Source organism: Setaria viridis, chromosome 2, assembly GCF_005286985.2.
Source record: "Setaria viridis chromosome 2, Setaria_viridis_v4.0, whole genome shotgun sequence".
In the NCBI taxonomy this organism is placed as follows: domain Eukaryota; kingdom Viridiplantae; phylum Streptophyta; class Magnoliopsida; order Poales; family Poaceae; genus Setaria; species Setaria viridis.
This window is the reverse complement of record NC_048264.2, coordinates 4,994,479-5,049,461: the sequence shown is the minus strand read 5'-3', so window position 1 is coordinate 5,049,461 and position 54,983 is coordinate 4,994,479. Positions and strand designations below refer to the sequence as shown.

At 46.1% G+C, this 54,983-nt stretch overlaps 2 protein-coding genes and 2 long non-coding RNA genes across 4 annotated transcripts; 2 read left to right on the top strand and 2 right to left on the bottom strand.

The window, feature by feature from the left end:
* The first annotated feature begins 6,796 nt into the window (after positions 1 to 6,796).
* LOC117843087 (uncharacterized) lies at positions 6,797 to 11,126 on the top strand. The gene is made up of 4 exons (XM_034723650.2): positions 6,797 to 6,932; positions 7,074 to 7,217; positions 7,332 to 10,414; positions 10,638 to 11,126. The coding sequence occupies exons 2-4, from the start codon at positions 7,206 to 7,208 to the stop codon at positions 10,639 to 10,641; spliced, it is 3,099 nt and encodes a 1,032-aa protein (XP_034579541.1). The 5' UTR covers positions 6,797 to 6,932; positions 7,074 to 7,205; the 3' UTR covers positions 10,642 to 11,126.
* A 398-nt stretch (positions 11,127 to 11,524) lies between these two features.
* Positions 11,525 to 23,290, bottom strand: LOC117843086 (DNA (cytosine-5)-methyltransferase 1B). The gene is made up of 14 exons (XM_034723648.2): positions 23,045 to 23,290; positions 21,693 to 21,803; positions 20,555 to 20,594; positions 15,899 to 17,369; positions 14,251 to 15,733; positions 13,931 to 14,095; positions 13,651 to 13,846; positions 13,456 to 13,567; positions 13,235 to 13,382; positions 12,945 to 13,142; positions 12,566 to 12,844; positions 12,324 to 12,485; positions 12,011 to 12,229; positions 11,525 to 11,917 (listed from the first exon to the last, which is right to left on the bottom strand). The coding sequence occupies exons 3-14, from the start codon at positions 20,586 to 20,588 to the stop codon at positions 11,756 to 11,758; spliced, it is 4,629 nt and encodes a 1,542-aa protein (XP_034579539.1). The 5' UTR covers positions 20,589 to 20,594; positions 21,693 to 21,803; positions 23,045 to 23,290; the 3' UTR covers positions 11,525 to 11,755.
* A 17,484-nt stretch (positions 23,291 to 40,774) lies between these two features.
* Positions 40,775 to 41,960, bottom strand: LOC117846029 (uncharacterized). The gene is made up of 3 exons (XR_004638203.2): positions 41,499 to 41,960; positions 41,135 to 41,344; positions 40,775 to 41,032 (listed from the first exon to the last, which is right to left on the bottom strand). It is a non-coding gene; the product is annotated as an uncharacterized lncRNA (long non-coding RNA).
* A 327-nt stretch (positions 41,961 to 42,287) lies between these two features.
* Positions 42,288 to 43,302, top strand: LOC140221926 (uncharacterized). The gene is made up of 2 exons (XR_011897471.1): positions 42,288 to 42,711; positions 42,902 to 43,302. It is a non-coding gene; the product is annotated as an uncharacterized lncRNA (long non-coding RNA).
* Positions 43,303 to 54,983: the final 11,681 nt, after the last annotated feature.

Genomic DNA, 54,983 nt, shown 5'->3' with positions numbered 1-54,983 from the left:
GCTCTCCCTTGTCAGATTCACAAGATCGTCTACCGCCACCTAGACTGCAGATTTGGCTCTAGAATTTGACACCAAGACTTGCTTGGCAACCCTCACCAAAGAGCAGTCCACACCTTCACCTCCACGAATCTGATTCAGGTCAGTTTACGGAATTTTACACTAGAACAAGTGTCTAGCAACCCTGGCTAACAAGAATTGATCGTTAATTTTGGGGAAAATTGGGTGGTTTCCTCGAATCTGGGTGGGAGGGTGGGATTTTAGGTGAGTAGGTTGCAACCACCTACCACCGCTCCAATTGAACAACATTCGAGAAATTGGCTCTGGAAGTTGGAGAATTTAGGCCAAGGAAGGATGGCTCTGAATACCAATTGTGAGGAATAGAGAAACAGGGGACCAATCAAACAGGGATAACAGCAAAATACTGAGAAGAACAACAAGAACTCGAACTGCAACTGGCAGGAATAGCTCTGTAGATAACTGAATCGGCAAACAAAGGTTCAGTTTCAGTACCCGATACAGATGCCGATGATGCGACGGCGAGGAACTACAGAGACTAACCTAGCCTAGGGTTCTTACGAGTTTATCTTCTCCTTTGATAATGCTTACAGACCCTGTCCAAGAGCTAAATACAAGCTCAAGGGATAACAGTAAAAAGAGTGTTTTACAACCGGCAAGGACTGTTACATGTGTGAAAATGAGGTAAAAACGCAATGTGGCGAGTGAGACGATGATGGACGTCGGATGGCCGATGGACGGCATCGACGAAGTCACTGAACCGTTTAAATGGATGCTGACTTGCTCTGCTTTGCTCTGTCTGCTTGCTTGACAAACTGAACGAGCTTAACTGACGAAACTGAATGAGGCCATTGTTCCTGACAGCGGAGTAGGTGCACAACAGACTGCCCTGCGCAGGTGTCGAGGCGCAGGCACACGGCACCATGGCAAGGGCGGCGGCAGCGGTGACCGGTGGCTGGCAAGTGTGGTGGCTTCGTGAGACTCCATCTCCGTCCCCTACCCCTCTGCCTCACATCTATGCCTTCTCTGCTAGTTCTCTGTCACACCCGGTTTTAAGGACAAAACCAAGTGCTACCTATATGTACGCTAGGATCAAGTTTCAAACATATAGTGACATCATAAGTGAATAACAGTATAGTATCACGTAAAAGAACACAATAAAGACTTAGGAAACCATCAGAGATACGCAGCTTAAACACTAGAAACGGAGGCTTCAAACTTCACAGGAAATCGACTGGGGGCGGCGTATGCCTAGAACTCAGCACCATCTTCACATCAACTTCATAGCAGCTTCTTCTTCTGAGCAACGTTGGTTATAGCAAGGGTGAGCACATGTCGTACTCAGCAAGTGTGAGGAGAATATGAATGCAAGGCTTAAACAAGGAAAGGCTGACTGGTTGACTACATTGAGTATTTTTAGTTGGTCAAATTTTATTAGCACCTGATTACTAAGGTATAAATATATACCAACCCACAATTAATAGATACATAAGCCATAAGCATATGGCACAACCATAACCATATCATAAACCATAATTTAAGTCCATCTTCAAGTTCAATTATCATGTGAGGTCCAGGCCGCTCTTAACCGTGAGCACGGCTAATCGATCAGTTTTACACTCTGCAGAGGTTGCACATCTTTACCCACAAGTCGCATAAAAGTTCAAAGAACTTTGGACCCAACCATGTTGTGCTGATCAGGCACTCATCACACTTCCGAGGTGTGACTGCATAGGGACGCTACGAGGTCTTTACAAAGATTCCCTAATAAGAAGTAGTCCGCTAAGGTTTCATGATCATCGCAATGTATAACAGTCCTCTAGTGGGTATAGTGTCTTAGCAAAGCCCACTTTCCAAGAGAGCGAGTGCTATATACCGACTACTGTCTCCCCCTCTTGCCCTTTCGGTAAGACCACTTCAAACTAGAGTTTCTAATTAATTAGCCAAGACCAGAGCCATAATAGTTCTTGTGGTTGCACTGTTTTCCTGGGTGGTTCTCCATGTTCCAATTAAACACAGTGATCTTGTATTAAAGAAATGTATAGCATAAATAAAACAAGTTCATCATATTGTTCATTAAAACCACCATAACCCAAGTATAGCAGCTAAGCATAGCTACCCAACAGAAAGGTAAACCCAGGTTGACAAGGAATGATCACACAGACTAGGCAAACCTTAATAGGACCCATCAAATTAAATGCAAGCATATGCAATGCTGATTAAATAAAGTTATTGGGACAAAAGCACAAGGACACACTTGCCTTTCTCCAACGGAAAGTTACTCTTACTGCTCTTCGGCTCTTGCTCACTTGAAACTCGTACTCTTCAAATCTTCCGAAAAGCGATCCTTTCACTCGAAGCAATCACCGGCACAACATACAAGTAAACAAACAAGTACAACTAAGGACAATACACCAAAAATAGAAGAAAAGCTTTAAAAGATCATACTAGAGGATAGGGCTCGATCTAAGATTACGCAAACGCAAGAAACGCTGAGAACAGAACTATGGTTGAGAAGATAAAGCTAGCGAGAGTTTTGGATTATAAAATAAAAATAAGAGCTACAAGCTTCGTTTATTTTAGTTGAGAAAACAATGTAAAGCTATTTCAGAGAAATATCCTTAGTTAGAATTATTCAAGTCATAGTTATATTTTCATAAGAAAAGACGGTGTAAAGCTTAGTCTAATTTTATTTATCAATATTTAAGTATAATTTATGCAATTTAAACATTTAATTTAAAAGTGAGATACATGTAAACATCTAAGTGCATAACTTTATATTTCGAGTTCAACTAGTAGATTAGATTAACGACACATTTATATGCATATTAGTCGAATTAACATTTAATCATGAAAACTTGAGATATAAACTATATAGATTTTATTTAGAAAGAAAATTAAATAAATATTAAGAAAATTCAATTTATTTTACAAAAACCGAGGTATAACTCTAATTAGCTTTTAATTGGAAAGGTTGTTTAGATAAGCATTAATCATATTAGTTTATGAAAACCCGATATATAACCTAATTGGCTTTTATTTAGAAAATAATGTGAAGTATGCATTAATCAAGTTAACACTTAATTATGAAAAACGGTGTTTAACACTGTATAGATTTTATTTAGAGAAGAACTTGTTTATCAGGCATTAATCAATTTAATATCAAATTTATTTTCAAAGACATGAAATGATGGACAATAGCACCACTATCGTGTAACTTACGTTATTATGAATCTAAGCAACTTGAACGGATTAAAACGGAGTTAAAACATGGATTCTAGAGCTAAACACGATTGAAGGACCTAATCGTAATTAACTATAGATTTGGAGGGTTAGCAAGGGAGATACACAAGACTCATGGAACAGTCACTGCAAAAAGGTTAAACTTTGAGGTTAGATCTGCAAAAGAAAGCCTAGGTGGACTGGATCTGAGAGTGAGGGGTTATCTAGGGGGTTATCTGCAGGTTTGCTAAGACACAAGGATTTTCCAAAGGAAAAATACCGGAGTTCCCAGGGGCCAAACCGCAAAAGAGGTGACTCCTTCTTCAACCTCTCGCCAGGACTCTGACCGGCCAGCTTGCCGGCGCTCCGGCGACGACAGTCGGCGGTGAGGACGCGGAAAGGAAGAGGAGGGCAAGGGGAAACTGCACCTGAGCTCACCGGCGATGGGGAGGCGCAGCAGCGGTCAAAATCCAGCCGGCGGCGGACGGAAGCAGCAGCCGGCTCGGCTTCTCATGGCGGCGGTGTCCTGGTGACAGAACGACGACATGGATTGGCGGAATGGATGCGTCTCGACGAGGGGATTCCATCGGTGCTGTCGTCTTGCTCCAAGGGGTCTCATGGCCGGCAAATCAGCGACGAAAACCGGTGGTGGTGGCTCCCAGGCCGGCGGCGCAAAGCAGCCGGGCGTGAGGCGGCGGCGCCAGAGAGAAGAAGGGGGAGGCAGCAGGCGGCGCCAGGGCTCGGGACTCGCCATTTTATAGGGCGAGGCGCCCTAGGGCTCACGCACGCCGAGGCCCAGGGAGGCCGGCGGCGGCATTGCTCGGCAAGTCCGGGAGCAGCAGCGCCTGGGCCCAGATGGGCCTTGGCGGTTCGGTAGATGGGCCAGAGTGGGTTGGGCGCGGGTCGAGCTTGCGGGCTCGGCCCAGAACTGTTAGGAATGTTTTTCCTATGAAATAAAATTCCATTTAATCACAGAAAATACTCCAAAGATCCCAAAAATTATAGGAAAATTCATGGAGATAGATTAGGACACAAGGAGTCCAAATAAAATATTTGGAGCTCATGAAAAGAATTTTAGAGCCTTCCAAAAATTGGATTTAACTCTAGGGAAATGAGAATTAATTCCAATAAAGGCTGGAAAATTCCCGGAAAGGTCTGGACAACGTCTAAATGCATTTTTCAAATATTTGCACTCAAGAACACCAAGATGCATCGGCATGAATGCACAAACACAGAACAACAATATTTAATTTAGAAAATCAAATATTTTTTTCCCATACTAAATTTCCTGTAAAGAAAAAGAAAAAAGTTGGAAAAATTTTAAAATTATGAGAAAATTATTGTTTAATTATTCCTTTTAATCACATCCTGAAATTCAAAAATTTTAGGTGTGACATTCTCCCATTCTCCCTTTTCTGGCATGGCATCATGACAATACTTCTGCAACATCTGTGGTGACAAATTTGCTAATTGGCTTCATATTTTCAATACTTGCAATTTGCGAGTGCTTATGATGCTTTAATTAATTTGTATTGTGATGCTAGGATCAATTACGCATGCCAAAACCTATGAATCACGCTGTCAAAAAATTTACTCTTTTAAATTTGAATACCCATTTTGTTGAATACCAACATTTGATTCGAAATGTTGAAATACCTTTCATATGTATTCAACATTTTTTCAAATACATAATTCAACATTTCATCCAACCTAGTTTCAACATTTTAGATAAACTAATTCAACAAATTTGATATAAAGCATTGAAATAGTGTGATCAAAATATTGAATTAGTGTAACCAATATGTTGAAATGTTTATTGGAAACAACGGAATGATATTGTCTTCAATGCTGAATCACCATCCAGGCAGAGGCTGATCGATGGTCGCGGCAGCAGTACAGACTGCAGTTTGTGGCACTGGAGGCAAGCAAGGATGGGTCTAGGCCCTTGTTTACTTCCCAAGTTGGGAGGTGCCAAATTGGCATTTTGCCATAAATGCGACACTGTAGCGTTTCGTTTGTATTTGTGAATTATTGTCCAAATATTGACTAATTAGGCTCAAAAGATTCGTCTCGCAAAGTACAACAAAACTGTGCAATTAGTTTTTGATTTCATCTACATTTAGTACTCCATGCATGTACCGCAAGTTTGATGTGATGGGGAATCTTCTTTTTGCATAGTGTCAAAGTTGGAAGTTTGGAGGGAAGTAAACAAGGGGTAGGTCCTCTTAAATTAATCACCATAAAAAGATTGAACAAAATGCTTTCCTCAATCTCCACACAGAGTTACCAAACCATCTCTCCACAATATTTATTTTTCTACAATTGCCAACGATCGACGAACTAATAGCTCATCTATATCTTCTTTTTGCAGCACGGCTTATGTTTACCCATGCCCAATTATGAATGCCCATGGTCAAATATCTCGGGCCGGATAGATTTGGATTCCATTGCAGCTTATGTAATCTACATCTTAGGGCTTGCATGGGCGCTATAATCATTCAGTTTTGGAGTTCAGAAAGAAGCCCGGACGTTGTAAATTATTAGTTACTTTAACTTTATCCCAAGTTAAATATGTCTTAACTTTGATTAAGTTACAACATCAAATTAGTTTCGTCCAGGGGCGGACCCAGGGCCCGACCACCCTGGGAACCTGCCCGGGCTCATTGAGCGGTAGTGCACTGAATGAACAATTAAGCTAGCAAAAAATACCTTCAACGTGATGCATGGGCAACCAGGGAAAAGGCACACAGAAAGGATAAGGGCCAAAGCACATCTCTAGGCTACTTCATCTGCCCAGGCTAGCTGTACAAAACCTCTAGGTCCGCCACTAGTTAAATCTACCATTAAATATGTATTGTTAGTGTGTTTATTTGGTATTGTGAAAATTGATATATTTTTCTATAAACTTGGTCAGAGTTTAAATAACTAATGTGATCATTAATTTGAAACGGAGGAAGTAGTATCCTTTTGGGTCACTATGAGGTGCTTGGGTGTAAGTAACAGAGCAGTAAATAGGCGCTATCTTTGGTATTTTCTTCTAGCTAGGTAAAGCACCAGCACAATGATGAGAATGTGCATCTACATGACATTGGCAGCTAGCCCCAAGACAGGGATGTTCTTTACGAAGCCATTTTTAATGGGACACGAGATCATACCAGGCAAAGCATCAGCACAGGGACGTTGTTTCTTTCTCCATTTTTTTTATGTTCAAAGGTTACCCGGATTTCCCAAAGTTGTACTAACTACTAATTTATACTAAGCCAGTGTTGAACGCAACATCTACGTACACCGGGAAGCTCAGATTGTATATCTAGCTACATGGATTCCCTAACTTTGATCACTTTGAGTCGCTCACAAGGCAACGATAACAAATCTAGTAGTACTCAATTAGCCTCTACAGAAGGATCAGATCAGGTAAATAATTAAATAACAGATTGCCCTAGCTTGCTTTCACTTCTTGATACTAGCACACGCCTTTAATCTTTATCTTTTGAATATCCTACATAAGCAAAGAATCATCTCTCTTTCTTTTCCTGGCAATTAAGCAAAAGGATCATCTGATGACCATACAGACACAAAAGAAAAGTTCAACTGGACTCTCCTGCGCGCTCACGCACACAGAATTGTTGGCTCCATCTGTTGTTTGGTTTCTCTGTCTATCTCCTTGTGGTGCATGCCAATCCTACTAAACTAAGGTATGTAACTTAACCACTCGATTCTTTCCATTGCAAATACAAGTTCATTTGTAATGCAAGTAGGATGCTTATCATGGAAATCAATTAATTTGCAAACTGGATATGTCATATATGGCTCACAAACTGCAATCCATGAGGTAGCTGGATGATGGTCTTCCAAAATGAAATGGAGGTTGCGGTACTATTGCTGATGATCTAGTAGCTTTACTGCATGCATAGATCCACAATACCGTGTTGACTGCTGAGCGGTGCGGCCGGTTAGTCCAATACATCATGAGTGCAAAGGTAAATCGGCTAATTAGTATATATGCTCTCTTTTATTGTTTCCACTTGATCTCAATTCTCAAGTTATTGAATAGGTAAATCCCCGATGACTGGTGCATATGTGCATGTATGCAGGTTATTGAGGCTGACACGATAGACGAGGCTGCTACAGAAGTTCTCGAAGTGCTCAAGGAAAAGGCTAATACTACTAGAAGTCTAAGCAGCAGAGACAATGTCTTCTACTTCGATGGCTGGGACGGGCTTGGGGCATCCGCCGTCCTCCGAAACATCGCCCAACGCCTCAGTGCTACTACACCAGATGGGAAGAGAGCCCTGGCCGACCTGGAGTTTGATCAGGTCATCCACATCGACTGCTCAATGTGGGAGAGCAGGAGAGCCCTTCAGAAGGCAGTCGCGGAGCAGCTGCAGCTCCCCGATGAAGTGATGAAGATGTTTGACCGGCAAGATGAGGAGGATGATTTCCGAGGCGTGGCCGAGGGATCCCGCGCTGAGCTACAACAAGTGGCCTGGGAGATATATCAGCACACGCAGAAGGCAAACCGCAGATTATTGGTGATTTTCCACAATGGGAGCAGTGAGGAGATCGACCTGGCCACTTGTTGCGGCTTGTCTCTGTCCGGGTACTCAACCAGCAAGGTGCTCTGGACATTCCAAGGGAGGTACCGGATCAAACCTCGGACCAAAGTTGACAAGGCCATGAAGAGCGCAGGAACAACTGATGCTTTTCTCTCGGCGGGCCCACGCCGCTATGGGAAGGAAGAGCAGCTCTGGTCCTACCTTGTACTTGAAGAGGCTGCGGAAGTAGCTGAAGCATGCAAGGTCACTGCTGGGTCTCGCGACATTATCAATAAGCCTACACAAGTTGCTGAGTGCTTCCTGTACATGTTGGATCTGTGTTGCAAAGGAAGCCAATCGATCGACTATGATTTGGCCACCCATGGCGCCAACTACTGGGTATGTGATCGCAATCGCATCATACATCAGTTACAGCATGAAGAGAGAGATGTCAACGGTGGTGATAAAGATGATGGGTTGTGGAGAGCTGTAGATGCTCTGCAGCAGCAGATGCTGTTGGATATGGACCACCATCAATATTTGACCTCCCCTCATTTAGCAATGTTCATCAACAGTAAGCCATACTGGACTTCACCAACCTGTGGGTTTACTAGGATCCCGGCCGGAGCTATTCATAATGGAGACATGTTCCAGCACTGCTCCAACAAGCTTCATGTTCTCAAGCTCTCACGCTGCACATTCAACTTCCAATCACCTCCATTCCAATGCTGCCAGAGCCTGAAGTTCCTATGGCTTGACCGTTGCCAACACACTGGGATTAACAACACAGATGGAGAAGGGAAGGAAGAGGACGTCCGTCGGTGCTTCCAGAGGTTGTGGGTGCTCGACGTGCGCGATATGCACTGTGTTCATATCTTGTCTGGACAGATGATGGATTACATGACTCAACTCAGGGAGCTAAATGTGATGCGAACCTGGAAATGGGACATGGGACAGCTCCAGGGACGATTGCCTAACATCCGCAAGCTCCGAGTAGCAATGTCTAGTGTCACCTGTAGTTGCTCAGAAGAGAACCTGTTCTCGGAGATGAACAAGATGGAGGTTCTTGAATTTTCAGGAAACAACATTGACAGTTTTTGCATCACAATCAACAATAGTAGCTGCCTTGAGACCGTCAATATTGTTGAGTTTGGGGGATTTAAACGAATCTCCTTCAAGGGATGTACTAAACTGAAGAATCTAATCTTTAGTGGGAGGTTGTATCATGTCTGTGCCCTAGACATCTCAGGCACAGCAGTGAAAACACTGGATCTCACTGGAATAACAAACCTTGGTCTTCATGAGCTCTATCTACTTGACTGCAAGAAGCTTTGTGCAATACTGTGGCCACCGGAAGACATAATGAAGCGAGACTTGGATAAGTTGTGCATTGACACCACGCGGTCAGCACCCACTGCCCAATCTAGGGAAGAAATAGCCAAGAGGGGTACTACTGCTGCTACTATAGGAACATCGGCAGCAACAACAGTACTGCATCGCAGTCGACCGACCAATGAATTTCCTTGGTACATTTCTGTAAGGGATGCAAGGCTCCTCATGTCCCTTGAAGCAGTGTTTGGAGGTCTCCCCTACACCGAGTCCCGCAAGCTATATTTGGAGGTTTCCCCTACACCAAGTCCTACTGTTTTTGCTGCTGGTTGCAGAGATGAAGGAATCAAGAGCGGCAGCAGAAGTGAGCTACAGCGACAGCCTGCACCTGCAATATACGCAGCACCAGGTACCACCGCTAAATGTGATGGTGATGCTACGGGGATCATGTGGATGTGGTCTTGCCCGGATGTTCCTGATCTTCACGAAACAAGCTGCTATATGCACATACAAGAAACCAATACCATTACTGTGCCAGAGTTTGTAATTTATTGTGCTAAAATCCTGCATGTGCGGGGTAGCATGTCCATCACTGTTTTTCCTTCGGGCACCGAGTCCCAGGGTTCAGAATGGGTCCAACTGGAGTGGTGCAGAATCGAGAGGTGCCCCAGATTGGAGGATGTGTTCACTCTCGGAGAACAAATTCGGGGCCTCGAAGGGAGGTCCTACAGCATGAAGACATTCTGGGCCTCACAGCTCCGGAAGGCAAGCTGTATCTGGAAGTATAGTGAACCATGTGGAGTCTGCCGTACATTCGAGTACCTGGTATTTTTGCACCTGGATTGCTGCCCCAGGCTGGTGCATGTACTCCCTTTGTCACTATACATGATCGACCGTGACTTGCCGGAGAGCTTGAGTCAGCTAGAAACCCTCGAGATCACGTGGTGCGGGGATCTCCGGGAGGTATTTCCTTTGGAGCCCTACGCCAAGCGCTACGTGAAGCAGCAGCCTCAGCCAGTTACCCTAGACTTCCCCGGTCTCAAGCGTATCCACCTGCATGAGCTCCCTAGACTACATAGCATCTGTGGTGGTGTGAGGATGTCCGCGCCCAATCTGGAGACCATCAAGATCAGGGGCTGCTGGAGTCTCAAACGCCTTCCGGACGTCGGCGGCGGTGACAAGGCAGTGGAGTGCGACTGCGAGAAGGAATGGTGGGACAGGCTTGAGTGGGATGATGGCTCGCAGGTGACCCGCTACAAGCCGATCCACTCGCGGTACTACAAGAAGACCCTGCTCAGGAGCTCTGTTCTCAGGTGATCCCTCTTGCCCACCATGCTATTTACGAAGTGTACAGATTTTACAAAATGCCCATCATGGTATACTACTAGTAGTATTTATGATAGATCACTAGTAAGTATAGATGATAAATTGTTATGCGTCCCTACTCTAATGTGCATTGTTGATTTGTTCAACTGAACTGGTGGATCATTGTTTCTCTCCCGTCCCTGTAATGCTCTCCTCTCCAACCTCCTGCAGGTGAGGTGAGGCCCTTCACTGCTGGATCTCCTGCTGATTCTGCTTCAGCGGCAGTTCGATTGATTTGTGTGTGAGAATGACGACACGGATGCATGCTTCGCTTGCGTCCAGGTTGTCTGCTTCTGCTTCGATTTACTTTGTTTTGGTTTGGTTCCTCAGTTGAGCCAACCCAACCACTATAACACAGATTGAAAGCGTGTTATCATAACATCTTGATGGATAAGATGGCGTGATGCAGACAGACCCCTATGTGCCCTGTCTGGAGCTGTGGAGAAAATAAAAGCAAGAGCCAGCGATCGTTCAGCACCTGAGTTCCCTTGGGTTTGCTTCTGCCAGTTGCTGCGCTCTTGGCTGGTGTGCTTGTGGTGTGTGCTGTATTTCTATGGCGTGTGGGCTTTCAGTATTGTGTGGAATGGAGTGATCAATGTTGTTTGTTGATGCACTTGTATTTATAAACAAATCAATAAATGCTGATGGTTGTGTGTGTGATTTGAATGTCCACGGTTGTACTCCCTCCGTCCATAATAAAAATTATGAATTTAAAAAAGCTAAAACGAATAAAACGGAGGGAGTACATGGCAACATGTATAGGGATCCAATACCAGAATTGGGAGACATTTGCTACGTCATATGTACTCTGTTCTGCGGTAATTGAGAATATGTTCATATAATTTTTCTGGGCATGTATTTGTAGTGTAATCCAATACCTCTGATGCAGATTATTCATCAGTTAATACTGGGATTTCTAGAAGGAACGAATGGCGAGAATTTCTAACTGAATAAATTTCACATTGCAACACAGCACAACAAACAAATTGACCCTTGACATTGCAGCCTTGCTTTAAGATAAGAAAGGCATGGTGCTCATGAGCACGGAAACCAAGATAAGACACTAAATTCTGAAGTTCTATATAAATACCTCTACCCTGAATCAGGGTGGCAATCAATACTTCTCTAGCATATACACTTAGGGGGTTCACACGACTAGAATAAAAGCGCAACCAACTCGCATAGTTACTACGGTACACACTACACACTACTTTGTTCTTTACTGTTCCTAAGGTAGAATAGGACGACCTCAGCGCTTAGCTTCACAGGTCACCGGATGAATACTAATCTCATGGTGCAGGCGCAGCCACGCCAGCCTCCTGACGCTTGGCGTCGACGGCTTCCTTGAGCTTCCTCCCGAGCGCATAGGCGAGTGGCGGGGGCACCGCGTTGCCAATCTGCCTGTGCTTGCTCTGGATGTTGCCCGCGAACTCATAGCTGTCAGGGAAGCCCTGCACAACCAAGATTCGATCGTGTTAAACCGAGATAATTCTAAGCATCATTGCCATTTCTTTGCAAATGGAGATCAATGGACATCAGCTTACCTGAGACCGAGCACATTCGCGGACCGTGATGATCCTGTCCTGTTCAGGGTGGAAACACATGCCGACCTTGCCCATTGGCTGGGGATCTGTGACAGATGTGGGGAAGTTGCCCTCCCAGTCCAGCCTCCCGTACAGACCCTTCCACTGATTGTGCCTCTTGGCAGTGTTGGGCAGGCACCAAGGTATCAGGTCCGCCATCTGGCCGTTGGACAGTTTCACCTGTGAGCATAGCAAGAGAGTTAGTATTCCATGGACAGCAGGAAGGCGTACAGCAACAGAAACAAAGATGCAACAAGAGAGTTTAGATCATTACCTTCTCATCAGGCAGGTCATGCCAGTCACAACCTGGTCGTTTCGGAATGTGCTGGCACCTTATGAGGTTCAGCTCATTCATCTCCTTGGCTATGTGATCATTCAGTGCCATCATGTTGCCTCTAATCTTCTTCTGGAACCAAGACACAGGCTCACCTCCATACTGCAGAAGATAACAGGGAGCTCATTTAGCATACAACTCATAGAAAGAAAAGAAAATGGGTGGGTTGGAGCAGCAGTTACCTCAAGTGTGAGTTTGCTGGCACCATTTTCCACTTTAGGCAGATCCCCGATTGTATCTCTAACAGTTATTGCTCGGAAAGGTGCTCCACCAGCAGTGCTTCTGGCAGCTGCATAGTATTGGCCATCAGGCAGCGTTATCTTCAGCTCAGGGCTAGCAAACACATGCATTGGCTCTGGCCAATCAGGAAGAGTCTCTCCAGGTGCAGCAGCCCAAATGAATGCCCTTTTCCTAGATTGAGCAACACCAAAAGCCCCTGCTTCTAGAATTCCAAACCGGACCTGACCATTGGCAAATGATTTCTGAGTATACAGATTCCAATCGCCACAAAGAAAAGTATGCTATAGGTCTTAGTAGATAATGAATGAACAGAATAAATACCTGGTATCCCATCTCCAGAAGAGATGCTACTGCTAGTCGGAAGGTCTGCCCTTTGTTGAACGAAACAAAGTTCCGAACATTTTCTAAAAGAAAGAATCTGGGTCGGAAATACTCTGCAAATGAGAGGAATGCTAGAATCATCTCGCACTGAACTTTACTCCATGGGCTCTGGTTGAATCTATTCATCCCAGAAAATCCCTGACAAGAAGGATAAACAATTCAAGTAACTGATCAGCAAAACTGAAGAGGTGATTGATGATGTTCTGGCCTAGGTGTAGATAATAACAAACCTGACACGGAGGACCACCATTTATGAATTCTACTTCACCAGGTACGGGGAGGTTACTAATGTTCTCTTCAGGAAGTTTCGCTGCTTGTTCAGCAGCTTCAGAAGTTGAAATGCAATCATCAGTATCCCCACATTTATCCATAATTGCCCTGCATGAGCACAAAGTATTGGTTGGGTCCAACAACAAAATTATAATAATGGCATCAAACAATTTGCACTTACTTTAGAATCACATTGCAGTTATCTACAAACACCACAGCCTCTGGGTGATTCTTGCTAAACGCTTCACCAGCAGGCTCCTCATATTCAATTGACCATTTTGTAAAAGATACACCTACAGCATTGAACAATGAGGAAAAGATTTGTTTGAAGGTCATCATGTTCATGTTGAACAGCATTAGTGGTAACAATACATACCAGCTTGCTGCAGCCCTTCTGATAAACCTCCACAGCCAGCAAAAATGTCAAGAGTTGCTAAACGGTTCTCTTTCGGCACATCAACCCATTTACCTGAATCTACATGATCAGTCTCACAGATCTGCTTTCCTTTGTTCTTTTTCAAAGCACCAGTTGTCTTTTGCACCATGGACATGAACCTAACATTTGGAGGCAACTGCTCCAGATATGCAACACACATTCAGTTAACTGTCAAAACTACCATTTACTAAATCAGAACGTCAACTTCAATGCAACTAACCTGCTTGAGAGCTCCAGTGGCACGGTCATATATAAGTTCACAGAAAAATACATGTTCAAACAGTACTGGAAGGTCTGAACTTGGGAGATCATTCTTCTTTCTAACCTCACATTTTCCCTCTATCATATCCAAAGGCACATCAAATATATCTTCACTGTAGTAGACCTGAATCGAGTAAACAAAAGGTTAACAAGAAAGAATACAAAAGTGACCTTTCTCAGAACTCTAGGATTTGCGCACACACGTTTGAGGATATAGAGTAACAATGATGTTATTGTTACGAAAATCAAAACATACAAGAAATAGAAAAGGAAGCAAACCTCTCTGATGTCAGATGCATAAGCTTTGGCTGACGAAATGTCATCTGGTCTGTAAAATCTTCTAGCACTGATTTTTGTTGATGCTGGATTGAATTTTTTAGAACCAGCTCCTTCAGGTATGGCCAATAGATGGCAAACTGCATAGGGCTTTAGGCCCACATTTCTGCCAGCCTTGAAGGTTGCACGATCCTCATCTTGAGAGAAAAAATCAGGTCTTACGTATAAAAAGTCATTGACATTATATGTAATCTTTCTGTAGATGAAGCTGGTCTTTGAGAGTACTTTCAATTCATCAGAATCTGCCTCTATGTGATCACAAGAGCTACATACACCACTACCAAGACCCATTTTATCACAGGGAAGGGCAAAGAATGCACCCTTCTCAGGCCAGTATAAGCTTTTGCAGAAATACTGCATTGGCAGGCCCTTTCTCTTCCTCTCTTCTGCTTTGGCCTGCTCAACTTTTTCAGCTTCAGAATTCTCTTTTCTATACTTGTGACCCCAAGGTCTTGATTGGATATCAACATTAACCAATTCCTTGATGTCATCTAATTTGAATTCTAAACAATCATTAGTTAAGAAAACCTCCCTCTCATTTGCGGCATTGCCAAGAATTGTCTGTGAACCTTTTTGCAGCATCCTTCCATGAACCATTTTTGCACCACCAATTTTCTGAAACATATACTCAACAAAACACATGACTGTTTCTCCTGAATCATCTTCTAGTGCCACTGTGCCTCCAACAGCTATTTTGAGTTCTCGAACATAAGCACATTTGTATAGAGTTTCTCCAGACGATGTTTTCCCAGATGTTTCACCTTCCCATCTAATTTCTTTACAAGTTTGTGACAGCAACTTCCGGGACCGTGTGGATGGTGGAGTCTTTGAGATATTTTCCTCTTCAACCTGTCCCTCATCTTCAGCATCCTCATCTTCATTTTCTTCTTGTTCGTCATCAATTTCTTTTGTTTCATTTCCATCTCCCTCCTTGGAATCTTCAGGGAAATGATGTGCATAGTAATCACTCCAGATCCTGTTGATCAACCTGGTTGTTGTTGCACGCATCACTTTTCTTCTTGATGCTGGGCCCATTGCTGCACTTGGGTTCAGATTTTCTCCCCTCATTACTTGAGTTTTTTTCTTCATAACTAACTTTGTGTGCTGCCTCTGTTCCATCTTCAATAAAAGGCCACTGACAAATGCACTGCGACGAATAGTCTCATCTGGAAAATCTGCAAACTGCTGGAGAATAATCTGTCCATGCACCACAATATACCTCTCAACTAGCGCAACGTTTGACGATATAAATGCAGGGTTCCCTTTGTCAAATTCAGCTACTTTTTTTATGACATCAGCAAAAGAAAGCTTTGAAGCACGACTTTGTTCTTTTAACAGGGTGATGATGCTAACAGCAAGCCTTGCTGTTTTCAATACAGGCTCACACCATGGAGCATATTGCTTAGTCGGTTGGCGTAGCTTGTACCTGCAACCAAACCAAACATAAGTTTTAATGGGGTATAATTGAAAAAAGGAACTAAAGCTATGCCCAAATGGTACAATAGGATTCAGTGACACAACCGCTGAGAATACACAGTTAATGATTGCATAATGAAGCAGTGTGCTGAAAGAAAATGGCTGAGGTACTTACCAGGCCACATCAGTCCGAATGGTTATACAGATCATTGAGCCACCAAATTCTATAAGCCATTCTTTGATTGGGCTTAAATAAATAGGGACTCCAGCGTCCGATTGGTCAGCTTTGCTGGAGGAAGAAGACGATTTCACAGACTCAGCTGTGGAACAGCAACTGCCATCATCATCTCTCATGAAACCAGACCCAAATATAACTACATCATTTTCTGCTCCTGATTTCATAGGGATTAATTCCAAAGATATAAGCCTGGAATCTGCATTGTACAGAGCCCAGTTATTGAGTATCCTCACTGGCACATCATCAGAAAATATGCTGTCATCACCATCAAATATGTATTCATCCATTTCTTGGTTAGCCGGTTTGTAATATGCAGGAAGAGGATAGTCATTGGCAATCTCAGCTTCACTAATTTTGATGTAGACATTTTTCTGTGATGGTGTTCCTCGTCTACCCCTCTGTTTCTTCATCATTTTCCATTCTTCTTCTTGTTGCAGTAACCTAGCTAATTTTGCATCATCATCTTCTGGTATCTCTTCACACTCCATGTCCTTAATTTTCAGACTTGCATTGGAGATGTTAGATGGCATCTTGGTCAAGTCCACCCTAGATTTGCACTGATCTCTAAGAGCAAGAAGAACTGGCAGGGTAGCGAACTTTTCATCATCATTCCCTGATGTCTGATCCAATCCAACAAGTTGATTGTATACAAATTCCCCAATGGAGATCACCAAATCTTTGCTCATGGTTCCACTATATCCTTTCATGGCATTAATTGAACGAACAACACTGGCAAGTAATTCATCCAGACCCTGGTCAGGATTCCCACCAACTGATCTTGTAAGCTTTTTGAAAACTTCAACACACACCTGAGCCTTTTCATAGAAGTGGTCAAAGTAAGACTTGTAATTGCTTGCTGGTTTCACACATTCATAGTCAGCAACATCTGTTGACACCCAGACTACAGCTGTACCTTCATCATAACCAGAAATATTCCAGTCCTCAATTCGCCCAAATCCTTCACAGCGTACTCCTCTTTCACGCTCTTTTTCTAGATCATCATCCATGGGCATTATAAGAGCTGTTATGAAAAAGTCATCAATTTCTGACATTTCAAAGGGTTGTGGGTTCCCTTCTGCATCATGCAAGATGAAATCAATCAACTTCCGGCAAGGTGGTGGATTTTCCAGTCCAAGTTTTGTCAGATTGACAGCATCTATTTCTTCCTCCTCCATCCGATTCTTCTTGACCTTGACAACAGATGTTTTCTCAGACAAGCGTATGGATTTCTCTTTGAAATCAGAACATGCTGCTGCTCTCCTTGGTCTCTTGCGGGTAACATGCCCATCACCATTTTCAACTCCATGATGCACCTCTTTTGCTGCATCCTGAGATCCATTCTCCAGTTTGCTGTTTTCAATGGATTCCTCTTCCTTCATTTGTGGCTTTGCTCTGCACCTTCTTGTTCCTGAAAATTAATTTTTCCACATATCAATCAACTACATAGGGAACAAAAGTTATAATAAGAATACTAAACACATTGAGAAGAATAAAGAATGCAAGATACAGGACTCAGGACACAGAGATGCAGCACGGAGACAAACACAAATTCAACCAAAAAAAAGGAAGGTTTGGGTAACTGACTAGATTTAAGAAACAGAATAAATGCTCACCAAACATCAAACAGTTATTAACGTTTGCTAGCAATAACTAGAAATATAGGCTGTAGAAAATAAAAGTGCAGCAACAAAGAAAATATTTAAGACCAAAGACTGTTCAACTACAAATATATAAAACTTCTTGATTTCTTCCAATATGTAATTAGTAGTGCAAAAATGCAGCTGCAAATAGCACTTCCTTTATCCAATATAAAAATACATGAGCCATGCTATTACATCAGGAGGCCATATTCTAAAACGTAGACAGTTGATATTCAGACAATCCAAAACTAGAAAAAATATGTATATGTACTTTTGTAAAAATCAGTGGTGCCGCACGAGGCCTACATGTTCAATCTACCCTCCAAGAAAAGAAACATTTATTGCAACAAATGGTTTGCATCTTAGTTAACAAACTCACCGTACACCTGTGTTTATAATAACTATAATATCAACCCCAACAGTTCATGTGAAATTCGGAAACAAAAAATGACCTGTCAATACCTATCATTTACCTAGAGGAAGATTCTGCATTAGCTGGCACTACAATTAAGGGTGGTAAATGTGCACATGTTTCTCAAGTACTTTACAGCCAAGTTGTCACCAGCGCTACATGGATACGGGTGCGGTTGTTGGTGTCCGGCACGAGTGCAGGCATCGGATTTGGCTTTTTTTTGTGGGGGTGGGGGTGGGGGTGGGGGGGGTGGGAGGACAAGGCAAATACCACTTGGAATCCGATACAGTTGCAGGGTTTCTGACTCAGCGAAGCGCAACAGTTGTTATTTACCTTCGCCACATATGGGCCGTTAGGCAGGCCGAGTATGGGCAAGATCTTAGGGGCAGACTGTAGTAGGGGGCAAGGATGGCAGCATTTCCAACTAGCTAGAACATGAACCAAAAATTCCAACACACCTTGGGAAGGAACATCAACTCTGCATAGACGCCATTTACCTTGCATGTCATTGGCATTTGTCCTACTAATTTTTTTATATACTCTGATGAGTACATGACAAACACCAGAGGTGCAAGGTGCAGATGGAACACAAGACAGGGATGGCTGGTTCAGCAATCTTGAGTGTTCACCATGCATCACATGCTGTCTGATAGGGAAGAAGATGCTCGCAGAAATTGATTTTTAGTATTCACGTGTGCGGAGCACAAAAGTGCAACAACAGGTATATAATTTTGTTTTAAGGGATTTGGTAAGATATGAGAAAGCAATAAAGAATGGCAAGGCAGGAAATCAAGGCGGAGAAGAATCTTGGAATCATAGGAAAGAAGAAATGCCATGGTTCTAGGTGATGTAGATGCCTGCCTCAAAATTTCATGACATCAATGATGCCAAAGCTCATTAAAACACGGCAGAGGATTGAACTCTAGTGAAAGAGAAGGAGGCAATATGTGCTGCCAGGTTGTATGGTTGAATACAAGGGCAATCAAGGGAACTTATAATTCTATTGGTAGAAAAAACATGAAGAATAAAACAGTTCCAACAGAGAGATGGAATGGTAAACATGTTTAAAATAAGCAAACTTTGATGGTATTAAAAGTGACAGATTCTTTTACTGGTATAGAACTTAACTGTTATTCTTCAGTGCCACAAAACCATTTTTTCCTCAAAAGTACTACATAAACAGGAAATATTTTGGCAAAAAAAAAACAGTGAGCAGTGGCACAATGAAAGTTAAACATTTATATTACTTTCATAACGCATTCAACCTAAAAATAGTTAAGTAGTCCTAAACTGTTAGATTTCAAACAGAAATTAAACCCAGATAACTTTAGAACTCCAAAGAAAAAAAATGAATTCAAAATTTATCAGTGTGCCTTGATCTAATATCAAAGTTGATTCTCGCAAGAAGAATTTTAAATTTGTTAAATCAGAACTGAATTTATTTTCAGAGTTCAATTACTCAACAATTGAACTTGAATATTCTAATTCCCATACATGTATAAAAGTCCTTTAAAAAGAAAAACAGATTTGAGTAATCTAAATGAAAATTTCCTCGTTATATGTAAAGAAAAACAGATTTGAGTAATCTAAATGAAAATTTCCTCGTTATATGTGAGACTAATTTAATCCGCTACCTACATTGTGCTATGCATTATAATTGTTTCCACTTAAGAGATTGTAGGTGCAGTAGCAGGGTTTGGCATAAAGCTAGCACTCAGATCTCAAAATCCTCAGTTACCAATAATTCTTTTTCCCCTTTGATAATAGGTGCCACAGAGTATATGGTATATCATGCTTTTGTCAATTCTTGTCGTATAAAAGATGTCGCATAAAAGAAATCCTTTTGAGGAAAGATTTCTTAGAAAGGTTCCTTAAGTGTATATAAAGCTGCTTACCTGTGGTTGTTGCATGAAGAGCATGTATGCATCGCAATACTTGTGCAGGTGCAATGATAAACCACTTAAGTATTACATTGGTTCACTGGCCAGTGAATAGTGAAGCTAATATTATCTAGTAAATGGTTTGGTAGAATCACCATGCTACCAACCATATGCACCAACTGGCAACTGTTACTTAGTGGCTAGTACATGTTGCTCCATCACCAGCAATGATGGCTGTGCTCGCCATTGCCACTACTACAATCACACTCCAAAGCTTGTCATTGCCTCCTGCTGCAGCTAGAATGGCCATGGTTGCTAGATCTAGTCAAGTAAGATAAGGCAAGCAAAACAGGGAGATAAAAAAGTAAGGACAATCCCTTGCTATATCAAGCCCAATCTAATACTACATATGCAAAAACCAATGCCAGCTCCAACGATGGTGAAAATCAAAATGATTTTCAAACTTTGGCACAGCAGGCGCAACAAATACTGGGTTTTGCAGTAAGGGTGCTCCATGAAAGTAGAGGGGCAATCAACCATACATATTACAGCATATTCCTCAAAATATTGTGGCAACCAAATCATGCCATACACTTAAACATTTATAGTATAAACATTGAACCCGTCCAAAACAAGTAAACTAGGTAATTAAGAACGAGACCTGTGGTAACAGGAGATCGCGGAGTTTTCACCATGTCTCCCTGTAAAATTAAAGTTAGTCAGCCATGTCAAGAACTAGCAAATAAATGCAGGAACCCCACCAGCAGCTAAGATATTAAGGAAATATGTGAAATGACCAAATAAGCAAGACAAGTTATCAAAAGCACAAAGATAAGAGGCCATACTTCTATACTAGAAAACAAATGTGGTGTAAAATGATTTGACCTGGCAGAGTCAAGAGTTGGGGTTCTGTTTGCAGCATATCAGACAAAAGGTGACAAATACCTGAATACAATGCAAGCTGCAGTTTTTATTGAATCAAGCAGCATATCTGATCACGGAGTTTTCCACAAAAGGCTCAAGCTAAAACGTCACAGCAACCAATAGCAGAATACTTCCTTTTGTAGCATATATCATGCTCTGAATCAAACTAAGCACACCTACTGCTTAACAGGTCATATAAAGATTGTTGTCAAGTCATTCTCAAGATATGAAAAGAGACACTCAATATTAACAGAAGGGCATGCACTAAGAAACAGACACGTGTCATCCTCTGCTGCTCTGCAGCCTAAGTTGTGTAGAAGTACAAGAATAATCACTAACAGCCATTATCTTGAAAAATCAAAAAATAGAAAGCAATTCAACAGCATTAACCACAAAAACGATAGGTATACTGCCAAGATAGACATGATACGAGCATGAAAGTAGTATATAGCTAATGTATCTCCATTTGGTATAGCTCATGCCCAAGGTAAGTAGGCAAGTGACTAATAAAAAAGTAAAGATAAAAATCAATCTAATCAAAGGAACTGGAAAATTACAACAAAACAAGGTTATCTATTGTATATGGAAATATTACTCAACAGCCAATAGTCAGCAGCACAAACAACAAGCATGAGCAGCCGCAAAAAACAAACAAGTAATTAAACTTCAATTTACTGCTACAATTTGGGACAACTTCTAAAGTGACATGTAACACATGGAGTATTCCATTGTAAACATTGATATAATAAAAGCAAATAAAGTACTCAAACAGTGCATGTCACTGTTGGCAAATCCAAATTCACCACATCTAAACCGTACAGCAACAAAAATATAGGTCAGCAGCTTGACGAGATAGAGAGAGCTTGCGCAAATACCGAGGAGAATGAAGAACAAAATCACCAGCTGCAGGCAATTAGTGGCGGGATACTGGGGCGGCGGATGATTGTTGGGGAAGGACAGCAATCCCACGCACAGATCCGCTGCTCCTGCATTGCAGTAACATTAGAGAATATCAGAAGGTGTACGCCAGTAAATGGGGAAAATATCTACTTAACCGGCCACTAGGAGCTGACGAATAAGGTGAAAGCGACATGGCACTATTACCAAGGAAGACGGGATGGGCTAACGATTAATCAATTCGGCACCAAATCACGGCCCCTAAACCTCCACTCAACCATTTCTCAAAAATATCTCGCGCAACAACCTCCTAAACCTCAACAGAGAATATACTGCATACAAAGGGGAAAGTGCTGTACAGAATTGCAGATAAAAGACCCTGGTGGTAGCAGCAGGGGACTCTGCAGAATTAAGACATAAGAACCTGAAGCAACCCCAAATCTGCAGATTAAGCACGCTACAGCAATCCCAAACCACTCAACCCTAAACCTCCACTCAACAACCCCAAAAGATCTCTCCAAACAATTTCCTAAAGGACCTAAACCCCTAAACGAAGAGCTTCCGAAATACAACGGGGAAAGGACTACACGGATAGCTTGTGGCGGCTGTGAACTTCAGAGACTTAAGCACACCCTAAATCTGCAGGTCCGGCACCCAGGGGCACCAATATTAACCTCCAGAACTCACACCAGAAGCAGCACTGCGAGATGGAGCGGGAGGAATCCGGAGCAAAAATGCTCGAAGTGGGGACACGCACGACTCCCGAGGCAACAGGCGCATTAACCAGGCTCCGACAAGTAACAGTAGCTAGTAGCGGAAAGGGGAAAGCGGAGCAAACGACGCGATTCGGGTCGATAATCCGGCCCCAAATCCAGCAACATCCTAAAATCCCCCGCGAATCGAACCAGCGAGGCACAAAATCCTACACTCCCGCAGCACGAAATTCCTGCTAAATCGCACCGGCACGACGAGAAATTTGCCCCTGAACGAAACTCCCCACGACGAAGCTGAGGAACGCGGACCATCCAAGCATCGCTCTGACGGAACGCTAGAGGCCGATTCCCCCAAATCCCCTCCCAATCGCCCCATGGCTCGAGCAGCAGCAGCACCAAATGGGGGAAATCCCGAAACCAATCCACCCAAACGGCTAAACCCCCCACCCGGACGGAGAACCCGAGCGGCGGAGGCGGCGGTGGCGGCACGGCTCGCCGGCGAGACCGCTCGAAACCCCCAACCCAACCCCAGCGACGGCCACCGGAGCGCGCGGCTGGGAGCCCCCAACCAACAACGCGGGGAGACGAACCGAGGAGGCGGGAGGAGGCGGACTTACCGACGCAGCGGCGCCCTCGCCGGCGGGGCCGAGGCGAGGCGAGGCGAGGCGAGGCGCGGCGCGGGGGTCGCGCGCGCGGCGGCGGCGGCGGGGTGCGGAGCAAGGCGACAGGCGGGCGGAAAGGGGGAAACGGAAGCGGGGGAGCGTCGGGGCGCGTGGGATTTATAGCGCGCTCCGGTCACCCCCCCGGTTTGGGGGGTCTCGGTTTCGGCTGTGGCCGCGGCGGCGAGGCGGGGAGCACGTGGAGAGGCTGGGCTGGGCGGAGGCTTTTGGCGGGAGACGGGCGCCGCGGCCCCGAAATCCCAAAATTTTCCCGTTCCCACGGGCGCGCTCGCTGGCCGCCCACCCACCACCGAGCCAGCCGGGCAGGGGGGCATTGCGTTCTGGTTGCCAAAAGAGACGCGGCGGGAGGACGGGTAGTTTTTTTTTAAAAGGAATTAATCGATGCCTTGGGTTCTGATACACGAAGAACGAGGATACCATGAATACCATTTAAGAATAGGTGATGTTTTAGTTAGTGCGAGGAGGACAGTTATATTGAGAGATAGCATCATTGTATAACCCTTTTGATGGATATTGTTCTATTTATGTGGACCAATTACTTTGATGGATGAAAAATATAAAAAATTTATTTCTTTTCCTTTCTAAAATAGTCATTTACATGCGAATCAATGAACATATTATTTTGTTACAATCAATTTGCATATAAACAGACCTTCAGGCCTTTAGGGGTATCGCAAGTATTTCTTACACAGCCTACAGTTTCACAGCTGCTCTAACCAAACGACATTTTGCTTTTCCCATAGCTGCTTTCTCATAGCTGCTTTTCTACATCCCATAGCCCAATCAAACAGGACCTAAACCACCTACGTGGGGTAGCGCTGACGTGTACCATCTTCTCCCTGCCTTCTCTCTGCCTCACATTTTTCTCCCTTCTGTCGCAAAAAACATCTCCGGTGAGACCTATGGGGCGGCGGCGGCCAACCCAAGGTGCAACGACGATGTAACTAATGAGCCGTGGCAAGGGCTTGCCTGCCCGGAGCGATGCACGACTAGGATGGGGAGAGGTTCAGCTAGGGCGGCTCAGATGCAGGGCATGGCGCCATGGCTCGAAGATGGTCGGATTGGAGAGGTGGGGGGTGCTTGGCGTGGAGGCGCGAAGGAGCCGGCATCCTCATCTTGTACCGGTCGAGCCGAGCTCCCAGTGCTCGAGCTCGCGCATAGGTGCGCAGCCGCCTGCGGGGGCAACCATCTGCCACCGCCGTGTAAGGCCATGGCGGCCTTGCCGCGCAAGGTCATGGTTGCCGCCGACCCCCGCGGAGCTACTGCTGCCACGCCGGCCGCTCCAGCCAGGCTGCCCGCCATCCACCTCACAGGGCAGCTCCTGCCTGGCCTACCGCCGTCCGTCCCCGCGTGGGCCACTCCTACCGAGCCGGCCGCCGTTCCCTCACCGCACCACTCGCCGGTGACGATGGGCTCCTCCACTGTCGAATCCATCCTATTGTTGCACCTGGGCTCACGCGTCTTTGGCTCGATTTCCTCTCCAGCGACCGCGGCCCAGCGCGTGCAGATGGTGACGGCTGGCACAACTCGGCCAAAGCGGACGGCGGTTGTGGCCGTAGCCCGACATAGGCGGACGGCGGCGCCGGCCAGTGTGGGCGAGCGACGGCGCTGGCCGAGGTTGGGTGCGGGCGGCCGGGGTCGCGAGCCGGCTCGGGCAGATGGCCGCGGTGTCATGGTTCATACTGTGACAGATTTTTTCCTTTTTCTTTAATAATTAGAAAACGTGGGTCATGAAAGCAGTTGAGAAAAGAGATTAGGCTGACACGTGGGACCCTCGTGCCAGGTTCACATCATCGTCGTTGTCAGCCTGCTACATATGCGGTGCATATCATGGGGATTTGGACATCAGGTGAACCAGTTAGCAAGTTTAGGAAGTTCAATTGCATTTTAGAGTTTGGTGATCCGGATAACACCCACTGCCAAGTTAGGCCCTGTTTGGCACGGCTCCACTCCTAAACTCCAGCAACTCCATCAAAAAATTCAGCCAAATACCCCAACTCCAAAACTTCATGGAGTTGCCAACTCCATGGAGTTGTAGTGCAAATGGAGGTGGAGTTTTGGAGCATCTCTTTTGCTGCTCCAGAAACCTCTCTTTTGAACCTCCTCGTGGAGTTGGTGGGTAATTACCCACCAATGCCCCTGGTTACACAAAAAAACGTTTCATTCTATTCTCTCGAGCCCCACTCGCCGCCAGAGCCCCGCCCGTCGCCGCCCCCGTGGCCGGCCGGCCTCGCCGCCCGCCACCCGCTACCCGTCGCCGCCCGTCGCTGCCCACCGCCTGTCGTCGCCCGTCGCCGCGCCCGCCGCCTGTCGTCGCCCGCCGCCCACCGCCGCCCGCCACCGCGCCCATCGCCCGTCGCCGCCTGTCGTCGCCCGTCGCCGCCCGCCGCCTATCGCCGCACGTCGTCGCCCGTCGCCACCCACCCCGCCGCCCAGCCCGCCGCCCGTCGCCACCCAGCCCGCCACCCACCCCGCCGCCCGTGGAGGGTCTCCCGTGTGCAGCACAGTGCAGTGGAAAAAGGGGAAGAAGAAGATGGGATAGAGAGGATGACAAGTGGGGCCTTAATTAGGGGGCAACAATGGCAATCCACACTGAAATCGATCTTTTTTGGAGCTGAGAGCACCCATCTAGCCAAACACCCCATTTTTGTTCTGGAGTTTTGGAGCGGAGCTAGCTCCATGTGGAGTTCAGGAGTGGAGCAGCTCCACCCGGAGTTGGAGCCATGCCAAACAGGACCTTAATGTACCGCTCATGCATTTTACTCCTTTTCCCGGGGGGGGAGAGCAACTCATTCCCCGGTCTATTTCGTACATTGAATAAGTGTGAGAGTCATTTTCCATTTAATTTTTTGACCAAATTTGTTGGTATAAGAGGTACGAATCGGCATCTCCCTCTCTAACTGTCAAAAACAACCGAGTAGGAGTTGATGGATTAAAGAACTAATTAATTGGTGCCTCATTTTGTTTCTGCCAACTCTGCGAGGGATTGAATTGACTTTTTTCCAAGTTTATCAAATTTTCAAAAATTCAAATGGTGTGGGCTATGTTCCTCTTGTGGTCCGTTGATAATTCTTGTTGCCGTGTTTTATTTCGTGGGGTTTGTGGTAAGAGTGCAACACTACGGTGACTAGCCTCAGGTCGAGATCTGCCCGGCGTGCTCATCCTTGACGGATGCCCGGATCTGAGCTCCTCCTCGAAGAATCCGTTACAACAGCCGCTGGATCCATGCCCTTTGCTGATGATGCACTTCACCACTGGGCTCCCCCAACATGCTGCCTGGGCTTCTTATGGTCGGAGGAGGGGAGGTGCTGGAGCCCAATAGAGGGTTTATTGGTGGGTCCATGTACTGATATGGGCAGTTTTGAAGTATTGGGGAGTTTATTATTAAGAATCTGTTGTGGGATGATATGATTTTGAGAGAATAAATTTTTAGTAGAACCCCTAATAAATAGTTTTGGGGGAGATTTTTTTAGACTTTTGGAGTTGCTCTTAGCAATATATAATATATACCTTGGAGAACTAATTAATGAGTCGGACATGTTTCCATTTTTTTTTCTAAACTCAGTAAGGCTATTCCTAGTGGGGATTTTCATCTCGCAGTTTCCGAGAATGACATGTCATCAAAAAATGTCTGAGTTGATAAATGAAACAATGCCCCTTAATGGAGAGTTCCATTTCACGATTTCATAACACTACTGGAAAAATAGCCTCTAGTATCGGTCCCAAACCCCCCTCTAGTACCGGTTGTGCAACCGGTACTGCACAATCGGTACTAGAGGGGTACTAGAGGGGGTCCCAATAGTACCGGTTGGAATAATCGGTACTAGAGGTTATTAAAAAATTAAAAAAGAAAAAGAAAAATCCCCCCACCCTAGCCGGCCCCGGCCGCCTCCGCCCGCCGCCGGCCACCGGCTCCACCTCCGCCCCCTCCTCCTCCCTCTGCCGCCGGCCACTGGCTCCACCTCTGCCCCCGCCTCCCCCGCCGGCCCCCTGCCTCCGCGCCACTCTCCTCATCTGCCCCTCCCCGGCCTCCTCCACCCTGCCGCAGCTTCCCGCAGATATCTGGCGCCGCCGCTCCCTAGCACCCTCCTCCTCGCCCCCCTCCTCGTTCGTTCCTCCCCACGCCAGCCCCCTCCACCCCCGCCTCCTCCTCCCGGCCTCCGCCGCCGCCATCCCCGGCACACAGAGAGAGACGTACCGGACCGCCACCTCACCATCTCCCGCCGCCATCACGCCGTCGCCTCACCTCACCCCGCCGGTGAGGGGCGAGCGGAGGAGGGGAGGGGAGGGGAGGTAGGGGCGGGCAGAGTCTCAGAGGGAGGGAGAGGGAGAGCCAGAGAGCTCCGGTGGAAGGGAGAGGGCTGGTGAGGATGAGACTTGGGCGCTGGCTTGCGGTAGTGGAGGAAAAGAAGAGAGAAGCAGTGGAGGAGAAGGACTTGGGCGCTGCGGGGCGCGTGATGAAGCAGATAAGCACGGGCGGGACAGAGGAAAAAAAGAAAAAAATTGCGGGAAGGCTCTAGTGAGCCTCCAATCGGTATTAAATCCTCTAGTACCGGTTGGAGTACTAGAGGGTGGATGGAGCCACCATCCAGTACTAGAGGGCCTCCGGAGGCTCCCAACTTTGGAACCGGTACTAATGTTAGCATTAGTACCGGGTTCAAAAACAACCGGTACTAAAGCTAGGGACGAAAGGTCAGTTTTCTAGTAGTGCAAGCTGGCCATATCATTAATTGCAAGACATGTGATTGGATATGGTCAGATGAGATGAAACTCTATAGCCCCCAATGTAAGTTTCAATAGGTTTCATAGTCTTGGAAATAGTGCCTACACGGTTTTTATCCTGATGAAACTCTTTCCCTCTCTCACTTCATAATTATCATGCCATGTCATCACATATGCTGATATGTCACCGTATTTGTAATACCTGCCATTTTAGTCATCAAAGTGACTCTGAAGAAATGGAAGCAATTCATGAAGAAAAGAAGAAGAAATTGGCCAAAAATCAAATTCGGGTCAAATTTGACCAAAATTTGAATTTTGAATTGGAAATTCAGAAAAATTCGGCAAAAATATGGAATGAAGGTGTAAGGGTGATTAGAACTTAAAGATAAAGAATTGGGACAAGATTTGATCCTAAATACCTCAAAAGAATCAAAGAAAGAAAATGGAAATCCAAAGTTACTGTTCCCCGTCCGACAACAGAAATTCCAGAAAAACAGCCCAGAGTCCATTTTCAAAATTGATTTCTGTTGAATTTTTCAAATAAGTGGATCAGAACAACTACACCATATTGAAGTATGGACTTTGGACAAGTATCTTCAGGTGTTGTTGATCAGGAACAGTGAGGGGAACAAATTTAAATTTAAATTCAAAATCAGCACTTTGTCACGGGTTGACTGTCTTGCTGAAAATGGCTAAGTCTGAAACAGCCGTATGTAGTCAAGTCTGGAGCCAATTTCAGCAAAATCTAGTGTAAAGGGCATAGGTGTTTTTGGGCAAAATGAAACCCTTGGATGTTGTAGAACACATTTGGGAAGAAGTTGGACTACAAGAAGAGAAGTTGGACCACCGAAATGATTCACCAAGTCGGGTAAATGACCACAGTGATTGACTGACGAAACTGAATGGAAGAATAGAAGGGTTCAGTTATTTGCCAGAGAAAAATTCAAATTTGAAGACTTTTGGATGATTATCTCGGGTCAAAGCAAAAATAAAACTTGGAGAGTCCAAGTTTATCTACAACATTGCTTAAAGGACCGTGGAGCCGTCGGATTGCAAATCGACTGTGAAAGGGCTCTGAAGTTTCTGATAAGAGAAGAAAGGGAGGACGGATGACAGAGTCGCACTCAACGTGTCGCCGCCGCCGTCCTCGGTCGCCTGCCAGCGCGGCAGCTACGCCACCTCCTTGCCACGCGAGTCCGTAGGTAGGCCACGGTGTCGTTCATACGTGCGGTAAAACGTGCATATATCTACCGCTCCCGCGCCGCCCCTTTTACCGCCGCTCTTTTTACCGCCGCTGCTCCTCTGTCCAAGCCGCCGCCGCCGGGTAAAATTCTCCCGCCACGCCTCACCTCCCGTCGATACCTCTCGCCCACTCCTCCACAGACACCCCAGCTACACTCCAGTCGAGTTGTTGTCCAACATCTTTGCCGGAGTAATCGTGCTCGCCGTTGTTCCCGTCCGTCGTCGCCGCACCTCCTGCTCACGGTGAGAACCTCCTTGCGCTTGCTCTCTTTCTTCTTGGGTAGTCGTAGGCAGGTCCTTGGGTTGCTAGGAAGCCGTAGAGGGAGTCGTCGGGGTGGGTTGCGCCGTCGTCGCGCGTAGCCGCGACCGGCCGTAGGTGCCGCCGCCCGCCGCCGTGGAGGGAGTGGCTTCGGCCATCTCCCGAGGAGCTGTCGCCGCGCACGGATGCGCTAGGGCATGGGGATGCTTCCCCGGCCTAGCCCCGTCGCCGGTAGGGCGCCGGCCGGCAAGCCACACCGCCCCCTATCGCGCGCGGGATTTTGGCGGGAGGAAGAAGAAGGCGCTGGAGCCTCGGGCCCGCGCGTCAGAGGGGAGAAGGAGGAAAGGAAGAGGCCGGCCGAGCGCGGGCGTCGGATGGGCCGCGGTCTTGGAGGCCCAGGTGCGCATGCGGTTGGCCGGTGGGAGAAAAAGGCCGGAGGCCTAGGAGAAAGGCAGGCCGAGCTCGCGAGGAAAAGAAAAAGGAGAGGCAGGTCGTGGGCCGGTGCCGGTCCGGAAAAGGAGGAAGAAAAAGAAGAATCGGCCCAGTAGGGCCCGGCCGGGGGAGAAATAGGCCGGCGGGTAGGGTGAATAGGAGAAAGGGTGGGTCCGCGCCACGGGCCCAGCGTAAGAGAGAGGGGGTAGGATAGGGCCGCGTGAGAAAAGTTGCCGGGGGTGTTTTTCGGGAAAAATTAGATTTCCTTTATAGAATAATTAGTTTAAATCCGAATCTCACCGGTTAAATCACAGAAATTTCTAGGAGTGTCCAAAATTAGTGAAATTTTGTTAGGCTTGTTTTATTTTCTTTTATACATTAAAATTTTTATACCCTAGAAAAATAATAAAAATTTGGGTATTTATTTAATGCCTTTCTTTTAAGGTAATTAAATAAATACTTAATCTTTATTAAATGCATAAAATATGAAATAACATTTTCATAATCACAAATTATTATTAATTCATAGGAAATTAGGTTTTAAAGTTAGAAAATAATTATAACATTTTCTAAAAATAAAAGAAAAGGCCTTAAGTAAGGATAATTAGGAAAATAAAAAGTGTGGGCTAAATCTTTTCGGGTTTTTGTGTGTTGTCTTGCAACTTTATCATGATAAATTGTATAGTCCTTGTTGGCTTGCAACTCTATCACGAAGGAAAGTTGTATAGTCTTATATTCAAAAATTTGCATTCCTAACCCCTGCATATGTTATGCTATAGACCCCGAAGCACCAGAAGGAGATTACTCGGAATATTCAGAAGGATCTTTGGAGTTTGAGGAAATCTTTGAATTGGTCCCCTGCGAGGCCAACCCTTCGGATAGTGCTAACTTTTTAAGCGAACAAGGCAAGCCCCGGTGCATTACACCTATTATTTTGAAGTCAATATTTCATGTGTCCTGTATTTAGCTATTGCTATATGTATGCACTAAGTCTAGGAGTTGCTTGAAACCCATTCTTGTGCATTATCATACCTTGTTTTAAGGACATCTTTGCCACTTGTTCAAACCTTTAGTAGATAACCCAAGTCTAGAATTGCTTAGTTGCTTAAATGCTTGGTTTACCAACCTTAAGAAAAAAAATTGAGTCATGCGTGTTAATTATGAAGAGATGACTTGGAAATTGAGAAGCGGGCAGAAGCTAGGGATGTAGTTCTGTCTGCTAGATTAATTTGGTTAAGGCCCGATTCGTTGTCTTAACCTTTGATCAAGTGATAATCATCTGATCACTTACTGGGTATGGGACCAGTAAAGCCCAGTAGGTTAGCAAACTGTTTGATCGGGAATACTTCGTACCCGCGCTTGACGTGCTGGAGATTGGCAAGGGCGTAGCCTGAAACTCACATGGTGATCGGGCCAGACGTGGGGTCCCATGTGGGGGTGCGTCCCTGGGTCCAGGTAGTCTTATTCCCAATCATTGGATTTACTAATCGAAAAGTCGTTACGTACGACCTGGACAGTCGTATATAACTGGTGATCAGGGTACTCTCCTGCAGGATGTAATATGATCCGGATCGCCGCAATTCTCGGTTATGAATGCACTTGATCACTGTTGAGCATCGTAGCAAAAATTCATGAATGTCATATCTTTCTGATAATGATTGGTGTATGACTTAATACCTTGTTGTTCGCAATTAATCTTTTCTCATCTAGAATGGTTAGGTAACAACTTAACTCAAATAAAAGATAAAACTAAGGCGTCACTTGTAGTAAGCTTTTCGGCAAAAATGTATCAGCCAAGTACACCAAAAATCTATCATGTACTTCCAAGAAAAACTATTATATTGGTTAGTCGGGTAAGACTTGCTGAGTACACCGTACTCAGGGTTATCCCTTGTGGCTATCTTTTCAGAAGCACCGCCGGAGTCCACTGAGGAGGAAGCCCCGAAACCCTAGGGTATTGTTATGAGTCTCACAATACCCTTAGAAGAAGTCTCATAATGCTCATCTCCATCCGAACCGTTTATGTTTTAAGTCCTAGAACTCTGTCTAACACTGCACTGTTAAGTTTGCTTCAAACTATGTCTTGTATTAACTCGTACCTCTTGTATGTATGTAAAAATGTAATATTTGTTGATGCTATCCCATCGCGGATACAATCCTGATGTATGGCTATGAGACACGACGTGGATCTTTCGAGGAGTCCTAGGGACACTCGACGGACGACCGGACTTATACTGTTTTAAGTGTGTTTCGGATAATTGCTGCGTCGGCAGCAATTAGGCGCATTTAAACCAGTTTAAGTTGGACGGTTCCGCCACAGTATTTAATGCGCATGAAACCTCTATGAAACTTCGACTGGAATTAGCCTAAGTGATGTTTGGTAGTATCTAGATTGAGATGTGAACGTTTTGGCGATGGGTTTGTCGCTTTAATTTCATCTTTGTCATAACATCCATATCAAGTTCAATTTGAGTGTTTCCATTTCGGTTATCGCGATTCAGTTTTTTTGTAATTAGGGGGTATTTGGATATTGGGTGCTAAACTTTAGCAGTGTCACATCGGATGTTCGGATGTTAATTAGGAGGACTAAACATGAGCTAATTATAAAACTAATTGCAGAACCCTGTGCTAATTCGCAAGACAAATCTATTAAGCCTAATTAATCCGTCATTAGCAAATGGTTACTGTAGCACCACATTGTCAAATCATGGACTAATTAGGTTTAATAGATTCGACTCGCGAATTAGACTCCATCTATGCAATTAGTTTTGTAATTAGCTTATATCTAATACTCCTAATTAGCATTCAAATATCTGATGTGACAGGTGCTAAATTTTAGTGGGGTGTATCCAAAAACCCTCTTAATTACAAAACTAATTGCACAGATGGAGTTTAATTCGCAAGACGAATCTATTAAGCCTAATTAATCCATCATTAGCAAATGGTTACTGTAGCACCACATTATCAAATCATGGACTAATTAGGCTTAATAGATTCATCTCGCGAATTAGAGTCCATCTGTACAATTATTTTTATAATTAGCATACATTTAATACTTATAATTAGTACCAAACATCCAATGTGACCTGTGCTATATCGAACACCCCACGAATAAACGATAGCGTGCATGCAAAGCGATAGTTTCACACGTGGCCAATAGCATTTATGGGAGTATGGGACCCATCATCTCTCCCTCGTGGGCTTTCAGGCTCTGGTGGCATCAAGCCCTTCATACTTGTCCAACTTTAGTTATTCTATCTCCACCAGGTCAGCAGACGATGTCGCTAAACCCTTTACAAGACGACGACCATCGGTGCAAATGGAACAAACCCAGTCCGCGTCATGCAGGAAATTCGACTCATAGAAATCCGGGGCTTAGGCACATTGAAACACCTGAGCACAGGTTAATTATCATTTTCCATCTTTTACAGATCTTTTTGTTTGTTGATGAGAAGAGAATCTCGTCACGTTCCATGTCGTCTTTTGGGCTTTGCAATTATTGCGGATCCACAATATCCCGAATTTATTCCACATCTTTTAGGCGAGATTCTCTTATTTATTCGTTATTTTTATAGCACCCTGGTATGGTTCCTTAATGATCGAGGGTTTCCCGTAGGGGCGGAGCCAGAAACTGATTTTTTTTGCATGTTAGGAGGGCCAACTGTGTTAAATTTTTGAAATTTATTTGAATTGAAAAGATGTCGCCAGACCTGTTCTTCCTGATATTGAGCGGCGGAGCTGGAACACAAAATAAGAGGGGGGCCATTAGTACTAATCTGTTGCTTAATGTGATCATTTTTTAATTTTTATAAGCATCAATTTGTAACTGGTTAATAAAAGTTTTGCAATTGGCAAGGAGAGGCGCCATGACCCTCTTTGGCCTGTAGCTCCGCCAGCGCTGATATTGCGTTAGCACCAGATTACATTGGGACAGTTGGACCTTAGTTACAGGGTGCTGGGGCCCACCCGACAGCCTCCTGCAATGTTTAACTTAGGCGACGATCATGGTTCATGTCAAGGCTCAGCAAATGGTTCATTAATCTTACCATGGTTTGATGAGTAGTACTACTACTAATATTAGTAATAATAACAATAATGATCCTTTGCTAATAAAACAGTGACAACTTGTTTGTTCGATAAGTGCGGTGGAGGTTTCGGTTAACAAATTCTTCCCTCAACAGTTATATAATAATAAATTAACAATGGCGCGGCGCGAAAGCGGAATGCGCGGGTTTGGCGCCGGGAGGTGGTCATCTCCCGCTCTTTTCTGCCCGGGGTGGCCAAGAGACGGGGTCCCTCGCAGCAAGGGGTTGGGATTCTCTGTGATGGCCAGCAATGGAGTCGAGGTAAACTCAGGCTTACATCGTGAGTCAGTCAGTCAACCAGTCTAGACGATCTGCATCTCTGTATGCACATCAGGGAAGCCTCACTCTGTGAAAGTGAAATACTGAACTGCAAAACGCTAAAGACTAAACACATCGCTCACAAACATAAGCCTGGAAATGAACACGCAGTCATTCACGGGCAGGGCAAGCAGGTTGCAAGTTGCCACCCCGTGAGAAGAAAAGAAAGAAAATGATCCAGTGAGAGGATAGGTTGATGGAGTAAAAGACGGCCCACTAAGCTCGTAATCCGTAGCACAAACAAGAACAAACTCTTTTGTGGCCTGCCTGGTCTGTGCCTCTGTGTGTACCACAGTAGCAGAGCAAGCGGGGCCCAGCCCATATAATCACTTTTTCTATTTTTTTCTTTCCTCTGATAACATTTTTTTAGCTGGACAACTACGGTACATTATAGTATCTGAACGTACACACAAATGCACACAACACCCACGCACACCCCTATGCACCCTCGCTCTAGATCTACAAACTATACACATACAACATCCTTCCGGATATCGACGAAGTCAGACAACGCTTCGTAGGTGACGAGCACGTCACGATGGTTCACGCATACGTCCAAAACCCGTGGAATTAAATTTGGAAATAAATTCTGATGCAACACCTGATCTGTCCCCGTAGTGAATCACTCGGGTGGGTGCGCTCCTGGACGGGAGGCGCAACCACCGTGCTACCCGCGCGTTCGCAACAGCTGATAACATTCTCTGTGTGAAGGCGCGCGGCGGCCGTAGCTCCGGATGCCACTGACGATGAGTAACCTGATTCCTTCTCGTTACATGTTCTTCTTGCTGTTCGGTAGATCGTGCTTGGACCCAAATTAATGTACTTGTGTGTTTATTGGGGAAATCCTATGTACTTAGATGTTCTTCTATCTTTTTGAGTATTCAACCAACGTTTGTTGGTTTGCTTGGGATTGGCTCTGAGCACAGTAGTTACTGAATAACTGTTGAATCAACAGAAGAAGTGTCATACAAGCTATTTAAAAAAAATAGGGTGATGCAATACTTCTCTTCTAAATTGTACTCTTATAAATTGCAACGTTAGCACTTGCCCCCCTTATTCTTTCCTAAACACTCCTTCCTCACCGTATTCTAACTCTTGCAACCATAGCGCCTCAGTTTCTTCTTATCTCCCCTGCTCTCCTTTAACCAACAAACGCATCATCTGTACCTTTGTTCTTATCTTCCACTCCTCGCATATTCTAACTCCCTACATCCACTGTATTGATCTCCGCTTTGTTCCCAAGCCAATAATACTACAATGATATCCTCAAATGTGATGCTATCCTTGTGCGACAAATCACTTATCACCGAATTATAGGACGGTGGCAGTGAACACAGGAGGACACCTATCTTTTCATCATCATCAACCGTCACACCCGCTAGCTTGTTCCCGATTCGCGACCTTCTGCCTGAAACCACTGATGTGCTCCGCAAGATCCGACCCCTCCTCCATCTTCGGCCAGCGCAACTCCCGATCGGTCGTCACACGCTTCTTCGGCATGAACTGCCTTTCCAGTCGTCCCAGATCTCCTCCGACGTCCTTAGTCCCATAACACTGCTCCGACCTGATCCGCGCGTGTCGACCTGATCCGACTCTGCTTGGCGCTTGCAACGGAATCCGATTCTGGCCCCTTTCCAAACCGAAACCCTGTCACGTACGATATCCGAGCGTTGCTGTCGCACCAGTAACCAGCAGGTAGGCCTCCCGGCAAAATAGAAAAACGAATCCGTCTCGGAGTCGTACTAGCTGAGTCGTGGATCGTCACAACTAGTCGAGTCCAACCAAGTCCTCCACCTCCGGTTTTTGAATTCCATGCAACGGCACAACCTGTACCGTGCAAGGGAGCAGCAGCAGCAGAATGAATCCACTGTGCTATAGTCCATCTAGTATTTGTATCTTGGAGTCCAACCTGTACCGGCTGGTGTGGTCGATTCAGGTGAATTCAGTGTTTCAGCTTGGCTCTGTTCTACCTTCCATGGAGTCATCATGTTCCAGTAGTATTTGAGTTCCAATTTAATTTGTCCATGGCGTGCACGCATCCGTTTCCATTACGTGTTCCTGCTTAATTATTTGCAAGTTGTGGATCCAAGTAGCAGTGCTATCCCATCCTTAGAATCAATTTCCTTGTAATATCTCGATCGCTAGATGGTCCTGGTCTTGTCTTTTCGCTTTTTCTGGGATCAGATCTGCTTGAGAGTCGTATTTCTAGGAACAAATTCATCGAGTTTGTTTTTTTCCAAATCATGTTCATACTATAATTTTAGCACAAAACAACACAAACATAGGCTGGATCCGCAGTGAGAAGTCTTCCGCCGAAACTAACCACCAAAGAGTGAGGTCGGCGGTCAGCATGACAATGTGATATCCGAGCACTACATAGTCAGCGAGAAAATGAACACGCGCACTACTGGCAAACTGTTCAGATGCATCCCATTTGGTTGCAAGCCCAATCCAAATGGTGTCCAAAAGGAAAGACAACAACAACAACAAAAAAGAAAGAATGGAAGGAGGATCGAAGCAGTGAATTGTTTGTAACGTTGAAAAGAAATTAAAGGGGCACTGGGTTTTTGGTTGCAGGGAGGCGGCTTAAGCAAAGCAAGAAATGCGTGCTTAGAAACAAAGGCTGCTGGTAAGCTCATAGACAAGTGATGACTTCAAACCAGGGAAAGTGTAGGCTGCTGGTAAACCAGGGACGCTTCCAGTGGGACCGTTGACCGTCGTCGTGCTAGTGAGGTCGGCGGTCGGCCTTCTTGTTGTTCTCGGGTGGGCCGAAGGATTCTGGGCCCAACAAGCCCACACGTCTCGCCGCGCCCCGTTTGTCCCTTTCGGCTTCCGTGTTCTGCTGGCGGCTGCTGTTCTCTTCATCTTCCGTCTGGTCTACTGCGCCGCCGCATGCTCTGCTAGGGCGCGACCACACGCGAGCACGACGCCACGGCCTGGCGAGGGAAATCAAGAAGCTCCAACCGATCAACGAGCCTGCGACCTCGCTCTTGCCAAACTAAGCGACTTGCGTGGCTGCGTCTCTGCGATGGCCGTTGGCAAAGGTCACGACCGGGCCAGATCAAGGTACGTCTCTTCCAAATTGCCAAACCTAAATCTCCCGTTCCAAACAAATTTTTATACGGTAATGCTACGAGCCGGACGTCTGGATGCACCAATCAAATATCAGACGCTACGTGGCTGCCGCTCCCCCGCAGCCAAGGGCGGGCAAGCCGGGCCGGCCGCCACTCCCCCGCGCCAGGGGCGGCCAAGTGTGCACGCGGGGACTCCCGTTGTGCAGTGCTCCGCGACGGCCCGCACGCCTGGTTTTGCTGAAAGCGCATGTTGCAAGTGTTTGTTTCAAGTGTTTCAGATGTTCCAGGAGTATGTTGCAAGTGTTTTATATGGATGTTGCAAAAGTAGGTCCAAATATTGCTTATGTTGCAATGGCTATACACGTATGTTGCAAGAGTCTATTCCAAATGTTGCATCTATTTTTTTCATACGTATGATGTAGTTGTGTTATTTTGGATGTTGCACATGTTTTGCATATATGTTGCAAGCGTTTATCTGGATGTTGCATATGTTTGCAGTGTTTTTTCAAGTGTTTCGGGTGATTTTTGCAAGTCTTTCAACTGTTTCTAACGTATGTTGCAAGTGTTTCATCTGGATGTTGCAAAAGTGGATCTGGTTGCAAGTGTTTTTGACGTATGTTGCAGGCGCATGTTTCAAGTGTTTCAGCACATGTTGCAATGGGACCCACCCGCCGCAGCTGCGGGGCCGCCGTTGAGCGGGCGCAGGTAGGCCCGCGTGCATGCGTGTGGGAAGCGAGGGGGGCTCGAGCGGTCCCCGCGTGGGGTCGGGTGGCATGGTCCCCTGCATGGACGTGACATGGGCGCGTGGGGCGCGGGTAGTGCGACACGAGCGAGGGCAGAGTGCGGTGACCAATCACATGCTGCCACGGAAGCGTCCGATGGATTTGACTCCGTGTGGACGTCCGGATGCTAGCATGCTCCATTTTTGTATAGTGTGTTGTATAAAATTAAGTTGTGGAATATAAGACAAATGCATCATCATGCCCACACGAAAAAAGTGTGAAAATTCCGTAGTACTTCCTCCGTTCCAAATTATAGGTCGTTTTAGCATTTCTACATTCGAATATTTTATTATGCACCTAGATATACACCTATGTTTAGATACATAGTAAAAGTTATGAATCTAGAAATATCAAAACGACCCACAACTTAAAACGGAGCCTTTCTAGCATATCTTGTCACTGTCAGTTATAGGTGCATTTTCTTCTCAAGGTGTTTTGGAAATGGAATACAATTAGGTGTTTTTTCTCCCAACGTTAACAAGTAAACATTAATATATTATTCCCGACATGGGCAATAACATGTATGGATAATTCCATGAAAATTATGGAGTTACTTTGAATTATTTTTTGTAATGGTAGAGATGGATAATTTGGATATAGGTTTAGAGGTTTACTTTAGAATATTTTTATAATGATAGTGTTGTATAATTTTTTTGAAACATAATACACCTATAGCTATGATTATTAGAGTCTACATGATTGATCCCCGAATGGGTTTATCTTTTTTTGCTAGCGTGTCGTGAGAATTGATATGGAGTCTGCAATTTTTAAAAAAATGAGAGCACATAGCTAACAATAAAAATTGTTACCTTAAACTCTCTCTAGTTTATTAAATATTCTAATAGAATACTTATATGAATACATACTTATTATCTTTATCCGATCGTGGTACACTTTAGTTAGCAATTACTCTATAAAGTTTCCATTCACATTTATAATCCTTCTTTTTTCACTTTAGTTAGTAATTACTCTATAAAGTTAGTAATCTATATTTTGAACATGGAAATATATATTCTCATCACTTCCTGTATATATTTATAATAGTGACACACATCATGTAAGAAATAGACAATTTAGAATCATATATATTGGTGTACCTTGGTGATGTATTTTAATTAAGATGATTCGAATTCAAATTTAGGGTCACCTCATGTTATTTTTAATAATGGGATATTTGAGTAATTTAGATGCAAATTTAAGGGTTACTCTAAATTATATTTTATAATATGTTAGTGGTGGGCAATTTAGATACAAATTTAGGAGATTATTTTAATTTTTTATATAATGGTATAAGTGGGTAATTTAGATGAAGAATATGGGGTTATTTTAATTTATTTTGTATAATGTCAGTGGTGGATAATTTAGATATAGATTTAGGGGTTACTTTAGACCATTTTCATAATGGTAGGGTCGGTAATTTTTTAGAAAACATACTAGATTCAATGCCTATGATGATTTGAGTCTACCTAATTGATGGCTAAATATTTTGCTTTTTTGAGAGAATTTCTAGAATTTCTCTATTTTTCTAGAGTGTCCACCTAAGATCCTAAATGGCTTCATGTGGATGCTAAAAAAGAGCCTCCAATTAGTATTAGTAAGATATGCTGTTATAAAAAAATAATTTAAAGTAACCCCACTAAATCTAAACCTACCTTGCAATTATTCAATTAAAACTCGTGAAGCTTTATTATTTAACAAAATAATATATGACCTTTTGTTATATACATATGTACTATATCTAGATCAACTGGGTGATTCAAATACATTTTAACGACCGCTAACTTCTACTCGCAATCATTGAATTGCGTTCGTTGGACCCTCTTGTCATTCGCAATCATTGACCATTTCAATGATCGCGAATGAAAAGAATGGACCTCGTATGGTTCAGGGTTAGGAAAGATTTATACTTGGGGTTCAAGGTTAAGGGTTAGGCTTTTGGTTGAATTGTTTCACACAATTATGATATGGGATATGTGGAAGGAGAAGGAAAGAATTCTCTAGTTATTGTGGAATACTAATGCTACACTTCAAAGGTTTGGAAGGAACAAGTAACCCGCCACTCAAAAAAAAAAATCTCAAACAAATCAAGGTTGGTAGCAACTGATGGTGTCACCCATGTATAAAATGGACCTAGATCCCTACTTTAAATCCGATAGATCTTGATGCAATCAATCTCCATACATCTATGATTATGAACTGCAATTTATGAAAACAGTTTATTACACTGATTATTTCTCCATTACCAACCCTGCTATTATTATTACACATTTATTCTCAAGGTTAAAAGAACTATGATTTGTTTTTTTTAAAAGGAAACCTTGGGTATCACACCCAGCATCTCTACTGATTTTTCTTGACTTCGTAATTGATTCGGCGTTAGAGCCATACTAAAACCAGGAGTGATGCCACCATTACGACTAGCTTGTGGCCAATCAGTTGTGATGGGTCTGTTGCATTGTAAATCCTAGTTCTCTTGGAATGGAATTTTGAAACTGATTCAATGAAGATTAAGGGTCTGTTTGGCAGAGCTCCACGCAGTTCCAGATCCTCAAAAACAGCAGCTCCACCACAGAGCAACTCCAGCGTGGATCTATGCTCTCACCGTGGAGCTGAGGAAAAGTGTTTGGCTGAGACAACAACTCCAGATCCAGAAACAAAGTTTTTGGTTGGATTGTCCTCTAATGCTCTTGGTGTTTTTCCTTTTTTTTTTCTCATTTTTTCTCTCTTCATGTGGTGTTTTCCCGAAACAGAGATTTTCACTGTACGTGATGTTTTCTCAATACAACTTTGTTCCAAGCAACATAATTTAACCATTGTTGTCACATGACATAAAATGAACCTTGTTCATACAATACATAGAAAATAAATTTGAAAATTTACTACTCCATTACATTCTACCTCTAAGCAAGAGCAAGATTGGTGGCCAGCTCATCGCGAAAAATATCCATTGTAGTCACGCCTTGCACAAGAGTTGCCCTATCGGATCACAAAACTTGAAATTTACTCTAGATCTGTAACAATAACAATATACTCAAGTTTGGAGCTAAGCATCAACTCTGAAACTGAAAAGTTCATTTTGTGATTTACACATTGCAACGCTAGAAAGAGCATACCCTTAAAGGTGAAGCAGACAGTGTTTGGCAGGATAGTGTTTGGCAGGGCCTTGAGTCTGTCGGGTTGCATCTCAAATATCGCAGAGGATGGAAACGGTAGCTTGTGGAGTGAAGAACGGCAAACTCGTCAGAAACTAGATTACGAGCAAGCGGAGAACGCAGAAATGCCGTGTCCATGCTGGAGCCGGGCATTAGCTGGTGCCCCAAATCCTGCAATTTGACGATCAATTTAAGAAGAAAGTAGAAAAACATGAATTGGAGGAAGACAGCTAGCTGAATCTGACGAGCAAGCAGCTTCTTCCCCACAGCCAAAACCACCAGCTGCCAATTAGCTTAAACACAAAACTGAAATGACCGTGTCTACCTCAAATCCAGCCTCCCCTGCTCCTCAAATCGGCAGAAGACGCCGCCACCGCCTCTCCTTGTGTGGGACCAGCGGTGATGCGGCTGGATGTGGCGGCTCTTGGCGCCTTGCGTGGGGGCAGCAAGGCCAGTAGCCCTAGCTCCGATTTGGGTGGATGCGGAGTGTCGCGCTGTACTGGCGACATGAAAGAGAGGCCAGGCCATAGGCCCCAGCCAGGCCAACGCCAGTGCCGGCCGCGGCCGCACCAAGGCCAAGGCCAGCGCTGGCGTCGTCGTGCCAAGGCCGTGGCGCCCTCCGGCCACGCCAAGGCCAGTGCTGGTGAGGAAGGCAAGGGAAGTGGGCGGCGGGCGGCACTGGGAGAAGGAACGACGCTGGGTCAGAGAAACGGTGTCAGGGGAAAAAAGAACGGAGGTGGCGGCAGAAAGAAAAAAAAGGACGCGAAACGGCAGGGGGATGTGTAATAGATGGTATAGGTGGGTAATTTCCACCAACTCCATGATGGGTTATAAAATCAACGTTTTGAGAGCATCCCGAGGTGCTCCGTGGATTTGGTGAATATGAGAGCTAGATCTAGGTTTTTTGCGGATCTGAATTTCACGAAGCTAAATCGTTTGGCTGGAAAAAATAGAAGCGGAACTATTTCGAAGGATATGGAGCTGCGTAGAGCTCTGCCAAACAGGTCAAACCATCTAAAAACTTTGAAATGATTTCAGTACTCATACATGACCTTTTCCACCGTAAAATATGACTCGTAAACGTATCTAGATGTCGTTGCTGGCATATTGCTACTGCCAATGGTACAAATACTCTACCTTGTTTCCATCCGGACACCATTTGTTCTTCGTCCGAAACATAGAACAGGCATGCACTGCGAAAGCATGCGCTGACCGCGTATTAAAGCTTATCCACTCATCCCCTCCTTGGATGGACTCTCTCATTGACCGCTGCAAAGACGACCCCATTATCCAGAGATATGGTCCATGGGTTATGATCATCCTCAACGGCACGCTCGACACTCTCCTCTCCCACAGATTCTGCGACAAGGCGCTACTTTGGATTTCATTGCGCCGAGGAAGGGAACGAAATGGTCCGTGACTTGATGCTCAAGGAGCTGATTCTACCGGACTGCAAGCGGGCATTTACCATCGTTGAGGCGCAGCTGGCTCTCCTTCGCGATTACTTCTTCTTGGCTTATCAGATCAACTGGCTTTCGGTACGTCCCTGTATTGTGCCAGGCATTAACATCATCACGTTGGTTCTTTCCAATCTACTTCCAAATTTCCATGGTCCTCCCAAAACTAAAAATTTTCCGAGGAATAGTAGTAGCATACCTCATCAAATTTGTGCTTTCATGGTGCCAAGATGAATATATGTTCCCAACGGAGTGGTATACGGTTATTCAGGTTGCTGAACGAACAGGCAGCGTCTGCAATAACATTCCTTCGACGACGAATACCTGGTTCAGGCGGCCTCCTTGGAAGAAAGAAATCGGCCAGTATTCAGACTACGATGCTTTCATCTTAGGTTTGTGATGCAAGTCACCATTCTTTTTTTTAGATAACGATGCAAGTCGCCCAATGGTTTACCCCATATTGTTAGTAATACTCTGTGTGTATGTATCAGGCTTTGGACTGTGTGCTCTTCTGTATTTGAGATTGTGAGTCAAACCTGCACCGGCTGCTTTGGTCGGTTCAGGTTATGTCTGCTTGCATTATTGGTGTATGTTCTACTTGTACCTTCCATGGAGTCCAATTGTGGTATTTGATGGTGTAGTTAATAATGAAACACAGAGATTGGTTATGTCTGTTCATGCATTCTTACACGTTAGTTTCCTTTACGTATTTCTGCTAATATGTTGCTGATCGAAGTATAGCAGTATCATTCCCATCCTTAATCCGTTTGGTCGTGCCCTGGAGGGTAGTGGCCCTGCTTGCTGTCTATCTTTTTTCTATTTTCCTGGGATCTGATGGGGGCAAGCATGACTGTCAAGTTTCTTTGTGTTGCCTGGACCCATTTCACTGGGTTCATGATTTCAAGGATGCAGAGCACGAGGTGGCATTCAGTCAAAGGTCAAAATCTGATATAGCATTCCAAGGTTGGAAGCAAGACATGGCAAAGCAGGGCTGCCGTCGTATGAGAGTCAAGAAGAGCAGACACCAGTAACTCCGATGACGATAGGTGTTACTACTGATGACTGCAACACAGGACGGGATCAGCTCTTTTTCATGGTCTCCAGACTCCCAGAACAAAACCGCATGTTCCACAACAGGAATTCCGTATTGAGAGCTATTGATTCGTGGGAATTCTGTTTCCTTCACCCTCAGCTGGCTAAGTATCATTTCTTCTTTAGATTAGATGATGGCACGCACAGAAGCATGCCAGCAGCGGCAGCAAATTTGCAAGGAAAGAAACATGGCGAAGGAGGGAGGAGCGTATTGGTGATGCAAAACAGAAAGAAGGCCCGCTTATTCAAAATAGTTGGGCCTGTCGTAAAAGCTGCTTTAATAAGCACAAGGATTTGATGGGCTAAAAGCCCAAAACGAATGAATGACATGGGCGGACTTAGACATATAGCTGGGCCTATCATATATTACGGGCCATACTGCTGATTATAGGCCCAATATGTTTATCGTACTACGTGCGTCTCATTGTGTTGATCCAAGAGCCCAAAACCAATGAATTGGCGACAATGCTGCGCATGAATTTCTAGACCTTTTATTCGGTTATATTATATTCCTGCTTTCGTTATTTTTTGCGGGGAGATGGTCTTGCTTGTTGCAGCGTTGTGTATAGGAGGAAGGAAGGACGCAATCGCAAAGCAGACACTACAACGCACGACACGTACAACGACGTGCTGGTGCGAGTGCTGACGCAAACCTAAATGTGATGCCAACTTGCATTGCTAAATTGTGACCCAAACTTCAAAAATCCAAAGCTTATTAATGAGAATTTGATGATCGATTGTTGAATCAAGATAGTCTTTGTAAGCCGAAGAAAGAGGGAAAGAGGAGGAAAGAAAAATGTGCTTTGGTAGAAGGAATAAATGTTGTTTCCTGCTGTCTCATTTTCTCCATCCAATACATATTTACTGTACTGCCCCTAGTGGCCTCCTTTGTTAATGAAATTTCCTTCCACTGATTGGTGGGTAGATATGTCCATGTATAGTTCTATGTGGCTACGTACATCCTCGATCGGACAGGAAGAAGTGGAACCAGCAAGCTAAGAGCTCGCGAGTTTCCATTCGATTCATCAGGGGCCGCCGGCGAGCTTCCCGTCGATCGATCCACGGCCGTTCGATGCGCTGGATCGGAAGCACGCGCGCATGCACGCAGTCATCAGCTACGGCCAACGTAGCGCGCGCGTACGGCTACGACAGAGCTAGCCACAGAAATAAGAGAAACTAAACCGTATCCATGCATAACGGTCGTACGGTTTCTTACATGACCACGCAGCAAACCAACCAACACGGTTTCTTCTCATCATCATGATCATCCCATCGTTTCCAGCCGGCCAGCCGGCCTCCCCGGGGACGGTACACGAGCACGATCCCTGCGCATATACGCAACCACAGTAGGGGGCGCGGGCTGGGGATCGGACTCCGGCCAGCTAGAGCGAGGCCGCGCGCACGTGCGAGCGCTCTAACGCTCCTATAAACTTGCTTGGTTAATGATAAAGAAGCTTGAGTATGGATGAAACCAAAATAAACAATATCTTACAACGCTGAGAGTATTTCATTAAGAGAAAAGGAGATAAAGTCAGGTTAAAAAGGACGACCGACCTCGCAGGTAGAAGTTAGAAAGAAAAACACAAGAAGAAATAGCATATATGAGCTGCTCCCTACATCCAAAAAAATATATCATTCTAAGATTCAAAATTTATCAAAAAGAAAAAACAAGTCCTTTTTATTTACTCATTCGGTATTTACGTGTGCATGTGGCAGCCAGGTAGTGTAAATATGGCTAATAAATAGGGGCATGTAAGATCATTTTACCTCCTAATATATGCTAAAACTCCTAAAATAACTTATTTTACTAGATAGAGATAGTAGATCCAAGGTGCAACACTGTACCCACCTCAAGCGGCATGACTGGAAGGCAGATGCTTTGTCCAAACGAAACTTCTAAATCTCGGTAGCCTATCAACTCCACTTCCTAGCCACCTTAGAAGATATAGAATAACTAGCGGTGACTCATCTTATTGCATTCTTTTTTTCCCTCTTTTTTTATACTAAACAGACACATGTGTGGAGGAGGAGGGCTTATGCCCTCCCACCCTCCTTTGTTAAGGGTTATTTGGATCACTAGCGTTATAAAAAATCTAATTCTTTTAAAACTAAATTTGCTGAATAATTGTAGAAATATTAGGTTGGAAACTTTAACTAACTCAAGGATGACTAAATTATGATTTTATGAAACCTAGGCTCGTGCGATTTATGAGATCTTTTGACCAATTTCAACTATAGTTCACTTTAGGCTCCTTTCAACTTTGTCCAATGTTATAGAATTGAACAACAACATTTATAACAACCAATTAATTTTATTAAATTCACTGTGAGAAATGTTTTTCGTTGTTCTTGGTCTGACGATTGCAGCTAGGTTCCATCTGCTCCTCAAAGGAGGTGCGAAGTGATAGGAGATGGCATCTCCCTATCTTTTTCTATCCGTACGGACACATGGAGAGGGAGGGGGATAAAGGGGATCGAGAAAAAATTATGGGGAAAGGAAAATAGAAATTGGATCTGTTGTGGCAGATTTTTGTCCCCTCAAACTCTTTTATTGCTGAAAAGAGAAAAGGGGAAAGAGGAAAGAAGATCCACTGGAGATAATTTGTCCCATACCTAAAAACTTGACCCATGTACAGTATTGGCCCGGAATGCATCAGGAGCAGCATCACAAATCCTCATGAAGCTCCTAATAATAGCAAGTATATTACATTAGTTGTTAGCTTAGTGGTTTCACATTTTATCTTCAACAGAATTTGTCTAGCCCTTGCTACATTACTTAGCATCCCCTTTGTCATATTTCTTGCTTCAGCTCCACCGACCACCGCTGCCTGCACACCTACAACATGTAGGTACTACGACTCGCACGGTCCCATTTGTATTTGTTTATAAGCGGCTTGTAGGTGGAAATAAATAAAAATCCCACACAAACGCCTCGCTTATTTCCCACTTAGCACACAAGCAGCTTAGCCCAAAATCTAGGAAACAACAGGAGGTGGGATTTTCTCATACGCGGGTCGGGAGACGGTTATCGCTTAAGAGAATCCCCTTCTCCTTGATACCCTTTCCACCGACACCTCCTGCCCGCCGCCGCCGCCGTCTCCCGCGCCTCCCTCGACGCTGAAGCATCCCCACATAAGTAGAGACTAAATGTGATACAAATATCAGTCCCAGGAGGCTGATAGCACATTTATTCGACAGATAATTCAGTTACCGTACAACTCCCGAGGGAGTGGGCGTGAAAGCCACGCAGCGATAAACAGTAAATAAATAACGGCGGCTAACCAAGCGACTGCCAAAAGACAGCACTCGGGACTACACGGCAGCAACAGCATCTTGGGTAGGCCAACACCACAGGCAGCGTCGGGTGCGGACACAACCTCTACTCAAGGTCTTCGGCGATGAAGTCCAGGTCTGCCTCTGTAGCAACGAAGCAAGGGTGAGTACAAACGTACTCAACAAGTCCAACCCCATCCACGGAGGGGGATACAGGCAAGATTATGCACATGTTACAACAAGGATAGGCTAGAGTTTATTTGCGGTAAAGCTAAATTTTCAACATATGCAAGGGTTTGTTTTCGAAAAGGTTTTGATAAAGCTTTCCTCTAGTGCTCGAAACATTGAGTGGGGTTGATCCTACACAAAGGATCCAAGTCTTTATCGCTTTCGGACTCCCCATCCGCCATAGCGTACGGCACATCTGCCGGACTCTTCCAAAATCCAACACACACACACATGACGTCCTTGCCCAAGAACTAGTTATGTGACCAAGCCGTAACTCGTCCAATGCCGTGGACCCGGCTACCCGGATAGGTTTTAACTCTACAGAGGTTGTACACTTTTCCCACAAGTAGGGTACCGCAGCACGATCACCTTAGTGTCGATGCGGATCCTAACAAAGCCATTACCCACCTTAGCTAAGACTGACTAGCCCTCACGGAAGCACCCAAGGGGTTCACGGCTCATCCACGAGACCGTAACCAGGACTTAAGTCACCAAGATCTTACTCCTTTTCCATGGGCTCCCGTTGCTCACCAGCACCCCTGAGGACTTAACAATTCAGCTAGTGGGATTTATGCTAAGCCGTTGCCCATACAACGGTCGAGTGGTTGCACGATGGTGGAATTAGGCAAGATGACACATCAACTCGGTCCTTAATTACGACAAGATGGATATCTCCCGACATTGCTCAACCACCAAGGTACGAGCACAACAACATGGCATCCCACACAAGGAATACCCATCCATCCCGTCTACACATCCTTTTCCCTTGAACCCGAAAAGCCTTTTCTCTCACTTGCACACATTTATTTTCCGAAAACACCATGGTAATAATGATTGTAGTTGAGTAACCAATTCCTAAGCGTTCTAGCAGTGGTTATCATCTAAACAGAGCAAGTCGTATTTAGAGATAAGCATAGGATAGCAAGGAATGTTCGTAACAATCAAGGGGTGGCTATCCAACCATGTCTTGCGATGAAATAATATGCATTTTGTAAAACAGGCCAATAGGTTGTGTTTGAAAAACTAGGTATTAAGTATGCATCAAAGGGTGAGATTGGACTTGCCGTCTTCAAAGCCTTCCGGGAGTTCCGGCTCGCGGTACTGGTCCTCGGGCTCGGGCTCGCGGTCAAACTCCTCCTCGGGCTCCTCCTTGGGCAAACCGCGATCTACGGCACACACAAACAGACACACAAATAAATAAAAGAAAGATCGGTTTTTAACTGTGAGCTCCGAACGGAAAACGTGAATGGAAAATAGGTAGAAGGATTATTTTTGGGAAATTTGGATATGGATCGGCGAAAGTATTCCAGAGGGTGGCGTGGTGAAATTTGGGCTTAATTGGAGGAAGTTTGGCGCATGAAATGACGGGTTAAACATGAATTAGGGGCTTAAACGGAGGTTTAGGACTGATTTGTAATAAACCAGGGACCTATTTGTAAATACTTTCAGGGGTGGAGGGGCTTATCTGTGAAAATGCTATGAGAGTGGTGGGAGGACTATTTCGCGAATAGTGGATTTCAGGGGGTTAGATCGGAATTTGGCTTTCTTCTTCCTTTGGTGCGCACAGTACACAGGGGGAGAGAGGGAGGGGCACGGTCGGGCCTTGGGGCGGCGGCTTAGGGTCGCCGGCGGTGAGGGGAGGCGGCGGGAGAAGGTGGAGGGGTTCGTGGAGGCCCCATTTTGCTACTCACCTTGGTGATTTGGATAGGGAAGGGGGTGCGGCCGGTGGTGGGTCTCGGCGGCGGCGGCGGCGGCTCGGGTGGCGGTGGCAGGGGAAGCGGGGAGTGGTGGTGTTGGCGGATGGAGAGTGGGGAGGGCCGGGCGGCTTTTATAGGCGGCGGGGAGGGCACCGGCGGTGGCGTGCGGGGCCGGGACGCGGCATGGCGGGCACGCCCGCGTGTCGACCGGGACCGGTAGCGGCGCCGGCGGTGGCGACGCGCGGCGCGCCGGCTGGGGCCGGGCGGACCGACGCGACGCGCCGGGCGCGGTCGCAGCTGGGTCCGGGCGAGCGCAGGGTCGGGCGCCAGGCGCCGGGGCGGAGTGGCGGTGGCGTACGGCGGGGTAGGGGCCGGGCAGGCCGGCCGGGGAGTCGGCGCCGGGCGGCGGCACGTGCCCCGGGCGCGGGCCCAAGGCGGCCGGGCGGCGTGGCGCCAGGCGCGCCGGCGGGGCCGGGAGGGCCGAGGTGACCGGCGGGACCGAGCCGAGCGAGGGGGCCGGTGACGGGCGGAGGTGACCGGCGGGACCCAAGGCGGGCGGCGCGGGTCCGGGCGACGGGGCAGTATGGCGTCAGGGATGGGGGGCGCCGGAGTAAATGGCGTTGGCCGGCCAGGAGGTGTGGCGCCAGGGGGAGGTGACGCCGGGTGCCAGGAAGAAGAAAGAGGAGGAGAGAGAAGGAGGAAGGAGGAAGAAAGAAGAAGAAAGAGGAAGAAAGAAGAGGAAAAAGAAAAGGGAAAAAGGGGGAGGGAAAAGAGAAAGAAAAAGAGGGGGACCGGCGGCGATTGCGGCACGCGGTCGGAGCACGCGCGCGGCGTCTGACAACGGCACGCGGCGAGATTTACGGGCACAGATAAAATGGTAGGGGTCGGCATGGGTACCGGGATGGCGAAATCGCCGGGGAGATTTCCGATTTCCGGGAGCTCAGCGGTAAAAAGTTTTTAAAGATGGTTTTTAACGGGTGATTTTAATTGGTGGTTTCTGCGGATGTTACAAACCTACCCCACTTAAATTGAATCTCGTCCTCGAGATTCGACTGAGTCCTGAAGAGATGGGGGAATTCCTTCTTTAACGCGTCCTCGCGTTCCCACGTGGCCTCTTCTTCGCCATGCCTACTCCATTGTACTCTGCAGATCCGAACTGCTGTATTCCTTGTCCTTCTGGTGACAGTGTCCAAAATCTTGACAGGCACTTCTTGATACCGAAGGTCCTTTTGTAGGTCTATTGTTTCCACCGGTACTTGTTCCTCCGGTACTCTCAAGCATTTCCTTAGCTGAGAGACATGGAATACCGGGTGTATATCTAACATTTCCTCAAGAAGTTGGATACGGTATGCTACGGCTCCCACTCTCTTTAACACCTGGTATGGTCCAATATACCGAGGGGCTAGTTTTCCTTGCACTTGAAACCTTCGAGTACCCTGAATCGGGGATACCTTGAGGTAGACAAAATCTCCCTCATTGAAGCACAATTCCCGTCTTCTTTTGTCCGAGTAGCTCTTCTGTCGGGACTGTGCTGCTTTCAGCTTCTCTCGGATTTCTGCTACACGGTCTTCTGCTTCCTTGATGAAAGCTGGTCCAACCAGGGAACGCTCTCCGACTTCTGACCACATCAGAGGGGTCCGACACTTCCTACCATAAAGGGCCTCAAAGGGTGACATGCCCAGTCTGGCTTGGTAACTATTGTTGTATGAGAACTCTGCATAGGGTAAACTTTGTTCCCAATCCTTCCCATAGGTGAGGACACACGCCCTCAACATATCTTCCATGATTTGATTTACCCGCTCTGTTTGGCCATCGGTCTGGGGGTGATAGGCTGAACTAAAATCCAGTTTGGTGCCCATGGCTTTATGCAAGCTCCTCCAAAACCTAGAGGTGAACTGAGTTCCTCTTTCCGAGACGATTCGGCTAGGCACACCATGCAGCTTTACTATGTTGTCGACGTAGAGTCGAGCTAGTCTTTCTCCACCGTATGTGGTCCGTACGGGTAGATACGGCGGAGAAAAACTGGCTCGACTCTACGTCGACAACATAGTGAAGCTGCATGGTGTGCCCAGTCGGATCGTCTCGGATAGAGGAACTCAGTTCACCTCTAGGTTTTGGAGGAGCTTACACAAAGCCATGGGCACCAAACTGGATTTTAGTTCAGCCTATCACCCCGAGACCGATGGCCAAACAGAGCGGGTAAATCAAATCATGGAAGATATGTTGAGGGCGTGTGTCCTCACCTATGGAAAGGATTGGGAACAAAGCTTACCCTATGCAGAGTTCTCATACAACAATAGTTACCAAGCCAGTCTAGGCATGTCACCATTTGAGGCTCTTTATGGTAGAAAGTGTCGGACCCCTTTGATGTGGTCAGAAGTCGGAGAGCGTTCCCTGGTCGGACCAGCTTTTATCAAGGAAGCAGAAGACCGTGTAGCAGAAATCCGAGAGAAGCTGAAGGCTGCCCAGTCCAGACAGAAGAGCTACTCGGACAAGAGAAGACGGGAATTGTGCTTCAATGAGGGAGATTTTGTCTACCTCAAGGTATCCCCGATTCGGGGTACTCGAAGGTTTCAAGTGCAAGGAAAGCTAGCCCCTCGGTACATTGGACCTTACCAGGTGTTAAAGAGAGTTGGAGCCGTAGCGTACCGTATCCAACTGCCCGAAGAAATGTCAGATATACACCCAGTATTTCATGTCTCCCAGCTAAGAAAATGCTTGAGAGTACCGGAGGAGCAAGTACCGGTGGAGATAATAGACCTACAAAAGAACCTTCGGTATCAAGAAGTGCCTGTCAAGATTTTGGACACTGTCACGAGGAGGACAAGGAATACAGCAGTTCGGATCTGCAGAGTACAATGGAGCAGGCACGGCGAAGAAGAGGCCACGTGGGAACGCGAGGACGCGTTAAAGAAGGAATTTCCCCATCTCTTCAGGACTCAGTCGAATCTCGAGGACGAGATTCAATTTAAGTGGGGTAGGTTTGTAACGCCCGCAGAAATCACCAACTAAAACCACCCGTTAAAAACTGCCTTTAAAATCTTTTTACCGCTGAGCTCCCGGAAATCGGAAATCTCCCCGACGATTTCGCCGTCCCGGTACCATGCCGACCCCCACCTGCCTCTTTATCCGTGCCCGTAAATCTCGCCGCGTGCCGTTGTCAGACGCCGTGCGCGTGCCCCGACCGCGTGCCGCGAATGCCGCCGGTCTCTCCCTTTTCTTTCTCTTTTTCCTCCCCTTTTTCCTTTTCTTTTTCCTCCTTCTTCTTTCTTCCTCTTTCTTCTTCTTCTCCCTCCCTCCTTCTTCTCTCTCCTTCTCTCCTCCTTCCTGGCGCCCGAACCAACTGGCCCCAGCTCCTTAACTCCGGCGCCCCTGGCGCCACGCCGCCCGGTCCGCCGCTCGCCTGGGGTCCGCCGCTCGGCCCAGCCCCGCCGGTGTCACGCCGGCCTCCTCGGACGGCGCGCCGCCCGCTGGCCCCTACCTCCCCGGCTCCACCTCCGGCCCGGTCACGGCACCGGTGCCGTGCCGGCCACCGCCGGCCGGCCGCCCCTTCGAGCCGAGCCCCTACCGCCGCCGGCCCGGCCTGCCCGGGCCCCCCACCTTACCGCCGCCGCCGGCCCCAAGCGGCACGCCACCGCACTGTGCCGCCGGCGCCCCTTGGTCCGGACCCCCACCCGCCGCCGGGCTATAAAAGGACCATCCCGCCGGGCTCCAATCGCCACACCCCCACCGCCCAGCTCGCCACCGCCGCCCGTGCACCGCCGCCCAAGCCGCCGCCCGTGCACCGCCGCCCAAGCCGCCGCCCGTGCACCGCCGCCGCCCGAGCCACCGCCACCACCACCACCAAAATACCATCGCCGGCCGCCTCTTATCCCGCGCCGAAACTCCAAGGTAAGGGGCCAAATGGGCCTCCCTTCCACCGCCGCCCCCGGCCCGAGGCTCACCGCCGGCGGAGCCCCGCCGGCCGGCCGCCGCCGGACCCCCCCCCCCAACTCCTCACACTCTCTCTCTCTTCCCTTCCTGGAAGAAGAAGAGATAAAAACCTTTCAATTTCGATCCGACCCCCAAGTTTCCCCAAATTACGCATAGGCCCCTCCACCTCTAAGAGTATTTACAAATAGGTCCCCGGTTTATTACAAATCAGCCCTAAACCTCCGTTTAGGCCCCTAATCCATGTTTAACCCGTCATTTCATGCGCCAAACTCCCTCCAATGAATCCCAAATTTTACCACGTCATCCTCCAGAATACTTTCGCCGATCTATATCCAAATTTCCCAGAAATAATCCTTCTACCTATTTTCCGTTCACGTTTCCTGTTCGGAGCTCACGGATAAAAACCGTTTTCTCTTTTATTTATTTGTGTGTCTGTTTGTGCGTGCCGTAGATCGCGGATTGCCCGAGGAGGAGTTTGACCGCGAGCCCGAGCCCGACGACCAGTACCGCGAGCCGGAGCTACCAGAAGGCTTTGAAGACGGCAAGTCCAATCTCACCCTTTGATGCATACTTAATACCTAGTTTTTCAAACACAACCTATTGGCCTGTTTTACAAAATGCATAATATTTCATCGCAAGACATGGTTGGATAGCCACCCCTTGATTGTTATGAACATTCCTTGTTATCCTATGCTTATCTCTAAATACGACTTGCTCTGTTTAGATGATAACCACTGCTAGAACGCTTAGGAATTTGTTACTCAGCTGCAATCATTATTACCATGGTGTTTTCGGAAAATAAACGTGTGTGTGTGCAAGTGAGACAAATGGCTTTTCGGGTTCAAGGGAAAAGGATGTGTAGACAGGATGGATGAGTATTCCTTGTGTGGGATGCCATGTTGTTGTGCTCGTACCTTGGTGGTTGAGCAATGTCGGGAGATATCCATCTTGTCATATTTAAGGATCGAGTTGATGTGTCATCTTGCCTAATTCCACTATCGTGCAACCACTCGACCGTTGTATGGGCAATGGCTTAGCATAAATCCCACTAGCTGAACTGCTAGTCCTCAGGGGTGCTGGTGAGCAACGGGAACCCATGGAAAAGGAGTAAGATCTTGGTGACTTAGGTCCCGGTTACGGTCTCATGGACGAGCCATGAACCCCTTGGGTGTTTTCCGCGAGGGCTAGCCAGCCTTAGCTAAGGTGGGTAATGGCTTTGTTAGGATCTGTACCGTCACTAAGGTGATCGTGCTGCGGTACCCTACTTGTGGGAAAAGTGTACACCCTCTGCAGAGTTAAAACCTATCCGGGTAGCCGTGTCCACGGCATTGGACGAGTTACGGCTTGGTCACATAACTAGCAATTGGGCAAGAATGTCATGCGTGTGTGTGTGTGTGGAATTTTGGAAGAGTCCGGCAGTTGTGCCGTGCGCTATGACGGACGGGGAGTCCGATAGCGATAAAAACTTGGATCCTTGTGTAGGATCAACCCCACTAAGTGTTACGGGTATTAAAGGAAAACTTTACAAAAACCCTTTCGAAAACGATCCCCTGCATGTGTTAAAATTTAGCTTTTCCGCAAATAAACTCTAGCCTATCCTTGTTATACTTGTGCATAAACTTGCTTGTATCCCCTCCGTGGATGGGGTTGGACTTGTTGAGTACGTTAGTACTCACCCTTGCTTCGATTGCTACAGAGGAGGACCCGGACTTCGTCGCCGAGGACATTGAGTAATGGTTGTGTCCGCACCCGACGCTGCCTGTGGTGTTGGCCTGCCCAAGATGCTGCTGCTACCGTGTAGTCCCGAGTGCTGTCTTTTGGCAGTCGCTTGGTTAGCCGCCGTTATTTATTTACTGTTTATCGCTGCGTGGCTTTCACGCCCACTCCCTCGGGAGTTGTACGGTAACTGAATTATCTGTCGAATAAATGTGTTATCAGCCTCCTGGGACTGATATTTGTATCACATTTAGTCTCTACTTATGTGAGGACGCTTCACTGCGGGGATATGGTAGCGACGGAATTCTGTCACGAACTCATCCCAGGTGATAGTGGAGGCATCCTGGGCGGCAGAGCAGTAGTTCTCCCACCAAGCTAGGGCAGTCCCAGTGAGCTGGTGGGCAGCCAAGAGAA

Coding starts and splice junctions, on each gene's coding strand:
- LOC117843086 (XM_034723648.2), bottom strand. CDS start 20,588: ATGGTGAAAACTCCGCGATCTCCTGTTACCACAG. Junction 13,847..13,930: donor CCACTGGAGCTCTCAAGCAG/GTTAGTTGCATT, acceptor TATCTGGAGCAG/TTGCCTCCAAATGTTAGGTT. Junction 13,383..13,455: donor AACTGCAATGTGATTCTAAA/GTAAGTGCAAAT, acceptor GTGCTCATGCAG/GGCAATTATGGATAAATGTG.